Raw genomic sequence first — 71,586 nt, forward strand, 5'->3', positions numbered from 1 at the left:
TTGGTACAGAAGAAGAAAAGGAAGAAGATACTTCTATTGATCAGGATACATGGCAGTATGTGCTTCCTCCACGAAGTACGAGGGGAATTCCGCCCAAAAGATACTCCCCGGAACGAATAGGGAGGAAAATCAGATACTTGGTGGCTAACTTTGCCGAAGCCAACATATCCAAAATGGCAAGGGCATTCCATACAGCACTGTGTGAAGAGGAGATTCCTAGAACCTTTGAAGAGGCCTTCCAAATTAAGCATTGGAGGGAGACAATGCTCGTCGAAACGGCACTTGGGAGGTCAGCCCATTGCCTGATGGGAAACATAGAGTTGGCTGCAGATGGGTCTTCACAATCAAACGGAGACCAGATGGGAGTATTGAGCGATACAAGGCTCGATTAGTGGCAAAGGGGTATACCAGACTCAGAGAGTTGATTATTCAGAGACATTCTCCCCAGTCGCAAAAATGAACACTGTACGAGTTTTACTGTCCGTTGCAGCAAACAAAGACTGGCCACTTCATCAGTATGACGTCACCAATGCATTCCTTCATGGAGAATTGAAGGATCCTATCTATATGGAAGCGCCACCGGGCTTCACAGAAGATTTTGGATAAGGCAAGGTGTGCAAGTTGAAGAAAACTCTATATGGATTGAAGCAGTCCCCGAGAGCTTGGTTCGGGAGATTTACGGAAGTAATGAAACGATACGGCTATCGACAGAGTAACTCGGACCACACCCTTTTCATCAAACGGAGAGGAGAAAAGATCACGTGCTTGATAATTTATGTGGATGATATGATCATTACAGGGGATGATGCAGAGAAAATAGAAGATCTTAAGGGACATTTGGCTATAGAGTTTGAGATGAAGAATCTAGGAGATCTCAAGTATTTCCTTGGGATCGAAGTGCTCAGATCTGGAAAAGGAATCTTCATCAGTCAACGAAAGTATGTTCTCGATCTTTTGACGGAAATAGGGATGCTCGAGTGCAAACCAGCAGATACTCCCATGGTGCAGAATCATGGCCTTCAAATAATCAAATGAGCAGCATCAACTGATCGAGGGAGATACCAAGGGCTGGTAGGGAAACTCATCTACCTATCCCACACTCGGCCTGATATTGCATATGCAGTTGGGGTGCTTAGTCAGTTTATGCATAACCCACCAGATGAACATTGGGAGGCTGCACTTAGAGTAGTGCGCTACCTGAAGGGAACCGCCGGACATGGAGTACTGTTCTGGAAAAATGGACATCTCGACATTCATGGATACACTGATGCAGACTGGGCAGGGAACCCGGTTGATAGGCGGTCGACAGGAGGATACTTCACCTTTGTGGGTGGCAATTTGGTCACTTGGAGGAGCAAGAAGCAGAAAGTAGTGGCCCTGTCAAGTGCAGAAGCCAAATTCCGAGGCATCAAAAGTGGACTCACTGAAATCATTTGGCTTAGGAGGGTAATGAAGGAGCTGAACCTCGAATCACAAAAGACTTGCAAGTTACTCTGTGACAATAAGGCAGCGATTAGCATTTCAGAAAATCCAGTGCAACATGATAAAACCAAATACGTCGAGATTGATCGACATTTCATAAAGGAGAACCTTGAAGAAAAGATAGTAGAAATTCCATATGTGAAGTCCGAAGATCAACTAGCGGACATCTTGACCAAGGCCGTATCTGCAAAGAACTTCCAAGAAGTATTGGGCAAGTTAAGTTTTGGGAATCCCGTCACTTAACTTGAGGGAGAGTGTTGGAGATCACAGAATATCCTGCAAATAAAGAAGATTGCATAAGTTTAGGAAAAGATAGGACGAGATATTAGGTCGGTTGATTAGGGAGATTTGATTGAGAGTATCTTACCATGTATAGTTGTGGTCCTTAGCCTATATATGATGTACAATCTTCTTGAGAATAATATATCAAACAATTAAACAATTCTACACTAAATCAGCATGCATTTCATTCATATTTTAGTAATATTTTTTAAAGCTGAATCACCAAAAAATAACATTACAAAAGACTTATCTTTTATAAACACTGATATGTAATTACTAGCGTTTGGAAATTTTAAAAATAACCATAATTTAGGATGCAAAAAAAAAAGCGTTCCTAAGTTGATGTCAAACTATATTAATCTTTTAGTACTTTTTTAGGACTCTTCTATTTGTGTCTCCTAATTTTAGTTGGGACACCAACAATAAGGACGATTTATGAAGCCGTTGGTGGTATAATTAGACACAAATTATCATCCTTAATTGCATTATAAAGTGTCTTTATCTGTTCTTTTTGTTGTAGCGTAAGATCATTTCTCGGTGAATGGAAGGAGTAGAATATAAGAGAAGAATCTCAATTATCACGGTTGATAACTATAATCGCAACCACAATATATCTGTTGGTTTCTGGGATTACAAGAGATACAACCGGGCGTAATACAACCCAAAAGAAGGAATTACAATTGGTTTAGCCGGGCGTAAACCGGGCGTAATACAAAAGGGGAAACTGAAATGAAATTACAATTGAGAAATTTGAAACAATAACCGTGAACAGTGGTTTAGCCGAGTCGAGGAGGACTCTTTCCGCAAGATGAGATACGCCCCGGTAGTGCTCTCGGTTTGGCGTGTCGTCCCCAAAGATAAAACGGCTACGTCTCTAGTGAAGCAGCACCGCAATCAACAGAGCTCCGACGAACTGGATGGGAGGAGAGGGCAGAGCTTACGACTGAAAAACAATGCAGAGAGAGGGAAAGAGCTTATGCTGTTATGCTTGTGAATGATGTGTAAAATGCAATGGAATGGCTAGCCTATCTATAGGCCAAGCCACCATGCAGGGTCAATCAAGCAATGAAGGCTCATCATGGCTCATTCGTAACCGTCGGCGGTTACAAGCTTGTGGCAGGAGTGTGCCTTCCGTGTGTGGAGCGTGTGGATTTCTCACATGGCAGCCGTGCAGGCTTTGACTGTGCCATGCTTGATGATGTGTCAAGCCACTTGGATTGCTGACTCAGCGGCGGTCTAAAAAGATTATTACGGGTCAAGACCCGAGCCCAAAGACCACCCAAAGACCAATTGCCAAGTCTAAGATCAAGATCAAGATCGAGATCGAGGCCCGAGGCTCGCAACCGTGACCACGACCACGACCACAGGCTCGGGCGGGCGGCGGCGGCGTTCGCGTGTGGGCTCTTTCACCCATCTTGGTCCACTATAATTATTAAGTAACATAAAGTCACTTAATTTAAGCACATTAAAAGCTAATCATGCCCAACTTTAATCTACTATTTCTCACTCACCGGAAATCGGATTTGAGAAAGTGAATATACTACATTTATATGCGTAAAATGTAGATCGACGCTATATCATTTAATTTCACAAAATTAGATGTCTCGTCACATTTATTATTTAGTAAAAATCCATTGACCGGGAATATTTTATTCCATGATTTCTACAATCCCCCACATGAGTGGAAATAGCCAAATGAATATGCATGCAGACACAAGCTCAACCCTCGAGAGGTATATAAGCATAATGATAGGTAGTTGTTGGCTTTGAACCCTCCATAGTCGACACCATCGGATACACAGACGGCTTAGTATCGCGATGCTTTGAACTAATCCCCCACGGCGTGCACCGAGACAATGGTGTTAACGCTTAAACACCCCAACCTCATCCATTCTCACGTTTTATGTCCTTTGCGGTGGACACCACTTTGGGTTCATAAGTGTGTTATTTGAAGCAGCCTCACTTCACACTTATATAGGTGATTCCTAATCGAGTATCTTGCCCTACTCGGTCTCCTTGAGAACTCAATCTCCTCGAGATCCTTTAGGAGTCATTAAAAGTCATAGACTTAGCCTCACCACTAGGCAAGCTTTCCAACACTCTATTGCTCTCTAGGGAATAGATATAGTTGAGTGTTTCTCATGAACTATCATAGCTTAGTTGTCCCTTTGAACCAAGTTCTTGGGATCTCCAGTCATCATGGTTGGGTTACCACTATGATAATTCTTTAGTTTGTGGATTTCAAACCCATTCCCTCTAGCAACTTATTCATTTGATCACGGTTTAACCCTTTGGTTAGCGGATCCGCTAGATTATCTATTGACTTCACATAGTCAATTGTAATCACCCCTGTTGTGATCAAATGTCTCACGGTGTTATGTCGTCGACGTATATGTCGAGACTTACCATTATAGAAGCCATTGTTTGCTCTTCCAATAGCCGCTTGGCTATCGCAGTGGATCAGCACTGGTGGCACTGGCTTAGACCAATATGGAATATCTTCAAGGAAGTTCTTAAGCCACTCGACTTCCTCACCAGCCTTATCTAAGGCAATGAACTCCGATTCCATTGTTGATCGGGCTATACATGTCTGTTTTGTGGATTTCCACGATACAGCACCATCCCTAATAGTAAACACGTATCCACTTGTTGAAAGTGAGTCTCTATTGTCGGATATCCAATTTGCATCACAGTACCCTTCAAGTACCGGGGGTATCTCGAGAAGTGTAGCCCATGATTTTGAGTATGTTTTAAATATCTCAAAACTCTCGCAAGAGCTCTCCAATGCTCTTTGCTTGGATTGCTCGTGTAACGACTCAACTTGTTCACGGCACAAGCAATGTCAGGTCGAGTGCAATTAGTCAAGTACATAATGCATCCGATGACCCGTGCGTACTCTTCTTGTGCAACGGGCTCGCCTTTGTTCTTGCTCAAGTGAACGTCGAGTTCAATTGTAGTCTTAACCGGCGCGCCATCATAGGCTTTGAATTTATTCAATATCTTCTTAACATAATGTGATTGTGTTAAGATGATTCCATCAGACGTTCTTAAAATCTTCATTCCAAGAATTACATCTGCTAGACCCATGTCTTTCATGTCAAAGTTTCTCTTTAACATGGCCTTTGTATCGTTAATTACTTGAGTGTTGCTACCCAAGATTAACATATCATCAACGTATAGACACACTATAACATGACCGCTATTAGTGCTCTTGATGTAGACACATTTGTCGCACTCGTTGATATTAAATCCATTTGATAACATCACATTATTAAACTTCAAGTGCCATTGCAATGGCGCTTGTTTCAATCCATATAGAGACTTTACGAGCTTGCATACCTTTTTCTCTTGTCCAGGTACTACAAACCCTTCAGGTTGCTCCATATAAATTTCATCTTCTAGTTCACCATTTAGAAACGCGGTCTTTACATCCATTTGATGAATCTCAAGATTGTGCAATGCAGCAATAGCGAGAAGCACTCGAACAGATGTAATCCTTGTTACAGGTGAATAGGTATCGAAGAAGTCATGTCCTTCCTTTTGTTTAAAACCCTTTACTACTAGTCGGGCTTTATACTTATCCACTGTTCCATCGGCCTTAAATTTCCTTTTAAGTACCCATTTGCATTTATACTTATCCACTGTTCCATCGGCCTTAAATTTCCTTTTAAGTACCCATTTGCAACCTAGAGGTTTCGCACCTTCAGGTAGATCTACCAACACCCAAGTGTGGTTTAACAAAATTGAATCAATTTCACTTTGAACAGCTTCTCTCCAATGTAGCCCATCTTGGCCATCGAAGGCTACTTTTATAGATGTCGGTTCTTCATCTAACATAAAAGCAATGTAGTCAGGACCAAATGTTTTTGGTGTTCTGACCCTGCTACCACGTTTTAGTCCTGTATCATTTGGATCAGGCCTTGCACGCTTGCGCGATTCAGGTTCCTCGTCCGCTGATTTAGAACTAGTGGTTTCTACTTCAATTCTTGTCTCAGAATTGGTTAAGACTTTTTCCTTGTCTTTGCAAGGAAATGTATTTTCGAGAAATACAACATTCCTTGACTCAATTGTTGTTCCTACGGTAATAGTCGATCTTTCAGACTTGTGAACAATAAATCGATATGCACTACTATTAAGTGCATATCCAATGAAGATGCAATCAACCGTTTTAGGTCCGATTGTAACTTCTTTGGGCGGAGGAACCATCACCTTTGCCAAACACCCCCACACTTTGAGGTATTTGTAGGATGGCTTCCTTCCCTTCCACAACTCATAAGGAGTAACATCTTTTCCTTTGAGAGGGATTTTATTCAAGATATAGTTGGCTGTCAAAACAGCTTCCCCCCACATGTTATGTGGTAATCCTGAAGTCAGAAGCAGTGCATTCATCATCTCTTTTAGAGTTCGATTTTTGCGTTCTGCAACACCATTAGATTGTGGTGAATAGGGAGCAGTTGTTTGATGAATTATACTACTTGTGTTGCATAACTCCTCAAACGGGGCTACATATTCGCCTCCTCTATCGCTTCGAATCGTTTTGATTTTACAACCAAGTTGATTCTCAACTTCGTTCATACAATTTTTGAACGCTTCTATTGCTTCATCTTTACTTCTTAAAAGATAAATGTAGCAATACTTTGTGCAATCATCTATGAAAGTGATAAAGTACTTTTTACCACCTCTAGTTTGCACCATCTTTAATCACATACATCCGTGTGAATTAATTCAAGGGGTTTTGTGCTTCGTTCAACCGAGTGAAACGGCAACTTAGTCATTTTGCTTCAAGACAAATTTCACATTTATCTTGGGTATCCACTTCATTAGCCTTTAGTAAATCTAAATTCACTAATCTTTTAATTGCTTTTAAATTTACATGTCCCAATCTACAATGCCACAAATTTGAACATTCAGTCAAGTAAGAGGAAGTAGATGCCTTTTTATTATTAGCCAACGACTTTGCAACACTGCGAGTTGCCACACTAAGCTTGAAAGGTCCATCGGTTACATAACCTTTTCCGAGTGACTTTCCAAACTTGTACAATGCAAACCTATCATACTCAAATACAAGTTTAAACCCCTTATTAACTAGTATTGATCCTGACACTAAGTTCTTGCGGATGTCCGGGACATGCAGTACATCCTTCAAAGTGATGGTGACGCCAAACGTCATCATGAGAATTACGTTGCCAATACCGAGAACTTCGGACGATGCTTGATTCCCCATGTTGATCTTCCTTCCTTCAACCGCAGTGTAGGAGGCAAACTTGCTCCTATCTGAGCAGACATGAGCAGTAGCGCCGGTGTCGATGTACCAGTCACCCTTGTTATCAACAAGGTTAACTTCTTCAGTGACCACAACAATGAGGTCGTTTTCATCACTGTCTTTGAACTCCTTCTCAACGACGTGGGCATCCGGCTTCTTCTTCTTACTACGGCAATCCTTGGCAAAGTGGCCAGTTTTGCCACACTTGAAGCATTCGCCTTCAAATTTCTTTGCAGGTTGCTTTCCCTTCCCTTTATCCTTTTGACTTGGGCGAGGGCGTTTGTTGGAGGGACCGCCCCGCTCCAATAGATTGGCTTTGGCTTCAAGTGGGCTAAAGCCCATGGCCTTTTGGTCACTTTTGCGCATATCAGCCTCAATGCGCAATTTCACGATCAAGTCTTCAAGGGTCATCTGCTTTCGCTTGTGTTTGAGATAGCTCTTGAAGTCCTTCCAACTAGGAGGAAGATTGTCGATGATCGTGCACCTTAAGAATTTGTCGGGCAAGGTCATCCCTTCAGCCACTAGTGCGTGGATGATCATTTGGAGCTCTTGAACTTGCCACATGATGGGTCGAGAGTTGACCATCTTGTAGTCCATAAATTTGGATGCTACAACTTGTTCAGTACCTGCAGCATTATCTATGCTATACTTTCTTTCTAGGCTTTCCCACATCTCTTTTGATGTGGTTACAACGGAGTATACATTGTACAAACTATCATCTAAAGCACTTAGAATGAAATTTTTACAAAGATAATCTCCTTTTCCCCAAGCTTCATAGTCCGCCATGACTTCGAGTCTGGTCTCTTGATCGCTTGGCGCGGGCGGCTCGTTTTCCGTGAGGAAGTTGGCGACGCCCAATGTTGTCAAGTAGAACAATATCTTTTGGTACTACCTTTTGAAGTCAGATCCTCCAAACTTTGGTGGCTTCTCGGCAGGTGGCATCATTCTTGGTGCCAAAGGTGCCGAACTTGGTCCTTGGAATGAACCAATTCTGTTGCCCCCGAAGGAGCCAACAACGTGGTTGGGCATAGAGCCCGCCATGGTCGTACCAGTCCCGAAGGGACTAGAACCCGCGTGAGACCCGAATGCCCCAGCATTCGTGTGAGACCCGAAGGCACCAGCACTCGATCCATTAAAGGATCCGAAGGAACCACTAAAACTGGAACCAACTGATCCACTCGAGGTGGATCCACCAGTGGGCCCAAGGGGGTTAGCAAACTCCCAAGGCGTTGTTGATGAAGATTGATAGCGCCCGGGAGTGGGCATCATTGAGGGAATCGACGAAGTGTTGACAGGTCCAGTGGTCTCCATGGTGGAGGAAATGGCGGCGGTGGTGGTGGCAGCAGCGATGTTGGATTCAGTCGACATCTCCAGAAAAGGTGTTAAAAGTTTCGAAAGTGTTAAGTTCAGTTTATAGTCCAAATTCCTTCAAAGGCAAGTTATCTCATCTTGCGATTATTGGTTTCTGGGATTACAAGAGATACAACCGGGCGTAATACAACCCAAAAGAAGGAATATAAAAGGGGAAACTGAAATGAAATTACAATTGAGAAATTCGAAACAGTAACCGTGAACAGTGGTTTAGCCGAATCGAGGAGGCCTCTTTCCGCAAAACGAGATACGCCCCGGTAGTGCTCTCGGTTTGGCGTGTCGTCCCCAAAGATAAAACAGCTACGTCTCTGGTGAAGCAGCACCGCAATCAACAGAGCTCCGACAAACTGGATGGGAGGAGAGGGCAGAGCTTTCGACAGAAAAACAATGCAGAGAGGGGGAGAGAGCTTATGCTGTTATGCTTGTGAATGATGTGTAAAATGCAGTGGAATGGCTAGCCTATTTGTAGGCCAAGCCACCATGCAGGGTCAATCAAGCCATGAAGGCTCATCATGGCTCATTCGTAACCGTCGGCGGTTACAAGCTTGTGGCAGGAGTGTGCCTTCCGTGTGTGGAGCGTGTGGATTTCTCACGTGGCAGCCTTGTAGGCTTTGACTGTGCCACGCTTGACGATGTGTCAAGTCACTAGGATTGTTGACTCAGTGGTGGTCTAAAAAGATTACTACGGGTCCAGACCCGAGCCCAAAGACCACCCAAAGACCAATTGCCAAGATCCAAGTCCAAGATCGCGGCCCGCGACCGCGACCGCGACCACGTGCTCGGGCGGGCGCGCGCGCGCGTGTGGGCTCTTTCACCCATCTTGGTCCACTATAATTATTAAGTAACATAAAGTCACTTAATTTAAGCACATTAAAAGATGTGTCACTTCTCCTATGTGGGATAATAACACTAGTTAATTATTCCCTAAGCTCAAACTCCTAGTTTTAATTAAAAGATAATCATGCCCAACTTTAATCCACTATTTCTCACTCGCCGGAAATCGGATTTGAGAAGGTGAATATACTACATTTATCTGCGTAAAATGTAGATTGACGCTATATCATTTAATTTCACAAAATTAGATGTCTCGTCACATTTATTATTTGATCAAAATCCATTGACCGGGCATATTTTATTCCATTATTTCTACAATATCCCCAAATCCATAATTATATCCTCAACATTTTAATTAATTACTTATTATCACGAGACCACAAAACATTCATAAACTCCACATTTGATTAATCATTAGCACATGTATTACAAGAATTAAAATTCAAAATTAGCTAATTAACATTTTTCGATAAATCATTGCATGTGCAGTATATTCCAGTAATAATCTCTGACTTGTAGTACAATTAAATTATTATCTCTCCTCTCTCTATATCAGCCTTGATTGTCGATCACTTAGTTATGATACTGTTTATAGCAAAATCTTGTACATTTTCACCAAAATCTTATGTTAATAGAAAACTATGAAGATTTTGGAAACAAGTTCCAACAAATTCACATATATATAAAATATTGCATAAATATTTTATTATTAGCATGTGTTAGATATCTAACACATCTTATTCGATGAAACGTTTTCCCTCAATTAATAGGTCAATAATCTTTACTTCATGTAAATATATGTGTACTAGTAGTAATATTTTTCATCAACTTGTTCGACGAGGATTGTACCACATAAAATTATATGTGCTTCATAATCCAACATGATGACCCACACGCAAATATTGAAGAACTTTTAAGAAAAAATAATAGTAAAAAATAAACTTAGCTAGATACATATATATTTGTTAAAGAATTAAGTAGAAATAATGCCCCCTCCCAACCCTACACATGTTTCCTTATGTTAAGACATGTTAATAAATTTCGAATGTGGAGTAGGGGGAGTTGTCTGAGCACCTAATTATGAGGGTTACTATTTTAGTCAGTGTTTATTTCATCACATTAATTTAGACAGCAATTAGATATGCCCCAACAAATGATCTAATTATTACTATTATTTACATACCCAAAAATGCTTAATAGATTCCGGAGAATCATTTATGGACAAAATTATCGTGATATAATCAAGAAGTGTTGGAAACGTATACTCTAGTTTACATGCATTTTTTTTATGAGACCATCCTTTATGTTATATACGTTAACTAGCTAGCTCGATCTGAGTTTGAGGGCATCAGCCATGGGGCGCCTTAAGGCGCGCTTTAAAGCCCGTCCTATGCACCGCCACGTCAGTATTTTATCCTCCTACCCTTTCACCTGCAGTGGGACGCCCTATAAGCCGTCCTAAGGGGCGCCCTAAGCATTTTCTTTTATTTGAATATTTAAATAAATACAAAAATTGGGAAAAACTTTCATTTCATTTATAAAATTAATACATTACAATACGAATTAAAAAAAATATGCAAATTCAGCGACGACCGTTACAGGCCCACACTTCTTCAATCATGCCTTTCATAAGCTGAACATGGCCTTGTTGGTTGCGCATTGAGGCCTATCTAGATAGAACCTCATTGAAGCCCGTCGGTAATCCTTGAGCGGGGGGCGCGGTCGCCGTGCTAGAGGAGCTAGATGCACCTTCATCATCGGTCCACCGTGGCATTCTAAACCGGCGGCGGAAAACAGTCGGGCCCCACTGTGGTTGCTTGGAAAAATAGTATGCAACTAGACGTTCGTGAGCTGCGGCGTGTTCGCGGAGGACAAACGTCCGACGTCGAATAGGCCTGGGGATCTGCTCCGCCGCCTCCGCCTCCGTCTCCTCGCGCTGCATTTCGGCTAAGCATTCCGCCATTGCGTCTTGAACGGCTGCATTTAAGGCTTGAGTCAAGGTCGAACTACCGCCCTCTGAGGAACTCCGGTTGTCGTCGTGGTTCATTTTGGTTTGTGAGAGATGGAGAAATATGAGAGATGCGAGAAATGTTCGTATGAAAAATAGAATGAGAAACGAGGTTTAATAAATAGACAAAATTCGAAGAAAAAAAAATAAAAACGCGTTGCATCGTCTGCGTCGCCCACAGTGGACGGACGATGGCGCGGACGATGCCATATCTTCCGCGCTTCCTCCGCGGACTATCTGTCGGGCAAGGACGACGCATCATCCATCGTCCGCGCACCCACAATGACGGACGATGGCGCGCCCGAGACATCGGGCGGCCTATCGTCCGCCCCACTGTGGGTGTCTTAACGATGGTGATCGAGAGAGGTGGGATATTGCAGAGGTTGCATATTGGCGAAAGGAAGGGAATTCGAGAGAAGTAGAGTATATTATTTCACTTGTATCTGCAATGATTTACATAGCTCTTCAATTTATAGTAATGATTTCTCCCTATCTATGGTAAGTACTAAATTGTAATCACTCTATTCTTATAGAATTATACAATTACTCAATCACTGATTTCCTGCAATCTTCTTTAATTGTGTGCATATCTCGTGTGATTGTGATTTCCTTTGACACTCCCCCTCAAGTTGAGAAACTGTATCTCCGATGCTCAACTTGCCCAAAATCTCTTTGAAGGCCTTCGGGTGGACTGCTTTGGTCAAAATGTACGCTAGTTGTTCTTCTGAACGTACGAAGGGGAACTCAATGGTACCTGCCTCAAGGTTTTCTTTAATGAAGTGTCGATCAACTTCCACGTGTTTCGTTCTGTCGTGCTGCACTGGATTCTCTGAGATGCTGATTGCTGCTTTATTGTCACAGAATAGCTGACTTTTCCGCGTTGGTGGGTAGCCAATTTCTGTTAACAGTCTCCTTAACCACATGATTTCCATTAGTCTACTCTTGATCCCTCTGAACTCGGCTTCTGCACTGGACAAGGCTACCACCTTCTGTTTCTTGCTTCTCCAAGTAACAAGATTGCCTCCAACAAAGGTGAAGTAGCCTCCTGTAGACCTTCTATCGACCGGGTTACTTGCCCAATCCGCATCGGTGTACCCGTCGACTTCTAGAGTTTCTCCTTTTGCTAGGAACACTCCATAGCCCACCGTGCCTTTCAGATATCGGATGATCCTCAAGGCGGCTTCCATGTGGTCGGCTTGTGGTTGGTGCATAAACTGACTTACTATGCCAACTGCATATGTAATGTCTGGCCGGGTGTGAGACAAGTAGATTAGTTTCCCGACTAGTCGCTGATATCGTTCACGATCTGTGAGTGCAGCCCCTTCTTCTATCTTTAAGCCGTGGTTCGTGATCATGGGAGTTTCTGCAGGCTTGCATTCCAATAAGCCTGTCTCTGCCAACAAATCTAGGACATACTTCTTTTGCCTTAATAATATTCCGCGTTTGGATCTCAACACTTCAATTCCAAGGAAGTATTTCAGTGCTCCTAGATCTTTCATTTCGAATTCCTTGAACAGATTTTCTCGTAGCCTTTGAATTTCTTCACCATCATCCCCTGTGATGATCATGTCGTCCACGTAGATAATTAGACACGTAATCTTGTCTTCCCTTTTCTTTGTGAAGAGTGTGTGATCCGACTGACTCTGTTTGAATCCTTGTTTGGACATTACCTGGCAAAATCTCCCAAACCAGACCCTTGGTGATTGTTCTAGTCCGTACAACGTCTTCCTCAAACGACATACTTGGCCTTTTCCGAATTCTGCTGCGCAACCTGGTGGTACTTCCATATAGACTTCCTTATTTTTTTCGAGTTCTCCATGGAGAAAGGTGTTGGTGACATCAAACTGGTGTAATGGTCAATCTTTACATGCTGCGACAGATAGTAAAGCGCGAACAATGTTATGTTTGGCAACTGGGGAGAAGGTTTCTTCATAGTCAATCCCATAAACTTGCGTGTATCCTTTCGCCACAAGTCTCGCCTTGTATCTCTCGATCAAACCATCTGCTCTTCTCTTAATGGTAAAGATCCATCGGCATCCAACTGGCTTCTTTCCATTAGGTAGGGTGCATTTCTCCCAAGTTTCATTCTTGATCAGGGCATCTATTTCTTTCTTCATAGCTTCTCTCTAGTGTTTGTGTTTTGATGCTTCTTCAAAGGATTGAGGGATTTCTTCTTCTTCATATAATGCTGTTTCGAAAGCTCGGGCCATTTCTGTCAATTGTCTCTGTGTGGTATTTGCTATCGCATATCGACCCTTTTTTCCCGTCCACTCCGGTGAGTATCTTCGAGGTGGGACTCCTCTCGTACTTCTGGGAGGTAGTTCATACGCTTGTTGTGTTGTCTCTTCCTCCCTGTTATCAGTATCACCCTCGACTCCATTGTCCCTATCAATATTAGTATTACCGGAAGATATACCTTCAATATGTGAATTGTGTACCTCAGGAATAATCGAAGTCGGGGTTGATTGCTGGTCGATGTCACTTTGCGCCTCGTTCCGTATTAGTAGCTGTGACGGCCCGGCGGTGTCGCTAACTTCCTCTGTTGGACCAACTTCAGGGGCAGAACTTGACTGTGGTTCCCCCCCAGAATGGTTTTTCCTAGGTGCGGGTGTAGGCAGCCAATGTAGTAGGTCACTAATCGGATGATTATCGGATGGTTGTGTCTCCCCCTGACTACTGGATTGGCTGTAAAAGTATTCTCCTTCCACAAAGTCACAGTTCATGGTAGTGTGTATCTGGCGGGTGTTTGGATCATAGCATCTATATCCTTTTTGATTTTTACCATAACCCACGAAAACACATTTGAGAGCACAGGGAGAAAATTTGTTACGTTCGTGCTTAGGGATATGTACGAATACAGTGCACCCAAAGACCCTAGGTTCCAAGGATAAGGATGATGGAAGCTCAAAGTGGGTAGAAAAAATATCTAAAGGAGTTTTAAAGTTGAGGATTCCTGTGGGCAAACGATTCATGAGGTATACTGCCGTAGCTACAGCTTCGGGCCAAAAGGATTTGGGTATTTTGGATTCTAGTAGGAGGGCTCGAGTGATTTCTAGGATATATCTATTTTTCCTTTCAGCGACTCCATTTTGCTCGGGTGTATAAGCGCAGGACGTTTGGTGGACTAAACCCTTTTCCCGCATAAATTCTTGCATTTTTGTATTGACAAATTCCCCCCCCATTATCGGACCTAAGAATTTGAATGTTCTGGTGATACTGGGCTTGAATTAGAGTGTAGAATTCAGTGAACTTGTCAAACACATCGGACTTATGTTTTAAAAAATAAATCCAAGTCATGCGAGAATAATCATCAATAAATAGAACAAAATAACGAAAACCTTGCCCCCCACTGATAGGAGCAGGGCTCCAAACGTCTGAATGTATTAAAGCAAAAGGAGTTTTCATTCTTGTGTTGTTCAATTTAAAAGTATGTCTATGGCTTTTGGCTACCAAACAAGTTTCACACTGAAAGGAATTCATAGAAGTAACTAACTTAGGAAAAAGCATTCGAAGATATCCTATGGATGGATGGCCTAACCGGCGATGCCAAAGCCAAGCCTGTCTGTCAGTTGGTCCGTGAGTCAGCATCATCGCAGCACTCTGTTGGGCTATCTCATCCACGTAATACAGTCCGTTGCGTTCAGTGCCACGCCCAACTATCGTCCCCGTCTTGATATCCTGTAACATGCAAAATTGAGGTTGCATCAGTAATTTGTAATTGAGCTCCTTTGTCACATGACTGATGGAAAGGAGCTTATGAGATAATGATGGTACAAAAAGACAGTTGGACAGGCGTAAAGTGGGGGAAATAGTGATTGTGACGGCCCCTTGGACCCGAGCCAGGTCCCCACTGGCTGTCTGAACATAGGATTTGGTGGATTTGGAGATAGTCAGAAAATCTGAGGCATCGAATGACATTGTATCTGTCGCTCCGCAATCAAATATCCAATGAGTATCTTTAGGGCCAATTTGGGACATAGAGGAACAAGCTAAGGCATCGAAGGTATTTTTACATGGTATAGTGGGTAGGTTTGTGAAATTTTTGGAATTTTCGGGTATAATTTGGAAGGGTTTTTTCATGTGGGGGTCAGTATGGGATATTTGTGATGTCTGGGGTCGGATATTTAATAATTGGGTCTTATGGGGTATAATTCGTGAAGGCCTTTTGGCTCGGGGGTCAGGGTGTAATTTCTGAGAATCTAGGGGTGATGGTTGAGAGATAATAGCGGCTCGGGGGTTAGAGGGTGGTTTCGGGTTTTTAGAGGGGTCGAAATGAGAATTTCGGGTTATAGAGTTTAGGTTTTGGTAATTTGGGCTTCTCCCACACCCACTCCAGGAGCCCTAGCCGACATGTCTCCCACTCCAGAAACCCTAGCCGCCTTCGCCGTCGCCCCCTTTCCAGTGGGGACCTCGGCCCTCGCCGCCGTCTGATCTCTGCCGGAGCCAATTCCTCCATTACCTTCTGTCCAAAGTCGTGCTACCGAGGCCATGGCTTTCTCTTCCGGTACCGCCTTTTCCCGGTCGCTGTCTCCATTGATTCCGGTTGAACTGACGCCGCCCGCCGAGGAATCGGCGTAGGTGGCTCGGTCTCCGGGTGTTATGGCCGTCGCGGCTCTGCTACTGTTCCGGTTTGTACCCCGGTTCTGTCGGGCCTTCTTCATCTCCTCCCACCACTCCTTGTTTCAGGCTGTAAGCTTGTCGGTGCAGATCGGAGATTTGGAACTGATCAGCACCACTCCCGTACGTGGTGGCCAGGCTTTCCCATAAGTCGTGAGTCATCTCGTACTAGGATACCTCATTTACGAGGCTGGCATCGATATTGCCAATTATCCAATTGAAGCAGCAATCGTCTCGTTGTTGCCATCGGTTGTAATTTAGGTCGGTTGGTGGTGGTGGGTCTGTAACTCCAGAGATGTGAGATGTCAGACCTTTTCCACCAACGGCCCGTCTCATTAGCTTTGCCCATAAGGTGTAATTGTCCCCATCGAGCTTGGTGGCGATGTGTACTTCGCCTAGTGATTCTGGATGAGATGAAGGCTCTGGGTTTGGTGGTTTTTGAGAGCCATTCAACCTCATGAATTCAGCAAATTGTTCTGCTGAGAGGGTTATTGATCGGTTGTTGTTTGAGAGATTATCAGGGTCGTCTGACATTTTGTTTGGTTCTGTTTGCAGGTTCAAAAGGTCGGGGAAGGTACCGAGACTATGATGATATTTTTCTGAGTCTCGATCCCGGGATAAACCTGCTTTGATACCATCTTAACGATGGTGATCGAGAGAGGTGGGATATTGCAGAGGTTGCATATTGGCGAAAGGAAGGGAATTCGAGAGAAGTAGAGTATATTATTTCACTTGTATCTGCAATGATTTACATAGCTCTTCAATTTATAGTAATGACTTCTCCCTATCTATGGTAAGTACTAAATTGTAATCACTCTATTCTTATAGAATTATACAATTACTCAATCACTGATTTCCTGCAATCTTCTTTAATTGTGTGCATATCTCGTGTGATTGTGATTTCCTTTGACAGGGTGCCCTAAAATGGCATCACTCCTAACCAATACTTTATTGTTGATTCGTCAACATCAGTCGATTCAAACATCCACTTAATTTCACTCAATCTTCATCTGAATTATGGCTAGATATCAGTCATGTTCTGATCTATAGGTTATTTTATATTTGCATATATGGCTATATGGCAACACTAGATAGGTAAGCAAATCATGTTCACTTACAAATGTGTGAATGACCAAACTCATGGGGCCAATCCCATGTTCCTCGTATACAAAATACAACAAATTGGGATTGAAATTGAATTCCGTTTTAGGAGATTGATATTGACATAGATATTTAAGCTGTGGAAGAAAGTTGGTTTATGTGTAACAAATTAGTCCATTGGTGAAAATATTCCACATTTATGATCAGCAATTACCGACACATCCAAATAAGATAAGAAACTTGCCTTAATTGATTTATTGGCCCATTATAATGTCATATAATGAAGATTTCCTATAAAATTTCTCATCAAACACAACTAGCTAGGGGTCATCAGAGAATCCTTTGTTAGAATAACCGAATCCAATGAAATCGAATTATTGAATTTCGTTGGGATTGGAAAAGATTTCTCTTATCCTCTAAATTGGATTTTCAGTTTAAATTAGGTTTATTTAGAACTAAAGAAATATGAAGTTGTAATTGCATTAATTTGTATAGTACAATTTGTATAGTATTACTAAAATAATATAAAAACATTTCCGGGTTTTTCAATTTTGAAATTTGAAATTTAGTTCACTTTTGTTATAAAAGTTTTGGATCACCCTAGCATATGTACACTTACATCACATTTTTTATTTTAAAATGCTACATACCTACAATAAACGCAGGACATCTTTTCCAAAAGATAAAAGACAGTTTTACCCTCCAAAAAGTGTGAAGAAAATTTATGTAAATTACTAGAATAAATTTTGCAGTCAAGCCTAACCATTACTCCAAATTTATTTCGAGACGAGACGATATTCAGACAAAATTTTAACATAAAAATAGCAATTATACATCACAATTGATGTGTCAATAAAATAAGAAAATACAACATGCTCTTAACTTAGCCAACTATTGGTGTGTTTATGATCTATGCTGAGAGACTGTAACACCACTTCTTGAAAATCCTGCTTTTTTTCTCTCTCTAAACTCATTAACCCAAGGAACCTCTTCTCCAGCACAAAGCAAGAGAAATACAAAATCTAACTGTCAAAACGAAAATGGTGAAGAGTATACACATTTGAAATATTACGCCATACCAGTAAAGTGGGCGTCGGCCTCAGTCAAAAAAGAAAAATCACTCTCAGATATAAGACGTAACCGATCACCCTTCAACATTGATTCCCTACCTCAATCATCTCTGAAAGCGGAAATCTCTGAGAAATGTTGGCTGGTGTGCAAACTATTGGATGACAAGATCCTTGAGTGAATCCAACTTCCCATTGGAAGACACGGTTGGGTTTCCATTTTCAGATGGCTTGTGACTTTGGTAATATGAGGAATTTGAGACAGCAGAGCTGCAACGGCCCTCAAAGTACGTTGAGTGGGGGAAGTACTCAGCACATCGAGCTTTCCATCCTGGAAAGAGAGTATGATTTCAGATGATGTGTTACTTGGCAATATCGTACTTTCATTCATGCAATGTTTAACACTAGACAAAAGTACACATGCAAGCAAAGCTATTTCCTTTCCAACTAACAATCATTCAATTTTATGACGAAGTGAAATGGAAGTTAAAAGACTCACTTGAAGCAGCATCGCGGGCGTCCAAAATCGATCCTAGGAGTTTGTGGACTGCAATGCAATCCTTTGGCCTCCAAACTCTGTTTGGCCCAACCGCTCCATTTCTGCGAGGAATATGTGGTATACTCAGTGTTACAAGAACATCTATTATATTAATGAGAGCTGATAAAGTTTAATAGTATCATACGATAAAGACAGGTCGCCTGATGACTCTTCTATCAAGTTAATAGCCTCTTGCTTCTTGTGTGGTTCCAAAACAAAAATCATTTCGGCTACAGCAGCTCTGTGCCTCAAGGAATCTGAAAAGTAAAAGACTCAAACAACAATACTATAGTGGACTAGTGTGTAATTAAATATCTATGAACATACAAAAGTATTACCTCTATGCTTCTCTAGGAACATAGAGTTTGCCTCGGTGAGAGATTTCTCATGCAACTGACTGAAAAAAAAAAGTAGGTAGTATTAGCACATAGAACCAACCAGATTGAATAAAGACTAAATAAAGTAAGCATATCAAAATTGAATCCTCCCCTTTTCCTGGAGAATGTAGGTGGTGGGGGGGGGGAGGAAAAACAAAGACAGTAGGGAAAAGATATTCAAGAGCACCTGAATGCTGGACGCTCAGCTTCTAGCACCCCCCAGATAAGTTTTTCTGCATCAGTTATTGGAGATGGCATGGATGACACTTTATGAAAGAACTTTATCTGTGGGACAGGAAATATAATACAAAAGTAAAAAACTAGTACAAAGCAGAAATAGTGATGTTGCTACACTTATGCATCAGTGGTGAATTAAGGTTTACTGATTAATCATACCAAACAACGATGTACATCCGGTTCATCGGCATCCAACCGCACTAGATGCTTAACTGCCTGTAAAAAATAGAATAAGGGAGTCATTCTTTAGAAAATAGAATTCGAAACGCCACAAAACAGTTCCAGAAGAATATGAGAAAAATATCATCCGTCATGAGGTTGACATTTCCCAAAAGAAAGTATCAACTTATGTTTGCCCTTCCAAAAAATCAACTGACAAAACAAAGGAAAGCTGTGGATCCATCTCCAGCTATTAATTTAGCTAAAACTTGAGGATTGGAGATAGAGAAACAACAGTAAAAGAAAATTGTATTTAATAAAGTATTAAGTTGCATAAGAACTTGCCTGCAATGCAAGTAAGATTTTCTTCTTTCTCATGTTAACTTCGAAAGAAAACAAGTGCGTTTGCAAGGAGTCAGAAGAATGCTTCTGGAGAAGTTTCAAGTACTTTGTAGCTTCCACTAAAGGATCTTCAACCTTCAAGTACAAATTAAATCATCAAATGTAGTTATATTAAAATATTCTCTTGTCTGGAAGTAAATGAAAGACAGCCTCAATAACTTAGGTGGAGAATATAAAGAATCCTCCAAGCAACAGGGTTACACTGCAAACAATAAAACCAAATGCCCAAACAGAAATGTAACAAGTACCTGCAGTAACTTCTCTCCGTGTGGATCAGGATCTACTGGCTTAACTTGCTTTTTCCCAGATTTTTGAACAGCAGTAGCATTTGATTCTTCCTTCACTTCTGCTTCCTGCAGAGTGAAACCATTTTAGTGTAAAACTATCTGAAATAAATTGTTTTATCACAATAAGATTTGATGAAAAAGTTTGTTTACTTTCTTAGCGCGGGCTTCAGCCTTCCTCTGCTTTTGCCTCAATTTCTTTTTCTGAGAAGGAGCCATCTTTGACATCTCTTCATCTTCTTCTGCAAATGACTTTGGAGGAGAATCGTACAACTTCAAGTAGCATCTGTGTATCAGATTAAATAAGTTCAGGCACAAGCAGAAAAAAAAAGAAAAAAAAAAGATACCAAATTTTGCATGCTAGCAAACAAACTTGCACCATCCGTTCCAATCAAATCCCAAGTAACGGTGATAAATTTTCTAGTATATATTCTAAAGTGGCAAATGCATCATAACTGCATCATTTAAAATCAATACCTTATCACTCCTTCAGCTGCTTTGCGAAAATAAGGATGAGAGTGAAGGCGGTCTTGAAACTTCAGCATATCAAGGTAAGGCCGAAGAGTCATTTTTCTTAAGCAGTATGAGTGGAAGTCAAACTGATCTTCTGTAATGTCGGCATAATGCTTTTCTACAGCCAGGAATTTCTTCAAGGCTCGCCCCAGGTCCCCCTGACGCAGATAACTTTCTCCAGACTGTAGTTCATACCTACATAAGATATCCATAGCAAAAATTGATCCATTAAAATATGGTATGCTTTGGTCATGTTTATTAATTAAATAACTCGACAAGATACGCACCACATGCACTGCATATCATGGAGATTACTGTGCTGCTCTCCATCTTTTGTGAATAATACCGCTGTCTTTTCGGCCAATGCTACCTGGAGTTGTAATATAACACATAAGCACAAGTACATCAACAAAAAAAATCTGATTTTAGTAACATACAGAGAGATGAGTATATAATAGCACCAAACCTGATCTGCTTGCAACATACGTTTGACACATTCACTGTTCACATAGCGATCAGCAAGATCCATGCATCTGGCTTCATCAGCCAAAGCAGCAGCTGCTACTGGATCACCAACATGCTTTAAGATCCGGCTCTGAAAGGTGAATTACCAGTAAAATATGTTTAGCTTTTGCAATAATTGATAACTGGCCCTCTTAAGATATGATGCACGAATCACAGTGGAAACATGGGACCAAAAAAATAGTTATACATATAAAAATGTAGATATTATGCCAATTTGTGAAATAAACATATAATGCATATTCAAAACTACTAAGAGCGCTGGCAAACATACATGCAGCAAATATACAAAGCAGACATTAATGCGGCTGAATGGTCTTATCAAGAGCAGGTGATTAATTAACAGATGGAAAACCTATTGAATATCAAGGAGGACTAATGGTGTTCTGATTGGGCAAGGCATCACAGCCCACAGACACAAAGTATAAGATATCCCAGCAATAATTATAATAATAAAACATTCTCGCCCAAAAATATACAGTTGAAATATAAATAAAAAAATGGAAATATTGGTAGGGAATCCAACTCAACACCAGACATAAACTTTGCCTTCTTCAGAATGTGGGGATAAGGAAAGAAAAAATCCACCTCAACTCACACCATTGCCACTCGTAGTGTGTTGATACAGTCAGCACATTTCAAAAAACCCAACAAGACTAGGGTGCACCAACTCATTGGAAAATGAATATCATCACTATCTCTTTCATTCATCATCGCAGAACCAAGAAAATATACATAATAATGATAAAGAGGATTTTACTCACTATAGCATTCTTTATTGATATCAATTATGAATTATGTGATTGAAGGATGATTTCATGGAAGAGCATTAACTATTTGATCCAAGTTGAGGTTAAGAGATAACACTTGATAAACAAGCATACGGAGCAGTAGTTGAGACTTAAGATTGCTTAGAAAAATATACACTTGGTTATCAAATCATAAATTTGCTTTAACAGATTCTTAAGAAAGTATTTCGTTAAGGGAACAAGGAGTTTGAGGAAGTCAAGAATTCCAGTATATCATATTACCTTCACTGAGTATAAATCAATGACAGTTGGAGTGTGTTCAATGGCCTCTTCAATTTTCTTGAGAGCAACATCATACTGACAGCGCCTATCATAATGCTGTACGTTGAAAAATTATTAACACAACCAAAATACCAAGCTGATAAATAGCAGGGAGCCTAGAAAAAAAAAGGCTAGCTGCAAACCTGAGCCAAATAAAACAGAATCCACATAAGTGTTGACGGAGGCTCCTTGTCCACCCTGAAGATGGCCAAATAAAATTACTACAATAAGCAAAACATCTACAAAACAGAAATATCAATAATTGAAAATTTATAGTAAAATGCAGTTTGTATCAAAATATCTTGTTATATTCATCTGATTTAACTTATATTATCTACTAGGTCAACATTCACAAGCAAAAATTGTTGAATCGTTATGTGACACAGATGAAGCTTTTGAGAACTGTCATATGAAACATATGTCAGGCACAAAATTCAGTTAACATAATTCAAACTAGCTTTTCTTCTTTTAGGTATAAGTCATGAGGCTATATTATAACCAATTAAAGCAACTAGGGTAGAAGCTGTACAAAAAAGTAAATAATGTTCAGAAATCTAGATATTTAAACCCTAGATTGATCGAACAGAAAGTAGGGGATAAAAACCCATCTGATCACAGCAGGGACTTAAATTATTGAGATATATGTGTGTATAACTGTACATATGTACAATTATAAATGTAAGTTAAATAACCTCCCAGGATATGCACCAGTTGTCTTGATGGCATTCTCCAGCTCAGTAATTAACTGCTCCAAAATATCAGCCTATACAAGAGAAGTGCAGTGACTTTATTCACTATGGAGGAGAAAATAATTCCTTAAACCTAAGAAAACAGTCATAACACCAGAAAAAAAACTAACCTTTCCAGGATGGTTGTACAGAGGAGAAAGGTCTGAAAATAGAGAAGGAACTCCCTGGATATATTTATCAAAAATTCAAAGCAGGTCATGCACTGAAATTTCATCAAAGTAGAAACTAAATATGTGGGTTAAAAATGGGTACCTTTGTCAGAAAAGGGCGGACATAATTTTCAGCAGCTGAACGGAATCTTTCATCACTCAGAAAATCAAGGGGAATTCTCTGTTCATAATAAGATCAGAAAGAAAAGTAAAGCATCAGAGGGTGTGTTGCACACAGATACATTAACAAAGGATAAAAATTATTAAGGCACGTTGTGGACAATACAAAAGCATTGGTACAGCACAATATAAAGTGAATGCATGACTAATATGCAAACATCAAGATTTTATGAAGAAATGCCCAGTGAAATAATGCATAACTCGATCGCTTAAAATATACTTGTATTGCATGAGTTGGTATAGGGTGACTTCTAGACCTGGGCATGAAAGAATGAAATAATCATTTTGAAAGTAATTATTTTTATTGCTCGGTATGAATATGACACTGCACAGTAGACAAAAAAAAAGTACTTTAGACAAAGTTGTTTATGTTCCAAGCAGAGGTGAGATAAAATAGTTCATCACCTTGACAGCAGACGACCTTGTAAGTTGCTTGCTGAGTGATGCATATAGGGATTCCAATCGGGCAATTTCATCAAAAGTATATTGACCATTTGCTGAATACAGCCCCATACACCTTTGAAGGCCTTTATGATACCTATCATTGGAAAATATCAATTTAATAGTTGTGTAGAACTTAATACATCAAATTAAAACACTACTCAATCGAATCTTCCCTATAGACAAGCTAAGCAAACTACATGTTTCAAAGAACAACCACAAAATTCTTTTAGATTAGTAGAAAAAGGACTGTCATATCACTACTTTAGTTCTTTGAAATCAAATTTTATTTTATTCCTTATAAGATTCAGGTACAACACCAAGACCAAAAGCTTGAAATCTTGATTTTCAATCACAAATTGAGGTACAGATGTTACACACCCCAATCAAAAATAGAGAGACATGCTTATTACTAAAAAAATCCTATTTCTTACCAAGGTAATAAATAACCAACCACAAGCTAAGAAACTTAAGGATGTGCTAAGGTAAAACTCCATATATTCTGAAACCAAGTTTCTTGGAAAATAAAAGGATCAATTCTCATTTCACATGCTGTAAGTAGGAACAGGATGGAAATTTCACAACTTCTAAACAAAAATAATAACACAATTCTGATACCCATAATTGTCAGGATTCTCGGATAGCAGTTTCATGTATAATTCTTCCCCTTCACTGAAACGGCCAAGCTTTTCAAGCAGAGAAGCCTCTTGCTCCTTGTAAGATAATGTATCAACCTTCACACCAAAAAACATAATTACAAAAGTCCAAAAGAAAAATTATTCATTAAAAATGGAACCTATAACCACACTCACTATCTTGTGTTCTTTCTTGTGCAACTCATCAAGAGCCCTCTCAAGCAATCCACATTCTTCCAGTAAAGAAATCTGAAAGAAAATGTTACAGAGATGAGACGATAAAATATTGCGCCATCATATAGAGGTAAAACCATAATCAGAATTAGTCAGTGAAGTGTACAATAATGTCAGCATGTGACAAGAATATAGCTATTCCTGACAATCTCACACACTACAATTAAAGCTAGTGAGTCATTACCTTGTACAAAAGCATTTCGCCATGCTCAATACGTTCATTGTCAGGAGGGTAATCATCCTCCAAAGTCCCTTCATATGCTTGAAGAATATCAACTGCCTTTGGTCCACTGATAAAAATAATAATATGTGCAAAATGAGACATAATCAGTAAACTTCAGAACAACATAATAGCATCTTAATGAACATACTTGGAGTTTAGATGCTGGGAAACAGCAAATCCAATCCAATTCATCCGATGATTTGGTTTCAAGGTGAGTAATTGTTGGCGTGTCTCGACAAAACCTTCCAAGTCACGCATTTGAGCCTGCGATGCGAAGCAGTTATGTTATGGATATAGTATAGGACATCATTAGTAAGACATGCTTATCCTAAAGTCAAAGGGGTAGAGTGTGAGATTCTAATAGGTGACAATGTAATTTCAGAATTCGGCGTACACCAACTATATATTATTACTTGTTGAGCTTAGGTCCGAGGTATGAAGACCATAAACAAAGAAAACTAGTACTCCCTCCGTCCCGCACTACTCGCACGTATTTCCTTTTTGAGCGTCCCAAGTTACTTGCACTCTTTCCATTTTTAGTAAAAAATTTCACCTACAGCCGTCATTTTTGACTTTCCTATACACTCATTCCTTAATCTCCGTGCCGAAAAGGAAATGAGCGAGTAGCTCGGGACGGAGGGAGTATAAAACATCATATGAATATCTGTCAGAGTAAGCAAGTACAAAATAACATGCCTGTAAAAGAGAAAGATCTCTGAGTATTTCAATGTTATCGGGATCAATTCTTAGTGCATTGCGGTAACACTTAATTGCTTCCCTGTATTCTCTGTCGGACCTATATAGAAGACCATAAACATGCCAGCAAACATGACTCTTAAGGTCATTCTGCAAAAATGAAAAATCAAAATTAGGGCAGTAGATAACAATAAAAAGTAAGTGAGGCAGGAGTTAATAGTAGGGCCTAGGGAGTAAGAAACTCAGGGATTAACCTTCAATCCAAGTCTGACAAGTTCATATGCCTCAGACTTGCGGTCCATGCAATTCAATGTCAGCCCTTTCATTGATAAGGTCTCTGTCATCCATAAGAGCAATCGAAGGGAAAAAAATCAGAAGAATGTAAGAAACAATCCAGTACATGATCCTGACAGACATCCAGAAATAAGATTGAAAGAGAGAATTAAAATTCTCTTCTCTACATATCCTTAAAAGGTAACATAAACATCAGGGGTACACCTGACTAGCTCTTTAATCTACTTCACATAATAAAGACAGTAGGTACGATATCATCAAAATCATATTTGCAAAATCAATCAGAATTTGAACATTGCTAAAGAAGCAAATTATACTGCAACACATGGCGAAAGAAGGTTAAAAACAGCAATAGAGATGATGAACTCGTAGCATAAGTCCTGAAGTAGAAATTTCAGCGATTATGACTCACAGCACAAATCCACTTTACAAATTTTGGGGATTAAGTCCGGTAGCGCCACAAGCAGTGCAGAAACTAACACTAAAAAGGAAAGTATATACCAAATACCAGATAAACTTTTACAAACCTCCATGATCAGGGAACTTCTTCAAGATGGCATCAGCAGCCTTTAAACCTTTTTTGTATTGTTTTGTTTCATATGATTTCTGCAAAGACAAAACACAAAACTTTCTCAACAATCACAGTACACTCTACTAACAACAAAAGCATTGTGATCACTATCGAATCAGCCTCACACATACATGAAATCAAATGACACATGCATAAGACAAATATAAATGCTCATAAAATCACCATAGTGGATGTATAAGGTTACTTATACTTAAAAGTTCAGCTTCTACAAAAACGTGACAAGTGATATAAAATAGACAGAGATTACGTGATGCCCCATTTGATTATGCTGCACCGGTTTCTAAGAACACAACCAGAGTACATGTAGCTGCCGCAAACTACCTGGAGCCAAAGACACATGTACCAGGTATATATTGGACTAAGATTAAGAATAGTTTGTTCATATGTCCCCCCCGAAAAAACAAAAACAGCAATGCAAATAAGGTATTTTTTAGCATTAACAAACTGTGATCTTGCTAATATACAATAAGACACCAAAAGGGATCAATACACATTATTTTTATTCAGTAAGGCGTCATTCTGCATGCTTAAATTTCAAAAGAAATTACACGAAATCACAAATGCAATTCCTCAAGCTCAAAATAGAATTCATAGAAACATAACTTCAACACAATTAATCGAAATTAGATAGAGCAACATCAGAAACAGCCCAGCCCAGCCACAGCTGCAGCAATCGGACAAAAAATCTAGGGTTTAACATGACGCCATATCGCAAGTCTAATTACTGAAATCAACGAATATATTTAGCTAAAGGAAAGTAAAAAGAAAGACTCTTTAAGAGTGAGAAACACTTACGACGATGAGCTTAAAGAGGTTGGCCTCTTTTGCAGGAAGCGAAGCGCCCATTGTAGCAGGTACACTGAACGCCGCTCAATAGCGCGAGATTAATTTCAAAGGTTTTCGCGAAGTTTAGAGAGATAGAGAGAGTGTGATAAATGCGTCGAGAGAGAGAGAGAGAGCGATGAGGGTGGCGTTTATCTGCTGCAACCCTACAACTGAGAAGAAAGAGTTAACACATAGTTCCAGTCAAGGGCATTTCCGTCATTCCACATCACGGGATTTTCCTTTTTTTCGTTTTTTCAATGCATCCATTCTTTAAAAAAAATCAACATATTAATTATTTATGGCTTTTATTTAATTATTATTATTATTATAAGCTCGTGGGTACTTGAAACAGATCCAAACTAAATCCTCTTTCTTGATTGTTATTGGTGGTTTGCGGCAAAAGATTTTTTTTCTTATATTATCACAAAAATACAATTTTGATTACACAATCTCCATTGGAGCGAGCCATTATTAAAATAAACCATCATTATATTGGGCCATATATTTTCTTACCTAAATTATATGATCATTCAATATTGAATTTAGAAAGAAAATGACAAATATTCAAAATCCACAAGCATATCATCAATTTTTCTTTCTCATACTTAAATAACTCAACTCAACCCTTGCTACCAATTCACAATACTGTTATTTAGAAAGAAGCAATAGAGTTAAAAGCTTGGTCTATTTCATCTTCTGTCATCTCGATCGTTGCATCGCTGTCATAAGAGTCATTTCCACCAGCTTTATCATTCTTTCTATCTTTCCTGCACTCGTGAATCTGTGGCTTTGTCATGCTTGGCGTATCATCGTGCTCCATATTCAGAAACTCGAGCTCGTATATCTGTTTGCAGGCCATGACTTCTCTACAAAGGTCTTCCTTGCTGGGAGCGCTGCCTGTGGAATCAACCTGTGCCAGCTGCTCGACTACACGAGGAAGGCAGCCCCATTGTTCTGTTATATGTTGGACGCCCTAAAGATGAAAATACCAACAAACGGAAACATTTCAATCAGAGGCCAGACACAAAAACTACAAACAGAAATTATAATTTTCATTAAGCACCAGCCTATTCAATACAAATCTGCAGTCATAGCATCATTTGTGGATTTGACCAAAACTGTAAAAGAAAATAAAAGATAACTTTGACATACTAGGAGCAACTACTCATAACTAAGTAAGAAACTGATTATGCGATGACCAGTGTGACGCTCAGCATATCTTGACAAGACAAATGAGCACAAAGATATTCAATAGTGTTTTAGAAACTTTTCAAAGATTAGCATACTTAAAAAAATTGTTCTGTTTGTCAATAATTCTATGAAAATCCCCATGCAATTCTCTGCTCCAATGATAGATATAGATGTGCTATAGCTGTCCAGAAACCAGTTGTATTCCGAGGTTAAAAAATGAAAAGAGCCAAAAAGATCAAATAACCATTTTTTCCAGAATCAAGTGCACAGGTTCACTGCCAAGGGGTATATATATAAAGGTGAAAATAAAATAACAAACCAAAAAGCGGTACCTGTCCTTGCTTGAGAGCATCTATAGCATCTTGTAAACAAGTCAGAATACCTTCGGAAGCTATCTTTTTTATCTCACTTGGACCTGGCTGCAGAGTTAAGTGGCGTATTATTTTAAGCAAACAAATCTTGAGTTAGATTTACAAAAAGTAAGCTAAGCTTTTAGCATGATATATTGATCCATAAATCCTTATGATGTGTTGATAACATATGCAACAAACATAATAGTAGCTTCAAAAACCATATGATGACACATAGTTTTGTCCAACATTTTCTTTTTGAGATCCCTTTACAATACGACTTTTAGTTACTGTAAGGGCAGGAAGAGTGAAAACATAAGAAGAAAGTAATCCAGAAGTTATTTCAATAACTTGTCATAAATCATCTCATCTTCAACAAATTATTCTTCTGGCTGGAAGCAAGCTATCAACTGCAAATAACTTTATGCCCTGAGAATGATAAAGCTCAATACAATTAAGATTTACTAAGAGATGACATTTTACTTTCTCTTCTTGGCTCTCCAGCCATGATACTGTTCTTTTGAGATCCTCAACAGCCCACTTCTTTGCTTTTGCGGGAGAAAAGCTTCCTTTCATCTGGTAAATGTATCAGGACATAAAATGAAGAACAAGACAGAAATGTGGATGAAACGTCAACTACTTATAAATTTATACAGCTGAAATTGTTACAAATGGGATATAAATATTTCCATCCCATCTTTTGTTTGACTTTTTGAATTGGAACAAAAAAATTCTGTCTCAGTTTAAGAAATTATTTTTCATAGGAGGTAATTGGGGATTCAGAAGAATGACCAAAGAACGATAGTGAGCAGCAGCCATTTTATCCTATACAGAAATGGAAACATTATAAATACCTTAGAAGTGCCAGTAGCCTTCTTTGAATGTACGCCAGTTTCTTTCTGATTTGAAGGTTTAGTGGATGAAAATGGCTCTACATCTGAAAGTAAGATATGACATTTAGTTGGGTAAAAAACCTCAGGGGTTGAGATCTAACCTAACCCATACATGTGAGAACTAAAGATGCAATTAGTGAACAAAACTGCACATTTGAATATCCCATATCAACCCACTAAAACAAGCATAATGGCTGTATAGTTCCCATTTATTCAAATAACACGCATCGACAATACTAGCATTATTTTAGATACAGAGTATAGCAAATGGGGTACAACGTGGCCATTACAGTTACTGGAAACTATCAAATGGGTGGTAAACATAATAAATACTACTATTAATATTATTGTTATTACGTAGACCTTTTCTAGCTTCATGGGAAATGCTTTGTCTCCTCCACGGTTTGCCAGCATGCAGTAGGAATGGCTCAATATCCACAAGTTTTCTTTGGCTGTAACACTCTGATATCCAGTCCTAAGCAAGATGAATAATTGTCACCATTGAAACATGAAGAAAACGAAGAAAGGATGACTGAATAATCATCCTATGTATTCAGCATCCAAAATAACCACTTGACATCCGCAATTTCAAGCAGTTTGAGAAACTGACAGATTAGAATTACAAGAACATTCTCAAACAAACCAACAAGTGACCACTCAAGAATTACTCAATAATCCAGTGTGCTTATGGTAACAAATTATACTCCGTGTTACATAAGTTTCAGGGAACTATGTCCATATTCAGAAGAACTGAAATACTTACATGAGTGGGTTAATAACTTAATTTCATAATCAATCAACCAAGTATAGCGAGCCGCATCCACACTACAACTGAAAACAATTATTGCTTGATGCAGAAAGTGTCAAACCTTGGATATAACAGTTCCACCCTCAGCTTGAACTTGCCTAAACTTTGGAGTGCTGGAAAATGCACACACTAAAAGGGTGCAGTTTGAGTTCCAATCAGGCTGATACTCAGCCCCCATCTCCAGCATCTGCGACCTCAAAACACCACGCTCCGGATTCACAAACCCGGACAGCACAAATGTCACCCCTTCCTACAAACATGATCATGAAGTAATTACTAAAATCAAAATCTATGTATATAAAAAAACAGAATAAAAGACACAATTTGAAATCAAATCAGAATAATACCATCAGCATTGAGAAATCTGAGGCGCCCGAGCCCGTAGCAGAGGCAGTTTCACCACTTTGGTCCTTCTTAGATTTTCCACGATTTGTTAGTTGTTTCGAATTTTCACTTTCATCATTTTCCTCTTCCCTTGAGCTCATCCAGGACGGCAAATTCCTTTTTCTTGAGTTTGATTCCGACATTATGATGTCTGCCCAAAAACCCCTCTCTCACTTTAATCAGTGCACAACATCAATTTAGAATCTACAAATAAGAAAATTCAGATTATCTTCAAACACAAAAACTGTGAATTATCATTTCTAATTTCTTGAATTCGGAATCATAATTAAAAACCAGGTGATCATATCCTGACAGCTGCTAACTCGAATTACAGTAATCAAACCAGCATGCACGATGAGTAATCATGGGGCTTTTGTGATTAACCAACGACTACAAACGATAAAATAATCAAAATGCAGAAAATACAAGTAAATAAATCATCAGAAGGCGTGCCTACTACCTCAACAGTAATACTTCGCCATTGACGGAAACTAAACAGCTTCTACCGCCCCTTTTGCATTAACAAGCTCAAAATGTGAAGGAATCAAGACTCTGTATTTCTCACAACGTGAATTTTTTTTTCAAAATATACTGTATTTATTTTATATGGGCTTTGTCCTAATTGGGTCACAGGTCTATAACTAACATTGGCCCAAAATAATTCTCCTTTATTTATCCTAAATTTAAATTATCTATAGTAAATAAACTCGACCAACCAAACTCTTGTTAATAAAAATTCATTTCGTTTTATTAAATTTAAAAGATCGTGAATTATGTAGTTACAAACAAATATAGAAACTGTATCACAATTCATATATATATATATATAGGGTTGCGTTAAAGATAGAACCATTCTTAAGTGTAGAACCTAGAACTCTACATATTTTATTCATTGGATGAGGAAAAAATGACGGTCAAGATTAAAAATCATACATATTAGACTATGTTTTCACGACATTCCGGACTCAACATGTGAAAAAACTCACATGTTGATGGAAGAATGAATGAAACAAAGAAGAGTCCATGCATGCTTTATTTTTTCACTTCTCTGCATTCACCCATTAATAATAGTTTTGGTTGTAATGGGAAGTTGCTGTGCAAATCAACACCATTGGATTAAAAGATCTAACGACCTCCGTTTGGCATTTGTTCTACGTTTAAGAATGGTTCTACGTTTAAGAATGGTTCTATCTTGATCACAATCCTATATATATATATATATATATATATATATATATATATATATAGGGTTGTGATCAATTGAGATTTTTTAGCCTAATTGAGAATTGAGATGCATTATTAGCCACTCACTTTTATTAAATGGGTGGTCCAGAATTTACCACATGGAAAATATTTTTACATTAATTAATTGTGAAAGGGCAAAATGGTAATTTCATCATACATTTTATTTAATAAATATTTTTTTATTTTTTTAAAAAAAATTAAATTTTTTTTTCGATTTTTTATTTTTTTTATTATTTTTATTTTTTTGTCAACTACATATACAATTCATGTCAACTACACACATATAATGTCAACTATATATACAATTCATGTCAACTGCACATATATAATGTCAACTACATATACGATTCATATCACCTATACACATATAATGTCAACTATAACCTGTTGACATTTTATGTGCAGGCTATTGACATTTGATGTGCAGGGCTATTGACATTTGATGTGCAGGCTACACATCGTAGTTGACATCGCGTGAAAATTAAAAAAATTAAAAAAAAATTAAAATTTTTTTTAAAAAATTTAAAAAAATAAAAAAAAATTAAAAAAATAAAAAAATAATTTTTTTTTAGTTGTTGACATTTTAATACGAGTTGTTGACATTTGATATTCTGGCTATTGAAATGAAATGACGATAATACCCTTAGTTGATATAATCTACTTGTAGTTGACATTTCAAAATGAGTAGCTGAAAATGCATCTCAATTCTCAATTAAGCTAAAAAATCTCAACCTAACAAGACCCTATATATATATATATATCTATAGATATATATATATATATATATATACTTGAAAAGTATGGGTGCAATTCAAACTCATCAAACACTATATATTCCACATATAAATATGTATAAGGTGAGAAAAGTATGGTCAATTTTTCATTTGTCTTTTATGATTGTATGATAGTAGTATAGTAGTTAGTGATTGTTGCAACAATTCAATAAAAAATTGCAACTTCTATTAAACTCATTTGTATCTAAGTTGAAATGAGTGGAGAATAATTGGAAAAATGGTTAATATAAGTACAATAATGCGTATTTTTTCGGGTGGAATAAAATGACAAAAAAGCGGTAGGGCAACCCGAAATCGTTACTGCGCTTCTAGAGATTTTTCAGTATCCCGCTCTTGCTCTTCTTCCCCCATATTCGAATTGATTTCTCAACCCACCTTCTCTCTCACACACAACACGCACAGAACCGGCGTTATGCCGAAGGAGGAGGAGGCGGCGGCCGGCTCATTCGACCCACTGAGTGGTCTCAGTGGCCTATCACTCTTTCCGCGCACGATTAGGGCCTCTGCGGAAGCTCCGGTGCCCTCCGATTCCATGGACCTAGGTTTCATCCACAATTTCATGAAGTCTCTGGTATCAACCTCTTTCTTTTACTCATCTTCAATTTTGTGTGATCGTCATGTATTCTAGCAGTCTTGAGCATTGTGTTTTGTGTATGGGGATATCGTTTATGTGCTTAGATGAACCTTTGCCCTTTTTTGGGTGCTGCATTTAGAAGTTTTGTGCTTCCTCTACTTTTGTAGTAATTGGTGGAGTTAGTTCTGTTTCTGTATGCAAATACACCAGTTTGACTATATGGAATGAAAATCAGCTTCTCACTTTTCGCATCTTAAGTGTGTTTTACAATCCTTTTCTTTGAAATTTCGTAGACAACTTCAGCTTCTACTAATAGACAAGTGATTGGTAGCAAACTGCTGGCAGCTTCGAATTATGCTAGTGGTTTGAAAATTCGACATGATTTCTTCGAATTTGGCATTTTATAAGTTTGTTAGTCCAACTCTTAGTAAACTAATGTGGAAACTTATTTGCAACAAGCATTATATCGAGTTTTTCCTAACTCCCTTTTGTGGGGCTCATGTTAGAAAGAGTTAAGGAGTCCTGAAAAGCTCATGAGTGAGGCGAAGAAAATTGTTGATGGTGGAGCAGATCTTCTATCTAATATTTCAAGTTACGCTATTAGTGTTGGTGTCACTAATGACAATGCGGCAAAAGCTAAAGACAAGCCACAAGAACGAAGGCCAGGTCTTGGGCTTGCCCGTAAGAAGGCTTCATTTTCTCTGAAACCAAGTATTAGGTGATGTTCTGGGGCTTACAATATCTAAGATTTCTATTTTAGTGCATCACTGAAGGATTTATGGGTTGATTATGACAAACAATGTACTTTTTCCTTCACTACAGTCACATTCCAGTCAATTTGGAGCCAGTTTTAGACATGGATTCGCTCCAAGATCCAGATGCCTTTTTTGATGCTTATGAGAGGACTGAAAGTAATTTTTGGGTTTCATCTGATTTGTTATCTTCATATTATTTGTTTCCTTGTATCTCTTGCTATACTGATATAATGTTTTTTACTATTGCAGATGCCAAAAAAGAGATGCAAAAACAACTAGGTGTCAGTGTGGAAAATATAGGCCTTTATAAACCATCATATAATGAACGCCGTCGTCGACCAGGAATTTTAGGGTATATTTGGATTTTTGTGTGTTGTATTCATTGTTTTGTGATGCAATAAACTGGTTTATAACTGATAAAGAAATATTTATCTAGGCTGCATTACATAATTGATAACTGCCTCTATATTACAGGAAGTCATACAATTACAAGCACCGCTACTCGTCAACGCCTTCAGAAAATGATGACATGTGGATGTCCTCCCAAGAGATAGTGTCTCAGGACATTCCAAGTCCACCTAAAGATGTGTTGCAGGAGAAGTTAATTGATCCTGGTGCTGATCCCAATCTCAGTGACGTGGAAGAAGTTGAATTGGCTGGTGAGTGGATCATGTTATAGTCAAAAGCATAGTTCAGATGCGGAAGGAGTATTTATTTCTGATTCTGCTTTTTGTTATCATTAATCATGTCTACTTTGGTCTATCAGAATCTATGAAGAAAACAGAGGGTGGAGACAATGCTATGTTGGAGGAACTGTTATCCTGTAATGATGATGATTTAGAAGGTGAGGGAGCCTTGAATATCTTGCAGGAGCGGTTGAAGATCAAAACTCTTGATATGGAGAAGCTGTGCTTCTTGACTGAACTGCCTGGTGTTGGAAGGGCTAGTGTTTTAACTTCACCAGGAAGTCGTCAAAAGCCTCGCAGGAGTTCAGTGGTTTTAGACAGTGTGCTCAAAAATTTGAATAAGAAACTTCCCATGGAACAAAAACAATTGGATAATCCAGCTGATCATCTATTTTCACCAACTCCTCCGAGAAATCTGTTTGGATCCATATCTTTATTGAAAAATAAGATTTTGCAGCCCAACCCTCTCAGAGACCCATTTTCACCACAGGAAATTGATCTGTGTCCGCACCCAAATTCTATTCCCACCAATCCCAACGATGAGCTACTTGGACAGGTTGATTTCCGGAAGGATTTAGGTCATGAGCTGGAATCACATGTAAAGTTTTGTCGTACTGAACCTGCAATGTCTGATATGGATTCTCAGCAAGTACTGGAAAATGTAGGTAATCTGCCAGAACAGTCTCTGAGTGAAAATGCAAGCATGCAAACAGAGAGTGGCAGTACTAAGGAACATGCATCTCCTGGACAGCTCAGGGATAAGCTAGTTGGACAGGCTGATGTGCCTAAGGAGTTGGGCATGTTTAATGAGATGGAATCAAATAAAGAGCTTCATAGCATAAATTTTACATTTTGTAATTTGGATGAACATCAAGCAAATGAAAATGCTGATGGTCTTGCTGAGCAGTTTGGAGATGAGAATGCAAGCATACCAAGCATGGATGCCAATAGTAGGCAAAATGAAGAACCAGATAACAGCAATGGAGAAGCTATGAATACTAATCACAGTAAGAACCTTTTAGTATGTCTAATATGTAGCTGTATAAGTTATGGCTTGTTTATGAGATGTTACTTGCTCCAGAGATAGAAGAGAATCATTTTCTGTTATCAGCTTTTTTTAATGTTAAATCCAATGTTGAGAAATATATACCCTTATGGCAGATGATAAGGAAGGCAAGGGTGATGCATCAACCAGACAACAAACTAATCCAGAACAACATGAGGTTGTTTCCCTTTTTTGTTAATTTCTTTTTCTGAATCTGCGCATTTTAGAACCTGCATTTGCTATGAAAAAAGACTAGTACAGTGGCCGTTGTATAATATCAGAGATGTGTGACAGTAATATTTGAAGATCTCGTCTTTATTATGGAACATGATTTTCCAAGTTTATTGGCTAACATTAAAGTTCTTTCAGGTGCATGCTGCCAAGCCGAAGAGAGGAAAACGAAAAGCTGGTGATAAACGTATCAGAGATGCACACCCCATGAAGAAAAGTATTGCAGGTGTTTATTTTTGTGATCGCCTCTAATGTAACATGTGCTAGCAATATTTTTTGCTTAGCTGATTCAGTATGTGCTGATGATATTGCAGATGCTGGTACATCATTTGATGATAAAGAAGGCAGGGGTGATGCATCAACCAGACTACAAATTAATCCAGAACAACACGAGGTTGTTTCCCTCTTTTGTTATATTCTTTTTTCTTTTTTTCTGAATCTCGCATTTTAGAACTTGCATTTGCTACAAAAGACTAGTACAGTGGCCGTTGTATAATAGTATCAGAATTTCATGCGTGACAGCAATATGTGAAGATCTTATCTTTATTATAAGAACATGACTTTCCCAGTTTATTGGCTAACATTAAAGTTCTTTCAGGTACATGCTGCCAAGCCGAAGAGAGGAAAAAGAGTAGCAGGTGATAAACGTATCAGAGATGCACACCCCATGAGGAAAAGTATTGCAGGTGTTTATTTTTGTGATCATCTCTAATGTAACATGTACCAGCAATATTTTATGCTTAGCTGATTCAGTATGGGCTGATGATATTGCAGACGGTGGTACATCATTTGAAACTGGAGTGAGAAGAAGCAAAAGAGTTAGGACGAGACCACTGGAATACTGGAAAGGAGAGAGATTCTTATATGAACGAGTTGAAGACAGTGAGTATTTTTTGTGTTTGCATGCTCATTGGATCCCTCAACTGCTACTGAAAATATCTGCTTCCCCATGAAACACTAACCTAACTTGTAGTATGTAAATAATCAATAGAATATAGCTCCCTGCTATCCAGAATGACTAAATTTCAGTCTTTACCTGGAAGCTAACATTTTTATATGTTCAGCAGTGAATATGCCTGATTTGTGACTTTAAATCGAGATCATCAGGCAACAGTTCCTTAATTGATGTATTTCTAATGTTGTAGGCTTGAAGTTGATTGGACTAAAATACATCTCTCCGGGAAAGGGTAACGAGAACCTGAAAGTGAAGCCATATATCTTATCGGAGAAGGTTGAATACAAGGAACTTCTTGATCTGGCAGCTCGCCATTGAGTGGGGTTAACATTTCAACCTGTACATCTTTTGTTGTATGAGAGGATTTGTTTGGAGATCTCTAGCAATCTTTTATTGACTCTAGTTATGTAATGTTTAAAAATCAATCAATCGAAATGCTATAAATTTTTTACTGAAAAAACTCTTATCATAGTTTTGGGATTTCCGTGCCTTTTCCTTCTCAATGTATATTTCATTTGTCTTCTCTTCCACTACGTCGATCATCCATTTCACTTGGAAATTGGAACAATCATTATTATTGTTTTAGTACTACTTAATTGGTGTTTGAAACAATGCAAACACACTAGTTGGTTGCCAAGAAAAAGGAAAATTACCAGATTAGAGATAAAAACAAACACAGATTGTCACAACAAAAAAAGTATAATCTTGCTTCAAAATAGTTGGAATTCAACTGTCTTCTCAAATATTAGAAGCTAAACTAGCCTCACAACAAGTTCATCATAATCATCACAGTACCTAAAAAGCCAAATACAATGCAACTCATTTATCTTCATACTTTTTGTTTCTTATTGCTTTGACGATAGCCTCTGAAATCCTCGGTGGTCTCAGCCGTGTTCTGCTTCTTCAATCCTTTCCTCCCTCCAAATCCATACTTCGAGTCCTTGCGTTCTCTGCCCTTCATCTTTTTATCAGATCCCTTCTTAAACTTCCCACCACCCTTACCCCCAGACCGATCTCCCGGAGCAACTCCCGGCCTCTTCTTACCCGACCTCTGAAACGCTTTCCCGTCTTCAAACGCTAAGCTCAGGTCACCATCCTTATCATCAGCAGCGAAACCACTCTGCTTCCTCAGCTTTCTCCAGTTCTTGACAGACTCTATGTCATCCTTCTTTTGCTTAGCCCTCTCCTTCTGCTTCTGCACTTGAATTTCCTTGGCCAACTTCTTGTTATCCCGAGCCTTCCTTCTCTCCTCGGCCTCCTCCATCTTCCTCTTCTCAGCCAAGATGCGGCTCTTCACCTTCTCCATGTGCGTGTCCGATTTAACCATCTCAGCATAGTAATCGGACGGCCTGAGGAAAGGCAGGTCCACCTCCTTCGACTGGAATTTCGTAAATGCCTGCCTTGCCCCCTCTAGTGCCTGTGTATAGAAAGCTAGCTCCCGGTTCAGATCATCATTCACATTCACCTCGTTATCTTGATCAATATCGAGCGACAACTTATGTATCCAATCCACACTCTCTGGCCAGCAGATATCTCCAAGTTTATCGAGCAAGCCAGCTTTGTTATATACAGCAGTCTTTGCAGGCTCGCTTAACTTCACGTCCCCATCTTCGTCCGAATCAGATTCGGACTCCGAAACAACAGGATCGTCATCTTCCATATCAAATTCAGTACTATTCAATAGTTCATCATTTTGCTTCATAGTTTTTTCTCGGTCTGTTAAATAGCAACCAAAATTCAATCATTCTACAGAATCAGTCGTAAACAATTTTAATACATATGATGTACAATCAAAGAGTTTCAAAATGAGAGGTCAATTATAATACACCAAAAACTAAAATCAACTGGAGAGTTATCCAAATAAAGAAAATTTCATGGTGCTAGCTAGATAGATTATCATAAACATCAAAACTTAACAGCTTCGTTATGAAATCAGCGTATTAAACACATTAATTAAAAAAACATAGCTGCAACCACAACACTTCACAAGCTACCAAAAATATCATTCCAAGCCACTTCATACGAGGAATACATAAGAGCAACACGGAAAACTCATTTTGAGTAAGAATTTCAAAATTGTTGACAATCGCAAAAATTGTTGAAAATTGCATTGAAGAGTCTTTGTTGTAATTAGAAAATAGGAAAATACAGAGAAAGAGGAAGGAACTTACCTGCACACAAATGGCGCAACGGAGAAGATGAAGAATTGCAGCGGCACGGAGAAATGAAGAAATGAAGGCGACGTCGGACGTATAGGGTTTTGATAGTATTTATTTGAGTGGGTTAAATTATGGGAAGGCCTTAGTTGGGCTTCAAAAAACTGATATGGACCTGATTAATTGAATTGCCCAATTAATATAATTATTTGTCCCACTAACTTATGGTTTACGTATTTGTGTGCTAATAAAATTAATCCACGCAATTAGCTTGATTTTAGAAATACTAAAATTAACAAAAGATTTAATTGTGATAACTGGGTTTAATTGATTTAATTCAATGGATTGTGTTATTTAATTGGATTCACTCAATAGAATTACTTTATTTGTGTTAATTTGATGGACGTGTTATTTAATGGACTAATTATATTAGAATGAGTATGTATTTTAAGAGAAAAAAAATAATGCAACCATGAAGAAATATGACATGTAATAATTGCAAAAATATGATTGCATTATAAACTGAGGGCTTGACTGGTAGGCCGTAAAAACAAAGAAAAGATCGAAAAATTCACTGTTGTTCTTCCTTCTCCCACGTTTGGTAGCCCTGAAAATTTTCGACGGACCCGATAGAAAATAACCGAGTTTCACTCGAATTGGGATAACTATCGGCGACTGAGGCAAATCACTATCGGCTAAATTGGGTGGTATAAGGTTTTCTCAATTTCTCTGAAAATTTAAAAGCAAGTTTTATGGAGTACCTAATTTGCCCTCCTACTTCTCCAACTACAAGCATAGATCGACATCTCTTCGACCCAAACACACGCATTAGTGGCGGCGATTTCAACTACTAGAGATAAAAATAAACCTATACATTCTTCATAGGTCTGGGGAAAATTTGGTCATCAGAAACAATTTACACTGCAATTTTTTTTAAGAGTAAAGTACTATTTTGGTTCTAAAAATATGACCGATATACGAAATTGGTCAAGAATATTCACTTTTTGAAAATCGAGTCCTAAACAAATGAAAACGTCGTTGGATCGGTTAGTGAAATTTTGATTAAATTAGAATATTAATCTATGATTAATTAAAATAAAATAAAATGGAGATGGGATGAAAGAGAAGAAGAGAGATAAAAGTGAATTTTCTTATTCTTTTTATTTTCTATTTTATTTTATTTTAATTAATCATTGATTAATATTCTAATTTACTTAAAATGTCACTAATCGTCCGTTGACCATTAGTTTTTTACGGAACCGTAAAAAAATACCGATCAGATGATGATTTCATTTGTTTAGGACTCGATTTTTAAAAAGTGAATGATATGAACCAACTTCGTATTTCAGTAATATGGACAAAAATGGCATACTACTTTAACTACTTTTTCTTTCTACCTCTCTTCATTTACCAATTGTGCATTAAAACTTGTGTTCAACAAAAAGTGCACACTCTTATGGAATATAGAGAATATTAATTTTGAAATAAAGTAAAGCATTACCCAATAATTTTCTATCGATAGACTATCATATAACGTGTTCTTTAAGTTATACCATCACATAGAAACCCAACAGTTAGAATAAAGTCTAGTTTTGCTTAAGATTAAGAATTCAAAAGCAAAGTAAGAAATATATTTTTAAAAGAAAAAGCTTTGTGATCTAAGAAAATAAATAGACCAAAATGTTAGTAGAACAAGTTAAGTTGGCTTCAAATCATAGTGAGAACATATGGTTACCTTGGCAGCAGCTAACGTGGCGAGCTTCGTCTCCATGAAGCTCGGCCGTGATGTGAATAACCAATACAACTACGAGACATGGTGCGAGCAGATGATGTGCCTTCTCAAAAGCCAGGACTTGATGGAATTTATCGATGACACACTTATCCCACCTGAAAACCGCGATGGCGCGTGGAGGTGGACCAATTGGCTGATCAAGGGATGGATTCTTGGAGCGCTCAGCGATGATGTTATTACAACTGTTCTTGATTTGCGTTGCACAAGGGCCGTGTGGATGAAGCTCAAATATAACTGTGGTGAAGCAAACCATATCCCACATCGGAGAATGAATAAGAGTTGCAAGCATATAAATGGGCTACCCCAACTCCATTAGTATGGGGCTTTTTGGGGAGTACCCCAAGAGCAAAACCGTGAGGGCTTTTGCCCAAAGTGGACAATATCATACTAATGTGGAGTTCGGGTGTGCACCACCGATACTCAACAGTGGTATCAGAGCCCTGGTTCAGGGGCTGAGCCTGTGTGGCTCGGGGTTCGGTGGGTTGCGCTTGCAAGTTCTCCGATGTCTCTGCGTGAGCTCGACCAAGACTTGTGGTGACCTAGTGACCTGTAACATGGGGGCACAGACATGTGGTCTTGGTCTGGTGGTCTTGGTTTGAGGGGAGGATTGTGGTGAAGCAAACCATATCCCACATCGAAGAATGAACAAGAGTTGGAAGGATTGTGGTGAAGCAAACCATATCCCACATCGAAGAATGAACAAGAGTTGCAAGCATATAAATGGGTTACCCCAACTCCATTAGTATGACTCCTTTTTAGGAGTACCCCAAGAGCAAAAGCCTAGTATGAGGCATTTTGGGGTAGTATGAGGCCTTTTGGGGAGTACCCCAAGAGCAAAACTGTGAGGGCTTTTGCCCAAAGCGGACAATATCATACTAATGTTGAGTTCGGGTGTGCACCATCGATACCCAACAATAACTTTTCTAAAACCCTGTAGGAAAAACATGTAACATGTGGGAAATTAGAAAGGTCTCAAAACCTTTCCTTTCCTAAGTCTTTTGGCTTTTCAACGTCCATGTGTTTATGAGGTGCCTTAAACCCGAGACCTCTCGTGTGGCCACTCCTAGCCTATAAATAGGTGGAGTCTTGAGAGTTGAGAACACAACACAATCTACAATCATTCTCTCTTCTCTCATAGCTCAAGCACTCTAGTTCGCATCTTAGGAGCATTGCATTGCTCGGTTCTCGCCTCCAATTCAAGTTCGCCGGAGCCTACGAGTTTGAGGTGCTTCAACTCGATAGGAGGAAAGTCGTTTCATCTTTGGGGACATTACGCCAATCCGTGAGCACTAGCCGGGGCGTATTTCGTCTTGCGGAGAGAGGGTCACCTCGACTCGACTTAAGAAGACTATAGTTTGCATCTCTTTACTTTCGTTGTTTTTTATTTGTTACATTTACCTTCCAGCTTTGTGTTCTTTGTAATAGCAAGGGTTGCCAGTGTAAAGGCCACTATATTTCCAACAATCGCAAGACGAAATACTATACTCTTGCTGAAATCATGTCGACTGAAGCTGGAGGGAACGGAAACAACACCATTGGATCGTCTTCTGCTGCCGTTAACACCTCAATGTTGGCACCTGTTTCGACCTCAAGGGTCATGGCTCAAGCTGAGAAGCCTGAAAAATTTAAAGGCTTAGAATTCAAACGTTGGCAACAAAAGATGTTGTTCTACCAAACTACGTTGGGTGTTGCCAACTTCCTCAAGGAGGATGCTCCAACTGTACCTGAGGAAGAGACGGACTTTAATGTTCGAGCTGCCTATGATGTTTGGCATCAAGGAGATTTCTTGTGCAAGAATTATATCTTGAACGGCTTAGAGGATAGTCTCTATTCTATCTTTGCCGAGGCTAAGACCTCCAAAGTGTTGTGGGAGGCTCTTGACAAGAAGTATCGCGTCGAGGACGCTGGTACAAAGAAATATGTAGTCGCAAAGTTTTTGGACTACAAGATGGTGGACTCTCGTTCAGTGGTGGCGCAAGCTGAAGAGTTGCAAATCATAGTCCACGATGTCCATGCTGAAGGGATGGCCCTGCCAGACCAGTTCATTGTTTCTGCAATGATCGAGAAGCTTCCTCCGTGCTGGATGGATTTCAAGAACTATCTAAAGCACAAGAGAAAGGAGATGACGACGGAAGACCTAATAGTCCGTCTTCGTATTGAAGAGGACAATAGGCGGTACCATCAGAAGTCGGGAGGGACAGAAGTCGCCAAGGCAAATCTGATGGAGAAGGGACAATCCTCCAAACGTCCCCGCCCGAGCGCAAAAGATAAGAGCAAATGGAAGGAAACTGTTGGCAGAAAGTTTGAAGGCAATTGCTTCAACTGTGATAAGTCGGGCCATATGGCGAAGGACTGCCGAAAGCCTAAGAAGATGAAATTCAAGAAGAGTGCTCAAATGGTCGAGAGAGACTTCAACGATGATGATCTGGCTGCTGTGGTTTCTGAAGTGAACCACATTGACAATCCGAAAGCTTGGTTTGTTGACACCGGAGCTACTGTGCATGTGTGCTCCGATCGTAGCCAATTTTCGACCTACAAGCAAGTCGAAGGGAAGAAGCTCCACATGGGCAACCAAGACTCGTCTGAAGTCATTGGCATGGGTGAAGTGAAGCTTTTAATGACATCTGGTCGTGAGCTAAAGCTGAGGGATGTGCTGCATGTCCCAGACATCCGTAAAAATCTTGTTTCTGGTAGTTTGCTTGTTAGTCATGGCTTTAAGCTAGTGTTTGATTCTGACAAGTTTGTTTTATCTAAGTTTGGTACTTTCCTTGGAAAAGGTTTTCTTTCCAATGGTTTGTTCAAACTCAATGTAATGGCCAAGGGCCGTGTACCGAATCAAGTGAATGATAATAAGAATGCTTCTTCTTCTTACTTGCTTGAGTGCTCCGATTTATGGCATTGTAGATTAGGACATGTAAATCTAAATGCTATAAAAAGATTAGTAAATCTTAATTTACTAAAAGTAGATAAGTTTAACTCACAAGAAAAATGTGAAGTCTGTGTTGAAGCAAAAATGACCAAGCTACCGTTTCGCTCGGTAAAACGGAGCACAAAACCTCTAGAGTTAATCCATACAGACGTATGTGATTTAAAATTTGTGCAAACTAGAGGTGGTAAAAAGTACTTCATCACATTTATAGATGATTGCACAAGGTATTGTTACATTTACTTATTAAGAAGTAAAGATGAGGCAATTGAAGCGTTTAAAGACTTAAAAAATGAAGTCGAGAATCAACTTAATTGTCGAATTAAGTGTGTTCGAAGTGATAGAGGTGGTGAGTACGTAGCCCCGTTTGCAGAATTATGTCATGCAAGTGGTATAATTCACCAAACAACGGCTCCATATTCTCCCCAGTCAAATGGAGTTGCTGAACGAAAAAATCGAACACTTAAAGAGATGATGAATGCTCTGTTGATTAATTCTGGTTTATCCCAGAACATGTGGGGGGAGGCTGTGTTAACAGCGAATCATATCCTGAATAAAATTCCACTAAAAAATAGGGATGTGACTCCTTATGAGTTGTGGAAAGGGAAGAAACCTTCATATTCATACCTCAAAGTGTGGGGGTGTTTAGCGAAGGTAGAAGTGCCACCTCCGAAACAAGTTGCAATAGGCCCTAAAACAGTCGATTGCATCTTTATTGGCCATGCACTTAATAGCAGTGCCTATCGTTTCCTAGTCCATAGGTCAGCTGTGCCTGGCGTGGCTGAAGGAACAACGATTGAGTCAAGGAATGCTATATTCTTTGAGAATGTTTACCCTTGCAAGAGGCAAGAGGATCGTTCTAGTGAAAGAATGATGGATGAATCCACTAGTTCTAATCCTCCAAAAAGGACGAGGTCAAGTCCTGAGGATGTTGAACCAAGACGTGGTAAAAGAGTTAAAGTTGCTAAAACATTTGGTCCTGACTTCATAACTTTTATGTTGGATGACGAACCAAAGTCATTGGCGGAAGCTCTGTCTGGCCCAGACGCGGCGTGGTGGCAAGAAGCTATCAACAGTGAAATTGAATCCATCATGAGAAATAACACTTGGGTGTTAGTAGACTTGCCTGAAGGCTGTAAGCCTTTAGGGTGCAAGTGGATTCTGAAAAGGAAATATAAGCCCGATGGTACTATAGATAAGTACAAAGCTCGCCTAGTTGTCCAAGGCTTTAAGCAGAAAGAAGGGCATGACTTTTTTGATACCTATTCACCTGTTACGAGAATCACTTCCATTCGGGTGCTTCTTGCGATTGCTGCTTTGCACAATCTTGAGATTCACCAAATGGATGTGAAAACTGCGTTTCTGAATGGTGATCTGGAAGAAGAAATATATATGGAACAACCCGAAGGGTTTGTTGTGCCTGGGCAAGAGCGTAAAGTATGCAAACTGGTAAAGTCATTATATGGGTTGAAGCAAGCACCATTACAATGGCATTTGAAATTTGACAACGTGATGTTGGCAAATGGATTCACTATCAATGAGTGCGATAAGTGTGTTTACATTAAGAACACAGATAACGGTTTTGTTATTGTGTGTCTGTATGTTGATGATATGTTGATAATGGGCAGCAATAGTGCCATTATTAACGAGACAAAAAACATGTTGAAAAGAAATTTCGATATGAAAGATATGGGTCTAGCTGATGTGATTCTTGGAATCAAAATATTGAGGACTAATGAGGGAATTGCCTTAACGCAATCTCATTATGTTGAGAAAATGCTTAAGAAATTCAACTCGTTTGATTGTAAGCCAGCAAAGACTCCTTTGGAGCTCAATGTCCATCTGAGCAAGAATATGGGTGATTCTGTTGCTCAAGAAGAGTATGCAAAGGTCATAGGAAGTTTGATGTTTATCACAAACTGTACTCGACCTGATCTTGCTTGTCCTGTAAACAAGTTGAGCCGATTTACGAGCAACCCAAGTAAGGAACATTGGAAAGCTCTGTGTAGAGTTTTGAGATACTTGAAGTATACTCTTAACTTTGGATTGCATTACACAAGATATCCCCAAGTACTTGAAGGGTACTGTGATGCAAATTGGATCTCTGATTCAAAAGACTCATTTTCTACAAGTGGGTATGTGTTCACTGTGGGGGGTGGTGCTGTCTCGTGGAAATCAACGAAACAGACGTGTATTGCTCGTTCCACCATGGAATCTGAGTTTATCGCTTTGGATAAAGCAGGGGAAGAAGCCGAGTGGCTTAGAAACTTCCTAGAAGATATTCCATGTTGGAAGAAGCCAGTGCCGACAGTAGTGATACACTGTGATAGCCAAGCAGCTATAGGTAGAGCACACAGTGGCTTATACAATGGTAAGTCTCGACATATTTGTCGGCGACATAATACCGTCAGACAATTGATCACAAGTGGTGTTATCACAGTTGACTATGTAAGGTCAGTGGATAACTTAGCGGATTCGTTAACAAAAGGTTTAAACTGTGATCAAATGCAAAAATTGCTAAAAGGAATGGGACTGAAAACCACATCTTAAAAGATGAGTATAGTGGTAACCCAACCATACGATTGGAGATCCCATGGGATTGGTTCAATGGGAAAACGAAGCTATACAAATCTAGCTGTAACACTCAGAAGATTTTAATCTTCGCCCATTCTTTAGAAAACATTGAGTGTTGTAACCTGCACGTGGTAAGAGGCTAAGTCTTTTGACTTTTAATGATTCTTGAAATCTCAAGGAGATGCAGTATGGCAGGATACTCATGAAAGAATCACCTATATAAGTGAGAAGTGAGGCCGCTTCGTGAGAGTAAGTCACTTATGAATTCCAAAGAGGTGTTCCACGGCCGAAACGGACACAAACGTGAGAACTGATGGAGTTGAGACTATATTGTGTTGATACTATTGACTAGGCATACACTAAGGAGGAATAGTTCAAGGCATCGCGTCCACTAGCCCGCTGGTATGTCCGATAGTATTGACTATGGAAGGTTCAAAACCACAAGTTACCTCTCCAAATACAGTATTGTTTCTCGAGAACTGAGCAAAGAGTCTGCATACATGCATTTGTGTCTGGTGTTGGTTTGAGCTTGCAGCACTCTAACCAATGTGGGGGATTGTAGGAAAAACATGTAACATGTGGGAAATTAGAAAGGTCTCAAAACCTTTCCTTTCCTAAGTCTTTTGGCTTTTCAACGTCCATGTGTTTATGAGGTGCCTTAAACCCGAGACCTCTCGTGTGGCCACTCCTAGCCTATAAATAGGTGGAGTCTTGAGAGTTGAGAACACAACACAATCTACAATCATTCTCTCTTCTCTTATAGCTCAAGCACTCTAGTTCGCATCTTAGGAGCATTGCATTGCTCGGTTCTCGCCTCCAATTCAAGTTCGCCGGAGCCTACGAGTTTGAGGTGCTTCAACTCGATAGGAGGAAAGTCGTTTCATCTTTGGGGACATTACGCCAATCCGTGAGCACTAGCCGGGGCGTATTTCGTCTTGCGGAGAGAGGGTCACCTCGACTCGACTTAAGAAGACTATAGTTTGCATCTCTTTACTTTCGTTGTTTTTTATTTGTTACATTTACCTTCCAGCTTTGTGTTCTTTGTAATAGCAAGGGTTGCCAGTGTAAAGGCCACTATATTTCCAACAAACCCGACCGCCTCTGCCTCCACCGCCACCTCCCCCGCTTTACGGCATCGTCACTTATAAAGGTAACAACACTAACGCCCCCGCCCACTGGGTGCTTTTGATTAACATAATATAGAATCCACATAAATCAATTCTTGGTAAATGAGAAATACTAAATACTAATAGATTAAAATTGGTCAGTTATGAGACTAATTAATATACTTTATTCGTCATATAGAAATAAGTCATATTTCATTTTTCGTCTATCCCATATCCATTTACGAATACTTTTCCATATAAAGTAAATACACTAATTTAACTATATTTTCCTCTACCAATATCGCCATAAAATCTGCACCCTCCCTACCTATTTCTATAAAACCGATGGAGTATGTGTTAGTTAATCCCACAATGGTTTTAGAGGGTTAATTACACTTGCCCGGAGTAGTATTTAAGAAACATTAATGTGCACAAAAATGGGCGGTAAATCTACACGTGCAATGACTCATCTTGATGTAATGGAAACAGGAGAAGACTGGCTGGCTTAAGGACACGAAATGGTACAAAAGTGTACTAAGGAGTGATTGGCATACGGCTAAAAAAATTGTGGATGAAGACCCCAGAGCCAGAGCCAGAGCCAGAGCCAGAGCCAGAGCCAGAGCCAGAGCCATCAAACTGAGACTGGGATACAGTTCAGAAACAGCCAGAATTTTTGTCGAAGCTGCTGGATTTGATCTCGGATGACTCTGTATTAGCCTTAAGAGATGAGTCTGGAGATAATCCACTGCTGCAGCGATGGGGAACTACGAGGCTGCGGAGATGCTGCTCACCAGATATCCTGACTTGCTCTTCCATTCAAACATTGATTAAAGATTCCCCCATCACTCACCAGCTGATTTCGGTCATCGGGAAATTCTTCACTTGTTGATTTCCAAAACCAATGATAATCATCTCAAGAATCCATTTGCTGGTGATGGAGGACGTTTGCTTCTACAATTGATGATTTGTGCTGACTTGACTTTTTCGGTGAGTAATTCATCAACATATATATGTATTATCAGTCTTCCAAACAATATCATATACTCCCTCCGTCCTACTCTACGAGTCTTAGTCACTTTTCTGCTCTCGTTTTGTAAAAATGATACGAGCCACACTTCATTTTTACTATAAATGGTAAGTAGGTCTCACATTCCACTAATTCATTTAACTCACATTTTATTATAACACCAATATAAAAAATGGGGTCACACATTCCTCTAGCTTTTCCAACCCACTATTATTTACATTTCTTAAAACTTATACCCACAATAAGAGTGATTCATATTGTGGGACGGAGGGAGTACTATAGTTAAAGTGGGAAAATTGTAAAGTAAGAAAGAAACATTTTCTCGCTTTAACTATTTATTATCATTTTTACAAAACGCGAACAAAAACTGACTGTGACTCCTAAAGTGGGACGAAGGGAGTACTGATTATATATACAAACATGAGCAGATATAGCATTTGAATTGGTTGACAAGTATCCTTATATGGTCACGATGAATCCTAAGGCTATTAGAGCATCTCCAATGGCGGCGAGCGGGCCGGCTAGCCGATTTCCGGCGCTCGCCGGTCCGCTCGCTGAACCATTGGAACCGGCGAGCGCCATTTCGGCGAAAAAATCGGCTAGCGCTGGCCGATTCGCGAGCGCTCACCGAAGCGCTTGCTGGTCCGCTCGCCGCCATTGCAGGCTCAGGACCGGCGAGCGTTCGGCGAGCGAATTTAATTTTTTTTTTAATTTTCGAAACACTATATATACGCGATTTGCACGTCATTTTCATTCACACCACTTATTTTAACGAGTACTCTCTCTATCTTAATTTCTATACAAGATCAATTACGCGAAATGGAGAACAACAACGAAGGTACTCCAGTGACGAGCGAGTCTCAAACTCCCCCGGTACCCGTGGGAGGTGGATGGGGTCCGATGCCCGGGTACTACAACATGTACCCATGTCAGTAGTTGATGTCCGAGATGGCACCCGGGGGGAGTATGCCGGGGGGTTTACCGGCTATTCCGAGGTGGACACCCGGGATGCAGATGATGCCGGGGTGGGGTCCCGGGATGCAGATGATGCCGGGAGGGGTACCAGCGACGCATGGGACGCCGGGGGGGGAAAACGTCTATCACCTCAGTTTTGATTTTTCGACTGATTCTTCGCACAGATCGACCCCAACGGAGGCGCAGTTCACGCAATATGGAGGATGACTGCAGGAGGATAGCAGGTAAAGCCTTCCCCCAGCCGGGGTTGCATAAGGAGTTCACCTACTGGAACTGCTACGAGGTGCTGAACGACTCCGAGAAGTTCCGGGCAGGTGTCTACGCTGGCTGGCCGAAGAAGCAACGACTGAACTATACCGGTAATTACAACGGCAGCAGCGGCGGTTCCCACGACCTCCCCGAGGATGCGGAGGATCTCCCGTCCCCGCCATCGTTCGCTCACCGAACTCGCCCTGTTGGTCAAAGCCGGGCGCAACGGGAGGCGAGGGGGGGCGCCGGGGGGTCCCAGGAGGTACAGTCGGCATCCCCCATTGGCCAGTCGACAGAGGATCTCAAATTCTTCGAGCGTCAACAAACGCACGCTTAGATGGCCAAGACGTTAGCCGAATGGCAGACGGCGACGGACCCCGAGGAGAAGAGTTTTCTTCACGCAATGCTCCTGAGCATGCGTGACGATTTGAAGACTAGGGGGGCACTAGGGGGTTCAAGTGGATACGGAGGCGGCGGCGACGTTGACAGTAGCGAGGGGGGCGACGGAGACGAGGAGTGAGGCGGAGGTCGTGTTTTTTTTAAATAATGTAATTTTTTTATGTAAATTTTTTTAAATTAATGTATATTTTTTATTGTACTTTTTTAATTTAAATAATATTATTGAATTTTCTCGTATCTGTGTCGTACATTTAATTCCGTATTTTGTGTAATTGTCAATTATTTGTTTTATATAATTAGGAGTGATGTGGCTAGGCTATTGCTGGGCTATTTGCATGTCCTGATGATGTGGCATGAGGATTTTTAGTGCTGATGATGTGGTAGGAGGAGTTTGTGGCTGGGCTATTGCTGGGCGAAAGCCACTGGAGATGCCCTTAGTACAGTTTTCGTTAAGATAGCATAGAAGTCCACAACATTCTGTATCCACGATCAACTCAGCTTTTGGAAACGTCCCATATACTGGTGTAAGTAGTAGTACTAATAGTTAGTACTGCCTCCGTCCCACAATAGATGTCACACTTTCCTTTTTAGTTTGTCTCATAAAAGATGTCATATTTCCTTTTTTGAAAAAAGTTCTCTCTCATATTAATATAAATATATTATTTTTTCTCTCCACCTAAAACACAAAACATCTCCTAAAATTCCGCGACATTCCCCAAATATGCAATCTATTATGGGACGGAGAGAGTACTATTTAACTCCATATTTGTGTTTGCTGAGTCATTCTTGAAATTGAAGGTATTTTGAAGATGAATATGAACCTAAAATCATTTGAAATTAAGAACCAAACTATTCTAGGCAATGTTTTAAAAATCGGACCGGTAAGCGAACCGGTGTCGTTACTGGTTCACTGGTTCAACCGATTCACTGGTCGAACCATTGGTTGAACTGGAATACTGTTTATATATATATATATATATATATATATAGGGGAGCGTTATTCTCCTTTTCACATCTTAGATCCTTTTTCCTTCTTAATATTACGCGTTAGATCTAAGGCATCAACGGATCAGATTGATTCTATAAAACTGGTTCTGTGTTGCATTATAGAAGGTGGTTGTATGCATTATAGGGTTATTATTGACATTTGACGGAAAAGTAACTGCCACATTTTGGTATCTGCGAATAATGCACCACATGGTCACGAGTAATGCATATAATTGACTATATAATGCACAATATGTGAACTGCAATGCATACGAATAAGATGTACCATGTTATGATGTTTGGACACACGTTTCTTGTTTCCCCTAAGGGTTTAATAAGCTTAGGGGCTAGGGTATAGTACGTACGCATTAATAACAAATTATAAAACGATACGAATAATTCACCAAATTGTCACGAGTAATGGATGTTATTAACTATATAATGCACAATATGTGAACTACAATGCATACGAATAAGATGTACCATGTTATGATGTTTGACACACGTTTCTTGTTTCCCCTAAGGGTTTAATAAGCTTAGGGGCTAGGGTATAGTACGTAGACATTACTAACAAATTGTTGTTATTGGAATATACGTATGTGCATTATTTGGTTTAGGTAGTGCATTATGTAGCTGTTAATTGTCATTATCTCAGTATATTATGCATTATTAGAGGTATTGTGTATATGGGTTAATCAACGGATTGAAGATTACATACGTGCATTTAGTAATGTCTACGTACTATACCCTAGCCCCTAAGCTTATTAAACCCTTAAGGGAAACAAGAAACGTGTGTCAAACATCATAACATGGTACATCTTATTCGTATGCATTGCAGTTCACATATTGTGCATTATATAGTTAATAACATCCATTACTCGTGACAATTTGATGAATTATTCGTATCGTTTTATAATTTGTTATTAATGCGTACGTACTATACCCTAGCCCCTAAGCTTATTAAACCCTTAGGGGAAACAAGAAACGTGTGTCAAACATCATAACACATCACATCTTGTTCGTATGCATTGCAGTTCACAAATTGTGCATTATATAGTCAATTATATCCATTACTCGTTACCATGTGAAGATTACATACGTGTCTACGTACTATACCCTAGCCCCTAAGCTTATTAAACCCTTAGGGGAAACAAGAAACGTGTGTCCAAACATCATAACATGGTACATCGTATTCGTATGCATTACAGTTAACATATTGTGCATTATATAGTCAATTATATGCATTACTCGTGACCATGTAGTGCATTATTCGTAGCGGTTTCCAGCCATTATTAGATTACTATTGTACCCTCATAATGCACAAAATAGGACAAATAATGCAACACGAGATTAATTACCCAATGTTGATCTTGACCGTCCATTTCTCTAATCTAATGGCTGATATTAAGAAGGAAAAAGGAGGAAATATAGGAAAAGAAAATGAATACATCCCTATATATATATATATATATATATATATATATATATATTTATTTATTTATTTAGTAGTAAATAATAAAATTTAATTAAATGTTTTATCAATAAATATTATAGTATTATACATTTAATAATATTATTATAGAAAACAAGTCTTGTACTATTATATTAGAATATTTAATGACGTTAAGTTTAAATACAATAATAAATTATAATACACAATATTAAAAACTAGTATTAAACTCTATGTATAATTATAAACTCCTATATTGTAAAATATTAGTAATTGTAAAAGTATAATTAAAATATAAGAAATATATTATAATTAACAATTTCTTAAAAGAATATAAAATTAAAATTAATTATTAGTTTCGGTGGAAAAAGAATTTCAGATTAAATGTATAAGGATAATTAATGTTCATAATATTTCAAAATGACCATGTGGTAGAGTGGTAAAGGAGTAGGTATTTAGAGATGATGTCATGTGCTCAAGTCCTAACAACAACAAATCTTAAAAAATTATTTAAAAAAAGTGAAAAATCGGTTTCTGGTTCACGGACGGACCGGCCGGTTCCACTTTCGGTCCGGTTTTTAAAACATTTATTCTAGGTAAAGTGATTCATGTCCACTTCTTACAAACATATATGGTTTTGATCATCTGATTTCTTTAGATACCGAGCATCCATGGTGACGCAAACTTGTTCTAAAATTGCACTCTGGTGGAATTATCAAATACTCCATCCGTTCCACAATAATAGAGGCATTTCATTTTCTGCACTTATTTTGAAAAAATGATATTAAATTGTTAAAGTGGAGAGAGAGTAAAGTAAAAGAAAGAATAATGTAGAGAAGAGTCTTACTACAATATTATCTCTCTTACTTTACTTTTTCTCCATTTTAACTATTTATAATTATTTTTTCAAAATGTGTGCGCAAAATGAAATGCTTCTACTACTGTTGAACGGACGCTGTACTTGGGTAATAAATACTACTAGTATTACTTATTGAATTGAGAACTGCAATTTATATTATATGATATGTTTTTTTTTATCATCCTATTCCAGCGTTTGGCATTAATAAGTATCATGAAAAGATAATGCTGCGTGAGAAAGCACTCAAGCTTTTGAAATGCTTATGCCAACACACGGAATCGTTAGACTACTATAGTGCATCAGATATTTGCCAAGACACTACGAAACAGGAAATCGTGATGTTGTAGAAGAAATTGTTGAGGTTTTACGGATGATTCTTATCAGAGTTTTATGCACTTGGCCGTCAAGAACCGCTGTGAGAAAGTGTTGAATCAAAGCAGAACATACGACTATTCAAATAAAATCGACAATTCTGGCTTCGTTCTTGTCCATCCACACATCGCGATATGCAGAAGAAGATTTTTTATATGCTTTGCCTAAGCGACTATGCATCGGTCTATTCATGATGATTGCCTTTAGTTCGACAGTGTATCTAGTGTTTGGGCGGAAGAAGGCGTGCGTTCTGTTGCCTATGGGTTCTTCTCCCCATTTCGTCATTGCACTACCCACTTCTCAGCGATCTCATTTCTTCCACTTATGGCCGTGCCATTTTCGGCAAGCACAGTGATCCTCCTTTTCCCTAACACCACTTCCACATTTCATCATTACTTCTCTCGTTTTTTTTTTCATTGCTTAATTCACAATATATTAGTTTTATTACGTTAAGAAAATAGTTTCAATAAAATCCCTTTAAACATTTTCTTCTGTATGTAAAAAACGATTCTATTAAAGTTCTCATATTACTCAATCATTACCTCCTAAGATAATTATAGCCCCAAATTAATTTATTAGACTTTTTAAAATTAGATATTATAGCGATAGAATAGTAAATATATACTATATCTATAAAATTATTAATTCTTTTAACTATAAAAATAATCCCCATAGATGCCCTAGGATGAAGAAAAATTTGATTGACTAAATATTCGTTCATCTAATTTTTGCTTCCTTCAACTAGCTAGCTAAACTTTTTTCCTTTATTGATATCTCAAAGTTGACCCTTCACAACGTTTGAGCAACACCTGATTCATATAGCTGGCATATACAACCTTAATTGATTGACATTAATTAGTTTAATTATTTAACTGATCCCTTTTTATTTTATTTCGTACCAACATTGAATAGTAAAACTAAAACAAAAGTGCTGTATACGTGTTTCATTACGTTGGATATGTTGCATAAAATATTGTGCCAGAACAATCATGAAAAAAAAAACATGATTTCATACATATAGCGTGCAAGGAATGGCTAGCTCGTCGACCTTTCCACAATCTAGTTCACCAGTTGACGTTGCGGCGAGCTCTCCTCCTCCGCCTTCCGTCGCCATGGCTTACCAAGGTAACGACGCGCCAAACCTTTTTTGCTATATATTTAAAAAAATTAATTAATCATGGTTCTTATTGACGATGAACAGGAAAGGAGTGGCACAAGGATATGGCCTTTTACAGAGCTGCATTAACAGGAGAATGGGATGCGGCTAAACAATTTCTTGATCAAGACGGTGACCGCGGCGTGCATGCGAGGCTCGGCTACTATTCAGAGACACCCCTCCACGTGGCCGTGGCCGCAGGGAATTCGGAAAGCCTTTTGTCCAACCTACTGGATTTTATCCCGGATGACTCATCTTTAGCCTTAACTGATTCGTCCCGAAATAATCCACTGCACGTTGCTGCAGCGGCCGGGAACTACAACGCTGCAGAGATACTTGTCACAAGATGTCCTAACTTGGTCCACCTTTCAAACCATGACTGTTGAGAAAACCGGGTAATTTTCTCTCAAATAGTGAAATGAACCGGTTCAGTAATTTCAGAGTTAACCCAATGGGGGTCTACTCGATAAAATTACTTCTCCAAATAAATTCTTTGGAAAGACTGGCGGGGATACTGTCCCTCTTATATACCAGATTCCTAACAGAATTTATCAGTCGGTGTATTTATCACAATATAAAAACACCCAAAAGAATCGTATAAAACACTACTACCAAACCCGCAAATAATATTGAATACAATATCACTACAGAAAATAAACCCAGAAATAAATGCGGAACAAAATAGATAACAAAGAAAGAACACACCCGAAACTTTGATAACAGAGTTCAGCCAAAATGCCTACGTCTCCGAGCACCCTCTGCAGAGCCCGCTTATATATAGACGGAGAAGAGAATACAATATTTGGGGATATTAACTAATGGGGGGGGGGGTGAGCTCCTTTTATAGGCAGTCACACCCCCAAACATTTGATAGCCCACCGATGTGGGATTGGAAATATTGGAAAATTTCAACAAATCTCCACCTTGACAAAATTTCAAATCCCACCGGACACAAATCTTCTCCACCCAAACAGACGACTCGCGGTGCTTTCATATTGGCGCAGTCAAGCGCCAGCTCCAAGTCGCAGAATATTAACCAAGTCCAAACAATGTTCAAACTTGGCTCTCGTCACCACCTTAGTCAACATATCTGCAGGATTCTCCAAAGTCGGAACCTTTCGGGTGACAATTTCCTCTTCTTCGAGAATTTCCCGCACAAAATGATAGCGAACATCAATGTGCTTCGTCCTTGCATGAAAGACCTGATTCTTTGCTAAATGAATAGCACTATGGCTATCAGAATATACTTCAAGTTGTTTCTGACAAACACCTAATTCTTTCAGCAACCCATGAAGCCAAATTGCCTCCTTCACAGCTTCAGTAATGGCCATGTACTCTGCCTCTGTCGTAGACAAAGCTACCGTTGACTGCAAGGTAGACTTCCAACTAATTGGCGCACTCGCTAAAGTGAACAAATAGCCCGTAGTAGATCTTCGCTTATCCAAATCACCAGCATAGTCGGAATCACAATATCCAACTACAAAATGACCAAGTGATTTATCCTGCTCAAACAACAAACCAATATCTACAGTACCTTTGATATACCGCAGAATCCATTTCACAGCTTGCCAATGACCCTTTCCTGGATCATGCATGTATCTGCTCACAGTACCAACGGCATGTGAAATGTCTGGTCTTGTACACACCATTGCATACATCAAGCTTCCAACTGCGTTAGCATAGGGAACATTCGCCATATATTCTCGCTCATCTTCCGTATTTGGAGATAACTGAGAACTAAGTTTCAAATGAGGAGCAAGTGGGGTACTTACAGGTTTGGAATCATCATTTATACCAAAACGCTGTAGTACTTTGGTCAAATACTGCTTCTGTGTCAGCCAAAGCTTGCCTCCTTCTCTATCTCTTGTTATCTCCATGCCGAGAATCTTCTTGGCTTCCCCCAAATCCTTCATCTCGAACTCTTTACTCAACTGAGCCTTCAATCTGTCAATTTCAACTTGGCTCTTTGATGCTATCAGCATATAATCAACGTATAAGAGTAGGTAGATGTAGGAACCTTCTTGAAGTCTGCGCAAATACACACAGTGGTCGTATTTGCTTCTTGTGTACATCTGATCCTTCATAAACTTGTCAAACCGTTTGTACCACTGTCTTGAAGACTGCTTCAATCCGTACAACGATTTGTTCAACTTGCAAACCCAATTTTCTTTACCAGCAACCTTGAATCCCTCCGGTTGGGTCATATAGATTTCCTCCTTCAGATCACCGTGTAAAAACGCGGTCTTCACATCAAGTTGAGCTAGCTCCAAATTCAGCTGCGCTACCAAAGCCAACAAAATTCTAATTGAGGAATGTTTAACAACAGGAGAAAATACCTCATTGTAATCAGTTCCCTCCTTCTGGGCGTAGCCTTTAGCTACCAATCTTGCTTTGTAGCGAACATCATCTTTGTTAGGAAATCCCTCTTTCTTTGCAAAAACCCATTTACATCCAATTGCCTTCTTGCCTTTCGGCAATGACATCAGCTTCCACGTCTTGTTCTTCTGAAGAGATTGCATCTCTTCTTCCAAAGCACCTTTCCAACCATCGCTTTCTGAACTTTCAATAGCTTTCGAAAAGATACATGGAACATCATCAACAACTGGAAGCGCATATGCTACCATATCCGCAAATCGAGCAGGTTTCTTATTTTCCCGCCTCGTTCGCCTGACTGCAATTGGCTCTGATTGCTGCGAAGGTTCTTGGGGTGGAACCTCTTCATCATCTGACTCTTCTTCTTCCGTAGGAGAGTCATTTGTGGTGTTCGTAGTTGGGATCACAACTGCTTCTTCGAACTCCACCTGCTTCGGTGTATACTCCACATGCTGCGAAGTATCACTACTATTTGGATTTACCTTATTCAACATAGAAGATTCATCAAAGGTAACATCCCTACTTACAATCGTCTTCTTAGACTCCAAACACCATAACCGATATCCTTTAACATCAGCACTGAAACCCATAAACAAAGCCTTCTTTGCACGTGGATCCAACTTTGATTTAGTCACATGATAATATGCAATAGAACCAAAAATATGCAAAGAATCATAATCAGTTGCAGGTTTACCGGACCATACCTCTAAAGGAGTCTTGCCATCAATGGCAGAACATGGCAAACGATTGACAATGTGTTGAGCGTATGTGATGGCCTCAGCCCAAAATTTTCTGTCTAGCCCAGCATTAGACAGCATACAACGAACTTTCTCCACTAGTGTTCGATTCATACGCTCTGACACTCCATTCTGCTGTGGTGTATTTCTCACTGTGAAGTGCCGAACTATGCCACACTCTTGGCATGCATCTTGGAAATGATCACTCTTGTATTCTCCACCGTTGTCAGATCGGAGAACCTTGATCTTCCTCCCCATCTGATTTTCAACTTGAGCTTTCCATTTCAGAAAAATCCAAAGGACTTCATTTTTGCTCTTCATAGTGTACACCCAAACTCTCCTGGAAAAATCATCAACAAAAGTGACAAAATAGTGTCTACCTCCAAGTGACGGAGTCTTGGCAGGTCCCCACACATCTGAGTGCACGTAATCCAGAATTCCCTTCGTATTATGGATTGCAGTGCCAAATTTCACTCTTCGTTGTTTTCCCAGAATACAATGCTCGCAAAACTCTAATTTGCAAGACTTCGTACCTTCCAATAATCCTTGCTTGGCGAGAATTTGCAATGATCTCTCACCAGCATGTCCCAATCGCAAATGCCAAAGCTTCGTCGCCTCTGCATCCTTCTTATTACTCAAAGTTGCAATTGCTACTGTCCCAAGAACTGTACTACCTTGGTAGTAATACAAATTGTTCTTCCTCACACCTTTCAGCATCACCAATGCTCCTGAAGTTGCTTTAAGAATTCCATCTCGCATCATCACAACTAGGCCTTTAGATTCTAAGGCCCCCAATGAGATGAGATTCTTCTTCAACTGGGGCACGTACCGCACATCCTTCAAAATTCTGGTGGATCCATCCTGATTCCGTAGCTTGATTGAGCCTATCCCGACTGTCTTACATGGACTGTCATTCCCCATGTAAACAAGTCCGCCATTAAGTTCTTCGAAATCAAAGAACCACTCCCTGATGGGACACATATGATAGGTGCAACCTGAATCCAATATCCACTCGTCTGGATGCGATGTTGAAGGTGAAACCGTCAAAGAACAATCTGACTCCGCATCATTTTCGCATTCAGCAACATTTGCATCTTGCGAAGCCTTTTCTTTCTTCTTCAACTTTGGGCAGTCTTTCTTCCAATGTCCTTTCTCATAACAGAAAGCACACTCATCTTTGGCAACTCGTTTTTTTCAATTTGGACCTTCCCCTTCTCTCCTTTGATCGGCCTTGTTGACGACCTCTTGCCACTAATGCTTCATCTGTAACTGCTTTGCCTTTCATTTTATCTGCCTTTCGCAATTCATGACTATACAAAGCAGAACATACAGTATCTAAAGACACATTCTCTTTACCGTGGAGTAATGTGGTCTCCAGATGTTCAAATTCATCAGGTAGAGACGACAACAACATCAATGCCAAATCCTCATCCTCAAATTTCACATCTAAATTTAGCAGGTCTGCTACTAATTGGTTAAACAAAGTAATGTGTTCATTCATAGTGGTACCTGATCGGTATTCAAATCGGAACAACCTTTTCTTCATAAGGAGCTTATTCTGACCACTCTTCTTCAGAAATTTGTCCTCCAGTGTCTTCCGTAATCTATGTGCAGAAGTCTCATTCTTGACAGCATACTTCTGCTCCCTGGACAGACACGACCGAATTGTTCCGCAAGCTAACCGGTTTATGGTACTCCAATCTTTATCATCTATATCTTCTGGTTTCTTTTCTTCAATGGCAATGTCAAGACCCTGCTGGAAAAGAGAGTCTAGAACCTCCCCCTGCCACATACCAAAATGGCCAGTACCGTCAAATATCTCCACTGTCAATTTCATATTTGACAGTGGAAACCTCGACCACGATGACGAAGAACTAGCCTTGTTTTCTTGATCATAACCCGTCATTATAGACTCAAAATAAAGTATTCAATATTACAAACAAACAGAACCAAGGACGAACCTTTGGCTCTGATACCACTTGTTGAGAAAACCGGGTAATTTTCTCTCAAATAGTGAAATGAACCGGTTCATTAATTTCAAAGTTAACCCAATGGGGTCTACTCGATAAAATTACTTCTCCAAATAAATTCTTTGGAAAGACTGGCGTGGATACTGTCCCTCTTAAATACTAGATTCCTAACAGAATTTATCAGTCGGTGTATTTATCACAATATAAAAACACCCAAAAGAACCGTACAAAACACTACTACCAAACCCGCAAATAATATTGAATACAATATCACTACAGAAAATAAACCCAGAAATAAATGCGGAACAAAATAGATAACAAAGAAAGAACACACCCGAAACTTTGATAACGGAGTTCAGCCAAAATGCCTACATCTCCGAGCACCCTCTGCAGAGCCCGCTTATATATAGACGGAGAAGAGAATACAATATTTGGGGATATTAACTAATGGGGGGGTGAGCTCCTTTTATAGGCAGTCACACCCCCAAACATTTGATAGCCCACCGATGTGGGATTGGAAATATTGGAAAATTTCAACAATGACAACAAATTCCCTCATCACTTTGCAGCTGAATACAGTCATAGGAAAATTCTTCAGTTGCTGATTTCCAATACGAACGATAAACATCACACCAATCCCTTTGCTGGGGACGGATGCGTATGGCTTCTTCTTTCGATGATTGAGTCTGATTTTTTCGGTGAGTAGTTCATCAAGATATGTATATGAACAAATCAGGTGATGATTATATAATATAATGTTTATATGACATTCAGATATGGCGTTGGATTTGGTTGGCAAGTATCCCGATTTGGAATGGATGAAACCGAAGTCTGTTGGTAGAGTTTTGAATAAGATAGCAGTCAAGGCCACAGCATTCGATGGCGACAATCATCTTAGTTTTTGGAAACGTTTCATATACTGGTGTGAGTACTTAATTAACTCTGTATTTTGGCACTTCTGTTTCTGAGTATTGCATGAAATTGAAGGTGTTTTGAAGATGGATGCGAAGTCGCAATCGTTCGACGTTGAGAATCATACTAGTTTAGGCAAGTGAGTCATGTTCACATCCAAAAATAACTTCCCTTTCTTACAATATGGTTTTGATGTAGAGCCTTCAAAGTGGCGCGAGCTTGTCCTAAAAATGCACTCAACTCTTTGTCAAGTTATCAAATACTTGGGTAATAAATTCTAAATCTTACGACTCGTGTAAGTAAGCTATAATCTCTATACACGAAATGTTTTTGAACGTTTCCATTTCAGTGCCAGGGATTAACAGGTTTCACGAAAAGAAATTGATGCGCGAGCAAATAGTAGAGCTAGACATCACCAAACCGAACCGGCCCGGCTGAACCGGCCCGGAACCGTCACCGGCGGTTCCGAACCGGAACCGGAACCGTCGGCGGCGGTTCCGAACCGTGACCGGAACCGGCGGTTCCGACGGGCCGGTTCAGGTTCATGAAATTTGCGAACCGTAACCGGCGGTTCCGAACCGCCGGTTTTCACCGGAACCAGCGGTTCCGAACCGGCGGTTCACCGGTTCCGACACCTTTTCAGGCTACCACCGGCCTAGACGTAGCCTTTTCAGAAACCGGGTCAGAAACCGCCGGTTTTTGTCAGAAAACCGTTGACGAAACCGGCGGTTTCTGACCAAAAACCGGCGGTTCAACGAGTAAACCGGCGGTTCCGGCGGTAAACCGGCGGTTCCGCCGGATTTCAAAAATTTGAAATTTTTTCTTTTTTTTTCTTTTTTTAATCACATTTTTCCCCTATAAATAACCCCCTCATCTTCATTTTCTACTTACCCCATTCTTGTGTTGATAAGAATTTCTCTCTCAATCTCAATTTCTCTATTCTCCATCCTCTTTCTCTCAAGTTGTTTACGTTATTTGCGCTCATAATTTACTCACGTTGTTCTTGTTTACGTTAATATCACATAAACACTACTCTCTATTCTCTACTTCCAATTTCCATAATATCATGTCTTCATCTCGTCGTGGTGGTGATCGGGGCAAGGGAATTGCCCAAGATCAAAGTGACTCTCGTCGTCGTCGTGCCCCTTCTAGAGCACAAGTTGCGGAGGAGGTGGGAAGGCGAGCCGCTCTTCGATTACAAGTAAGTTCTAAACTTCTAAATTAAATGTTTTACTATGTTAATATGTTATAATAAGTTTTAATATGTTAGTAGTTTTTTAATATGTTTTATTATGTTATATGATATAAGTTTTAATATGTTAGTAAGTTTTAATATGTTTTAATATGTTATATGATAAGTCTTTAATTTGAGAGCACCATTTGGTATACTTGCTCGGAAAAAGATTATGTGCGGACTACCGTCTTTTCTTATATCCTTGTGCAAGATGACCTATTGTGGAATGCCTCAGCGTCGTCCTTCCTTTGATTTATATGTTATAAGTTTTAATATGTTTTAGTAAGTTTTAATATGTTAATATGTTTTAATATGTTTTAATATGTTTTAGTAAGTTTTATATGTTTTAATATGTTTTAGTAAGTTTTAATATGTTTTAATATGTTATATGATAAGTCTTTAATTTGAGAGCACCATTTGGTATACTTGCTCGGAAAAAGATTATGTGCGGACTACCGCCTTTTCTTATATCCTTGTGCAAGATGGCCTATTGTGGAATGCCTCAGCGTGGTCCTTCCTTTGATTTATATGTTATAAGTTTTAATATGTTTTAGTAAGTTTTAATATGTTAATATGTTTTAATATGTTTTAATATGTTTTAGTAAGTTTTAATATGTTTTAGTAAGTTTTATATGTTTTAATATGTTTTAGTAAGTTTTAATATGTTATATGATATGTTTTAATGTGTATAATTCTCGTAGGAGGAAGAAGATCGAAATGCGGCCTTGTTACTTGCCACCCTCGGCGACGAAGAGCCACATTCGGATTCGCGTTTCGAATACGATGTGAATCTATCATCGGACGAAGGCGACGATGGATCGCATCAATTCCCACCTTCTAGCGCCGGCCAAGTTGGCGAAAATGACGAGGAGGCCGAAGCTCCTCCTCCTTCCGGGAGACAAAAGAAGAAGATGCCTCCAAAGTTGAAATCCGACATCTTCACCAAACATTACAAGAAGGTCCCGGTGGTAATTTCTAATCCTGATGATTCGACCACTACCGTGGAGACAGGCGAGTTCAAAGCTTATTGCAACTATTGCGATAAAGTCTATCCATTTGTAATCGGTGGGGGATATGGTACTCTCACACGCCATTTGAAGGCAAAACACCCCGTGGAATTTGGGCATTCTAGATCCCAAACCCAAATCAACTTCCCCGCCGGCTCATCGTCTCAAACAGGTACGCCACTATTTAAATACGATCCCAAAAATACTACCGATACCATGGTAAGATGGGCGGCAATGAAACATTTGCCGTTCAATTTTTTTAATGACAGAAAATATGAAATGACTATGCAACAAGCTTTTAATGTTGCTGCAAAAAGAATTCCCCCTCTACTGCTCAAAGATCTAACAACCGGCAGTATTTTGAAAAAAAAATGGAAATTGCAAAGAGTCTATCCACCTTGGGGCACAAAGTTAATATTTGCTCCGATGTGTGGACGGATTCTTTCCAACGAAATTCTTACATGGGTATTTCTTGTCATTTTATAGACAATAGTTGGTCTTTAAATAAACGTTTGATTGGTTTTAGACAATTTCCTTCCCCACACACCGCACAAGCAATTGCTTCTTTAATTATTCAAGTTTTGAATGAGTATGAGTTATGCAACAAGATATTTTCGGTTGGTTTTGATAACGCAACCGCCAACACCGCAAGTATATCCGATTTAATTGCGGCTTGCTCCCCGGTGATAAGTGGTAAGTATTTTCATCAACGATGTATTTGTCATATTTTAAACTTATGTGTACAAGATGCTTTGTCTTTATGGCAAAGACATATTCAACCTATTACTACAGCTGTATCCTTGATCCACTGGAAGCCTCAAATTGGCAAGGCGTGGAAGAAGTATTGCCACTCGAAGAAAATAAGGTACACAAAGTTTACTTTAGACGTTTCTACTAGATGGAACTCTACATATGACATGTTGCAATCTACAATGGAGCATATAGACTATTTAGTTGATTTTTATAGAACTTACCCTGTTGATGATTTATATCTAACATCTTCTTGTTGGGAACAAAGCCTGAGTTTATTTAAATTATTCAAAAATTTTCGAAGTGCAACTATGGAGTTATCGGGTGTGTATTATTGCACATCCGTTCGTGTTTTAGAACATTGCATGATCATATCACTTGGTTTTAAAACTGCAATGAAAAATTCCGCAAACAATCTTGAGCTTATGTGTGTTTTATATTACATGGTTGAAAAATGGCTCAAGTATTTCAATGAGATCCCAACAGTTTTTTTGCTTGCCAAAGTTTTGGATCCAAAGTGGAAACTAGTTGGTACTTTCAAAATTTTAGAATTTTATTACAACAGTTTAGCTTCTATTGATCTTGAACCACTCCGAGCTTTGCAAACTGACGACGACGACAACTACATAAACCTTGCCCAAACATTCCAAATAAACCTCCCCCACCTCCCAAGCCTCCAAAGAAATTTTGAGTTCGACTTGCGGTCTCTCTTTCACGATTACGAAGTCAAGTACAACACTACCCACCAAGTTCGACCTAGACCCCCCCGTCAAACACAGAACTTTGGCTTCTTCCAAGTTGATGACCCCGACACCCAATCCCAATTGGCGGACCTATACGCCTTCAGCAGCGGAGGAAGGACGGCACATTCGGTAAGTGAGTTAGATTTATATTTAGACTCACACTTTTCATTCAATGAGGAAGAAGGAGGTCCCGTTCCCCAACAAATCGACGTCCTAGATTGGTGGTCTTCACACGAGAAAGATTTTCCCATCCTTGCATCAATGGCCAAGGAGATCTTTTCGGTTCCGGCTTCCACTGTCGCCGTCGAGTCCGCCTTTAGTGTTGGAGGCAACGTCTTGGACGACCGAAGAAGTAGGCTCACCGGACAAAACATGGAAGCCACCATGTTACTTGATGATTGGTGCTCCGCCGAAATTAGAGACCAAGAACCGGATTGGGACAAACTAGTAGTACAACCCGACCAAGACTACTTCCCCGACGAAGAAGAGTAGGCGCCAATACTTCCGATCAAGCCAAATAGGTAAGCAAGGTAAGAGAACTACGTGGACTTTGATTCCAAAATGCAATTGAGCATTGAGGATACGTAGGCATCTCAACTTATATTTCAACTTAAATTTTAAATTTAAGTTTAAATTTAAGTTGAGCTCAAGTCCTTTTCCTTTATTTCTTTTTTCTCCCCTTTATTTCGAATATGTAATTTTGTAAATTGTAATGAAGACTTTAAGTCTTTTGTAATTTATAATTTTGAAGTTGTAATTTCTAATTTTTATGTTGTAATTTGTAAATTTTAACTTGTAATTTGTAATTTTAAAGTTGTAATTTGTATCAATAAAATTACATTTGTACATCGCTTCATTCTAATGTTATTTACGCAAGTTTTTTTACATTTTAAACTTGAATTACAATTTACAAAATGCAAAAAAAAAAAAAAAATAATCAAAACGAACCGCCGAACCGGCCCGGAACCGGCCCGGAACCGGCCAATCACCGGCGGTTCCACGGTTCACTTGAACCGGCGGTTCCACGGTTCACGAACCGGAACCGCCACACCTTGGCCGGGCCGGTTCAGGTTCATCAATTTATTGAACCGGAACCGGCGGTTCCGAACCGTGAACCGCCGGTTCCGGAACCGTGGTGACGTCTAAGTAGAGCTTGTGAAATGCTTGTGCAAACATATGGAATCGTTAGACTACAATGATGCAGCAGCTATCTGCTCGGAAACCATGCTTACAGCAGCCGAATCAGGAAGCCATGATGTTGTCCTAGAAATTGTCGAGACATTTCCTCTTGCAGTTCATTTTCGGAATTCTTTAGATCAGAACTTTCTCCACTTGGCCATCAAGAACCGTTGCGAGAACGTATTTAATCTCTTGAATATGACCAGTATGTGTAGATACCAGTACGCAAATGCAATCGACAATGATGGAAACTCTATCCTTCACTTGGCGGCGCGTTTGGCACTTTTTCACAAGCTCAATTTAGTCTCAGGTGCAGCTCTCCATATGCAACGTGAAATACAATGGTTTCAGGTAATATTCATAGTTATAACGCGTATGATATAAACAAGGAAACTAACTTCAATCATAAAAATTGTTTTATTGTGACTAACAGGAGACTAGTAAGTTTGTTAGTTCCTATACGAGGGGCCTACAAAACTATAGTGGCAAAACGGTTGAAATGATATTTACAGAAGAACATAGAGAATTGAAAATAGATGGAGAGACATGGATGAAAGATACAGCTAACTCATGTAGTATTGCTGCAGCATTGATTGTTACTGTTGTGTTTGTTGCGGCTATCACAGTTCCGGGTGGCAACCAATCGGATACTGGTTATCCGATGCTCTATGAATCAAGTGCATTCACAATATTTGCAGTTTCTGATGCAGTTTCACTCTTCACATCATTTACTTCCCTCTTGATGTTCTTGTCCATCCTCACTTCGCGTTATGCCGAGCATGACTTTCTGTATGCACTGCCCAAGCGACTATCCATTGGTCTATTCACACTTTTCCTTTCAATCTTGTTTATGATGATAGCCTTTAGTTCGACGTTGTATCTAGTGTTTGGGAGGAAGAAGGCGTGGGTTCTGTTGCCGGTGGGTGCACTAACTTGTCTGCCCATTTCTTCATTCGTGCTATTGCAGTACACACTTCTTAGGGATGTCATTTCTTCCACTTATGGTGGTGGTGTCTTCGGGAAGCAGAGCATTCGTACTCGTACATTTCCCTAACCTAGCATACATTTTAGATATCATTAACTAGAAACCAATTTAGTATAAAACACGATCAAGTTGCATGTATAATCTCATTTCGTTTATGATGTTGTATTTAGTGTTTATCCCAATTTCCCATTGTCGTCTTCTTCACCGCTTACGGCCATGTTATTTTGTGGCAAGCACTTTCCATTGGCGTTGTTGGTTATTTAATTTGAGATACTCTTATCAACTTTTTATCCAACTATAAATTAGATTGCACTTTGCAACTGTATGATGAAATTATTATACCTATGTCGAGCAATTGAGTTTCACAGTCCAAAATCATATATTTAAAAAGCACTTCCCCATTGGCCCGGCCCAAGCCCGCTAAGGCTCGCCTATATTTTGGCCCAGGCCCATGTCTAAATCGGGTTAGGCTTTATTTGAACTATTTTTTATTTATGTAGATCAAAGATATTTTAAAAATAATATACGCAAAAATAAAACATATACTAATTTGTTACTTGTATATATGTCTCACTAACACGAAATCTAAACTGATATAATGATTGAGTTCATTTGCTGACTTTGTACTAATATCATTTTTCCCGTTCTTTACTTTGTCTAAAAGTGCATAACTAAAGGAAGAACCACTATTGTAAGTAGATAATGACATATAAGTTATGAACTACTCCCTCCGTCCGCCATTAGGAGTCCAATTTCTTGGCGGCACGGATTTTAAGAAATGTTAAGAAAAGTGAGTGGAAAAAAGTTAGTGGAATAGAGGTCCCTCTTGTATATATTAGTTTTAAATAAAATGTGAGTGGAATGAGTTAGTGGAAAGTGAGACTCTATTACCATTTATAGTAAAAGTGAACACAGACTCCTATTCGCGGACGGACAAAAATGGCAAAACGGAAATCCTATTCGCGGACGGATGGAGTAACTAATAAATTTTAAAAATCATACTCCATAATTGTTCATTACAGATTGAGGTTTGAATACCAAGATATGAGTAGTCGTTTTAAATATAAACTTCACAACCATTTTAAACCATAAATTGGAACAATATAGAGAATATTAACACGAGTCATGCACAAGATGATATGCATAAATCGAGAAATACACTATTATTAATGGTTAATTATATAAAAAATATTAATTATATACGGTGGGCCTTAGATGGGCCGGGCTTGGGCCTAGGCCGACCCTAGGCCTGGGCTGTGCCTCAGATGATCCTGGGCCAGGGCCAGGGCCGGGCCTGGGTTTACAAAATGGCCCAAATGGAGCCCACTTCAACCAATGAGCCTAGCCCAAGGCCGCTACGTTTCACTAATGGGTTGGGCCTAGGCCGAGCTGGGCTGGGCCAGCCCGGTCCAGTTAACAACTCTACCCATGCCCTATTATCCCTAAACTCTATGTAAACCACAGCCCCAAATGCTATCACTAAGAGTAGAATTGATATAAAAAGTGATAGAAGACCCAAGCACAACCCTTTAGATAGCGCGAAAATAAAGTCACGTTCAAAATAACGTGAGTTAAGTATAGACAAAAACACTAAAAGCAGCTGATTTGGCGAACATCGGGTATCCTGATGCTTGGTCGCCACTTGGATATGTGATTGTTGCTGCAAAGACTATGGCGGCTATCAGTGTTGCTATAATGGAACATGAATTTGAAGCGTCCTTCCAAAACTTCTCAGCCTCTTCCTTCATCCTTTTGTGATCCCTTGTAAATATCATACCGAGTGTTTCTCCATTCTTGTTCTTTTGTCCCCGGATAGTAGGATCAGTAACAAATTTGTCTCCTTCCTGAACCAAATAAACACAAGATTATAGTACTTCATCCATCCCAAGATATTAGACTCATTTCTTTTGGCACAAGAATTTAGGAGGGGTTGTTTAGACTGTTTAGTGGTGTAGTGGAGTTGATAATAAAGTAAATTTTTATCATAAATAGAAATGGCTCAAATATGTTGGGACACCCCAAAAGTGGTATACGAGTCTAATATCTTGGGACGGAGGGAGTATAAGTTATCTATTTGTTTTTTTTCCGTTATGTACAAATAATACATTACGTACCTCAAACCACTTGTCACGACCGCAGTTAGCTAGGGATAGCATAACCCGGAAAACCGTGACTAAGGATGGATTATAAGAAGCGGGGATAGAATTTAGGGGAAATTAAAGCCCATGCAGAGCGAGACACGCAAAAATGAAGTCAAGCAAGGAAAATACTTGTAACAAAATACGCTCGATTATACAGAATCGAGTGACTGTTCATACAACTCATGTTTATCAGAGTCAAAAGTAAAATAGGCATTTCTTTTTTTTTTTTTTTTTTAACCGGCATAGCGGAAACAAAAGAACGCGGTCCATGTGTGGAGACATGAACCTCCGAGAGTTTTATTCATAGTTAGCTACTAGCTTGCTCTCCACAGCACTTGTCCCTCCCCCTTTCCACGACTCAACCTGCACATTTAAAAATATATGCAGGGCTGAGTACAAAAGTACTCAGTGAACATATTGCCGAAAATTACACATATACATTTGAAAATATTGTCAAGCCATCATCACAGTAATACTCGGGGTTTTATTGAAAAGACCCGAGCTTACTAAAAATATTCACATTGGGCCCTCTTTCCTGTACTTAGCCGTATCTGATCACATTGTGCCGTCGAGATGGTGTTCTCGCACGGTCACCTTCTCTGCCGTTTACGGTCAGAGGTTCCAAGTAGGGACACCATCCTACCAGGACTCACAATCGAATCGATTCACATATGTCATCATTCATAATTCACTTGGCCTTAGCCAAACAGATAGGCATCATACACAAAACATTTATGGCAAGACAACATCTCTAAAGATCACGAACATGTGTTCGCGTTCTCATAAATTGCGATTTGTAGTCTAGCATAGGAAAGCTCACCTTATTCGTTTAGTTCCTTTAACTTGAACCTTTCGTTCCAACGTTACTTGCGAACGTACCCTTTTGAAAATATCACAATAGGAAATACTAATTTAGTTTCAAACTAATATAATTAAATGAGAAAGAAAATTTCAAGGTTTAACCATATTATTTTATTTTTATTATTATTATTATTATTATTATTATTATTATTCATTAAGAATTTTCTAAAACTTACATTATCTATTACTACTTTGTTGCTATTTCGACTCCGACTAAGTGACACTCTATGTGTCACTCCACTGCACCTCGTGTTGCATTTACAACGTTGCGCTATAGATCAAGTTCCTTTTGTGCGGGGGGCCAGGCGTGTAGCCATGTGTAAGATAGTATCTCCTGAATCATCACTTGCAGCTACATTGTATTGGAAGCCGTCGGGGTCATGCAGCAAATTAAAAATTTGCTCGTTCCGATTTATAACCCCCAAATGAATAAAACTTTGGCCCATTTCATTCTTGAAATATATGGTGTGCGGAAAAATTTCCACTATCTTCATTACCAAGATGTAATGGCCCGATTTAGCTGCTTTAAGAACCACCTTTTTGCAGTAGTAGTCGGTAACTGTATTTTACTAAAAAATAAGTAGTACTCCCTCCGTCCTGGGCTACTCGCTCCTTTCCTTTTCGGCACGGAGATTAAGGAATGAGTGTATAGGAAAGTAAAAAATGACGGCTGTAGGTGAAAATTTTTACTAAAAATGGAAAGAGTGCAAGTAACTTGGGACGCCCAAAAAGGAAATAAGTGCGAGTAGCTTGGGACGGAGGGAGTATAATATAGATGATAATGTGATTACTCAACATAATAGTCGTATTTAATCATTGTAGATAGAAGTAAGCAACCATTGTCACCTCCAAAGGGATTAGCGCCCGGAGCAATACAAGGACCGCCAATTTCCAATTACTCTAACACAAGTATTTTAGGGTCCGACCCAAACCGGGTTCTTTCAAGACCCGACCCAAATCGGGGTCTTTCATGGCCTCAAACTAATTGTAATGGACAACAGTTGTATATTGCTTACCGCTTTCTTCATTCTCCGATGTGAGATAAGTTTGCAACTCAACGTTACAGACTATAATTAACGTCTTCGTTTGATTTCTAAGAAGAAATAGTGAGTATAGAAAAAAGATATCTCTCTATTTTTGCAACAATTAGTGCTTATAGACAACATCTCCAACATCAAAATCCAGTCATTATCTTCAAACATTCAAAATCAGAATCTACATACAATGCGTTAATGTCTTAGAATGACTATATCAAAGAAAAATGATCCCTTCTTTGGGTGGTACCTTCTTTGGGTGGTACAAGGGCACATGAAGAGACAAACCATACCTTTTTTATTACACTTCTTGTGCTATAGTAGTTGCAGATTCTTCCGATATGTTATAAGTATATACTATATACAAGTGCAAAATAAAATTATTTTTCTATTATAATTTCTTTTTAGTATTATGTGTCATGTCCATATTAATCAAAGTTCAATTCATACACTATTATTCAAGTTCATGATTTGGTTTTTCTGAAAATAAAGGCCACAGATAATGCGTTTTTCCATAAATAACAATGCGGGAAATCTCAAACTCTACCAAAGTTTATGATTTTCACAATCAAGTTT

At 39.2% G+C, this 71,586-nt stretch overlaps 5 protein-coding genes across 8 annotated transcripts; 2 read left to right on the plus strand and 3 right to left on the minus strand.

Annotated features, from left to right (window-relative positions):
* Positions 1 to 17,755: 17,755 nt before the first annotated feature.
* LOC121795092 (N-terminal acetyltransferase A complex auxiliary subunit NAA15-like) lies at positions 17,756 to 27,301 on the minus strand. The gene is made up of 26 exons (XM_042193537.1): positions 27,116 to 27,301; positions 26,256 to 26,334; positions 25,689 to 25,771; positions 25,435 to 25,584; positions 24,887 to 25,002; positions 24,700 to 24,805; positions 24,459 to 24,530; positions 24,265 to 24,380; positions 23,611 to 23,743; positions 23,129 to 23,206; positions 22,987 to 23,040; positions 22,820 to 22,890; positions 22,271 to 22,325; positions 22,089 to 22,184; positions 21,002 to 21,130; positions 20,823 to 20,905; positions 20,500 to 20,730; positions 20,176 to 20,308; positions 19,987 to 20,091; positions 19,682 to 19,813; positions 19,337 to 19,393; positions 19,128 to 19,225; positions 18,902 to 18,960; positions 18,709 to 18,820; positions 18,525 to 18,625; positions 17,756 to 18,356 (listed from the first exon to the last, which is right to left on the minus strand). The coding sequence occupies exons 1-26, from the start codon at positions 27,164 to 27,166 to the stop codon at positions 18,181 to 18,183; spliced, it is 2,676 nt and encodes an 891-aa protein (XP_042049471.1). The 5' UTR covers positions 27,167 to 27,301; the 3' UTR covers positions 17,756 to 18,180.
* A 348-nt stretch (positions 27,302 to 27,649) lies between these two features.
* On the minus strand, positions 27,650 to 31,332 carry LOC121795116 (DNA-repair protein XRCC1-like). 3 transcript variants are annotated; one of them, XM_042193563.1, is made up of 8 exons: positions 31,232 to 31,332; positions 30,735 to 30,922; positions 30,449 to 30,637; positions 29,943 to 30,054; positions 29,541 to 29,623; positions 29,170 to 29,262; positions 28,669 to 28,755; positions 27,650 to 28,118 (listed from the first exon to the last, which is right to left on the minus strand). In XM_042193563.1, exons 2-8 carry the CDS (start codon positions 30,912 to 30,914, stop codon positions 27,798 to 27,800), a joined length of 1,065 nt encoding a protein of 354 aa, XP_042049497.1. In that variant the 5' UTR covers positions 30,915 to 30,922; positions 31,232 to 31,332; the 3' UTR covers positions 27,650 to 27,797. The 3 variants fall into 3 exon arrangements, with proteins under 3 accessions (XP_042049497.1, XP_042049496.1, XP_042049498.1); XM_042193562.1 differs by having other exon boundaries at positions 30,735 to 30,975; positions 31,232 to 31,326; XM_042193564.1 differs by lacking the exon at positions 29,170 to 29,262 and having other exon boundaries at positions 30,735 to 30,975; positions 31,232 to 31,326.
* Positions 31,333 to 33,107: 1,775 nt separating this feature from the next.
* On the plus strand, positions 33,108 to 37,586 carry LOC121795096 (centromere protein C-like). Of its 2 annotated transcripts, XM_042193541.1 has the most exons (12): positions 33,109 to 33,381; positions 33,891 to 34,102; positions 34,207 to 34,295; positions 34,389 to 34,491; positions 34,614 to 34,798; positions 34,906 to 35,832; positions 35,987 to 36,048; positions 36,240 to 36,327; positions 36,416 to 36,495; positions 36,700 to 36,787; positions 36,876 to 36,983; positions 37,247 to 37,586. In XM_042193541.1, the coding sequence occupies exons 1-12, from the start codon at positions 33,223 to 33,225 to the stop codon at positions 37,372 to 37,374; spliced, it is 2,229 nt and encodes a 742-aa protein (XP_042049475.1). In that variant the 5' UTR covers positions 33,109 to 33,222; the 3' UTR covers positions 37,375 to 37,586. The 2 variants fall into 2 exon arrangements, with proteins under 2 accessions (XP_042049476.1, XP_042049475.1); XM_042193542.1 differs by lacking the exons at positions 36,416 to 36,495; positions 36,700 to 36,787 and having other exon boundaries at positions 33,108 to 33,381.
* Positions 37,587 to 37,736: 150 nt separating this feature from the next.
* LOC121795131 (probable rRNA-processing protein EBP2 homolog) lies at positions 37,737 to 39,338 on the minus strand. The gene is made up of 2 exons (XM_042193582.1): positions 39,228 to 39,338; positions 37,737 to 38,772 (listed from the first exon to the last, which is right to left on the minus strand). Exon 2 carries the CDS (start codon positions 38,756 to 38,758, stop codon positions 37,886 to 37,888), a length of 873 nt encoding a protein of 290 aa, XP_042049516.1. The 5' UTR covers positions 38,759 to 38,772; positions 39,228 to 39,338; the 3' UTR covers positions 37,737 to 37,885.
* Positions 39,339 to 65,986: 26,648 nt separating this feature from the next.
* Positions 65,987 to 67,043, plus strand: LOC121796619. The gene is made up of 2 exons (XM_042195431.1): positions 65,987 to 66,340; positions 66,423 to 67,043. Exons 1-2 carry the CDS (start codon positions 65,987 to 65,989, stop codon positions 67,041 to 67,043), a joined length of 975 nt encoding a protein of 324 aa, XP_042051365.1.
* The last annotated feature ends 4,543 nt before the right edge of the window (positions 67,044 to 71,586 follow it).

The sequence above is a fragment of the Salvia splendens genome, chromosome 3, assembly GCF_004379255.2.
Source record: "Salvia splendens isolate huo1 chromosome 3, SspV2, whole genome shotgun sequence".
Taxonomy (NCBI): Eukaryota; Viridiplantae; Streptophyta; class Magnoliopsida; order Lamiales; family Lamiaceae; genus Salvia; species Salvia splendens.

Coding starts and splice junctions, on each gene's coding strand:
- LOC121795092 (XM_042193537.1), bottom strand. CDS start 27,166: ATGGGCGCTTCGCTTCCTGCAAAAGAGGCCAACCTCTTTAAGCTCATC. Junction 24,381..24,458: donor ACAAGAAAGAACACAAGATA/GTGAGTGTGGTT, acceptor TTTGGTGTGAAG/GTTGATACATTATCTTACAA. Junction 22,326..22,819: donor ACTGGTGCATATCCTGGGAG/GTTATTTAACTT, acceptor GGCCATCTTCAG/GGTGGACAAGGAGCCTCCGT.
- LOC121795116 (XM_042193563.1), bottom strand. CDS start 30,914: ATGTCGGAATCAAACTCAAGAAAAAGGAATTTGCCGTCCTGGATGAGC. Junction 30,055..30,448: donor GTGGAACTGTTATATCCAAG/GTTTGACACTTT, acceptor CATCTTGCTTAG/GACTGGATATCAGAGTGTTA. Junction 28,119..28,668: donor ATGCTCTCAAGCAAGGACAG/GTACCGCTTTTT, acceptor TTTCATCTTTAG/GGCGTCCAACATATAACAGA.
- LOC121795096 (XM_042193541.1), top strand. CDS start 33,223: ATGCCGAAGGAGGAGGAGGCGGCGGCCGGCTCATTCGACCCACTGAGT. Junction 33,382..33,890: donor ACAATTTCATGAAGTCTCTG/GTATCAACCTCT, acceptor GGCTCATGTTAG/AAAGAGTTAAGGAGTCCTGA. Junction 34,296..34,388: donor TGCTTATGAGAGGACTGAAA/GTAATTTTTGGG, acceptor TTACTATTGCAG/ATGCCAAAAAAGAGATGCAA.
- LOC121795131 (XM_042193582.1), bottom strand. CDS start 38,758: ATGAAGCAAAATGATGAACTATTGAATAGTACTGAATTTGATATGGAA.
- LOC121796619 (XM_042195431.1), top strand. CDS start 65,987: ATGGAATCGTTAGACTACAATGATGCAGCAGCTATCTGCTCGGAAACC. Junction 66,341..66,422: donor GTGAAATACAATGGTTTCAG/GTAATATTCATA, acceptor TGTGACTAACAG/GAGACTAGTAAGTTTGTTAG.